This window comes from Vigna unguiculata, chromosome 7, assembly GCF_004118075.2.
Source record: "Vigna unguiculata cultivar IT97K-499-35 chromosome 7, ASM411807v1, whole genome shotgun sequence".
Classification (NCBI taxonomy): domain Eukaryota; kingdom Viridiplantae; phylum Streptophyta; class Magnoliopsida; order Fabales; family Fabaceae; genus Vigna; species Vigna unguiculata.
The window spans coordinates 981,197-1,041,820 of NC_040285.1; the positions used below are offsets into that span (position 1 = coordinate 981,197).

Below are 60,624 nucleotides of genomic sequence, written 5' to 3' on the forward strand. Positions count from 1 at the left end.
TAACAAAGGAGAAAAATTTATGATTTGGAGAAATCATTGAGAGTTTTTGAAAAAAGAATCCAATTGTTAGTAGGAATGGTTTGCATTGTTGGTGTAATGAACATTGAAATGGTGTGTTTGTGTCTACATTGATTTGTTAAGGTTGTGTGATGTAAGGTGACTGAAGTGTAGTTCGTAATGTGTTTGTAATGTATACCAATGAATGACTAAATGAAATTATGAATTTTTGTGTTTTGTTCAATTTAGTCCTTGTTTTAGTTAAATAATATTCATTTAGTCTCTCTTTTAGTTAAATAATGTTCAATTTAGTCCTTCTTCATCATTAACCCTCAACTTCATCACCACCTGACCTTAACTTCATCAACCTCCTGACCCTCCTCCACTTTATTGCCCCTTGAACCTCCACTTCGTCACCCTCATCGTCCTCTTTGTCAACTTCTGAAACACAATTAACATGACTATTATCTACACTCTCTAAAAGTCCATGAGAGTAAGTAACCAACAACTTCATTTAAATCATGTCATGACAAGACCCATACCAGATTATCTCCCAAACCCTAATTTCCCTTTTATCCCCAATTTCATTTCAAAATATAATAATCATTGCAACAATTACATTCATTATAGGGTCACATAATAAAAAAACGGTTCACGTAACACAAACAATGTTGTCCTGTACAGTGACTTGTCATCAACTAACGACAATATCAAGAAAAAAGATCAAATTTAACATAATTTAACAAAATAAAGATAAAATTAAACGTAAAAAAATAAGAGACTAAATTAAATAAACTATACCAAAACAGAAACCAAAATATTATTTAAACCTACACTTAATTTTGTTATAATAATCATTAAACAAATCAGGAAAAGTATATTCCAATTAAATTCATAGCTCCCACTGACGTAGACAATCATTTAATGTTAGTACTTTAACTCTCTTTTTTCCTAGACAACACAGAGAAATAGAATAGGGATTACGAGAAGGGTAAAAGGTTTAAAGAGTTGCATGTGAATGAAACTTCTCTATCTATAACTTCAAGTAACTTTAGCTCTATTTGATAATTATTAGGCCAATGGGGACAAATGAAGAACATGAAGTGGAATTATGAAAGCTCAGACAGTGAAAGGTCTAAGAATTGATCCGTGCAAGTAAATTATTCAAAACATATTATCTTTTCCAATATATATACATACATATATATATATATATATATATATATATATATATATTATTTTTTAATTTTAATTTTAATATATTTTATATATTTTATATATTTGGCATCTATTTTTTTATATATTTATATAAAAATGTTGATATTTGTAAAATATTTCTGGAAGATCCGTCGCTATCTATATCACTTATATTAATAAAAGTTTGGTATGAAAAATATTGTTAAACAAAATTATGTTTCAAATAATTAAAATAAATAAATAAATAATAATTATCGAATTAAGTTAGACACTCACTTAACAACTTAATGTAAAATTTAATTATTATATTTAAATACTTTTTTTTCCATACCGTAACATTTAATAAAATAAATGTCATTAAATTTTGTATATAAGATGAGGATTCTTGATATGGTTGAGAAGCTACAAAGTTTTACGCAACCATTGAGTAAAAGTTTTGGATTTGACATAAATTGACCATTCAAAACTATTTCAACTCACCACACTATTGATGTGAATTCCACTTATTGGAGTATATATATATATATATATATATATATATATATATATATATATATATATATATATCATATTTAATGTTTTTTTCCTTTTTATTCTATGAAAACCCAGCTTATGAACATGATTTTCAATTTATTTTAAGAATGAAAATATACTATTTGTAATTAAAAATTAGACTATGAAGTTGTGTTGTAAAACAGAACTTTACTATTCAAGGTCTTGTGCAACATGAAATATCAATTTTAATAATCTTTTCCTAAATTTTTCTGACAAAATTTCAAAAAATTAGCCCTCCTAAAAAAAATACTGTGACCATATATCCATCTATTATCTATATCCAAATTATTTAAGAAAAGTAATATATATAATATTAATTTATTAAAAAAAGTGAATGACTTGATTTCAAACTAAACTTTTCGAACTCAATGGAATCTTAATTTCTCCATTTTAAAACGGGTATAAATAAAAAGTAAATATTTATTTAATAGTTAGTAATGTCACTAATCTCAATCTCATGATTGATTCATCTTTAAACAAATAATTTAATATTAAGAGAATAAATATCTTTTTAAAAGAAGAAAATAGGTTCCTTCTTTATTCCATCTATATGCCGATCCTTTCATTTACTCAGACCTCTCTTTTCTAACATGTACCTTAAAAATTTTAATTTTTCAGCTAGTTTTAATTAGTAAAATATTGTATCAACTATTAAAAAAAATCATAAGATAAAATCCTTCATTGTATTATCTTCCCGATGGAAGTAAAAATCATTTATCATTTATGCTTGACAATTAAAATATTTACAAGAGGAAACAAGAACAAGATAACTATACTTTTTAAAGTGTTCTAAAAGTTTGGATGAGAATTTTGACAAATATTCTTAAAGTTTCTGAAATAGAAGTACATTTGTTTCCTTTCCATTCATTGTGGATCTCTTCTTGAGAGTTGGTAAATGATAAAAAGAAAAGTTTTATTGTTGACATGTTAGCTAATAAGTTGCAAATTAGACCTAGTTTAGTCCACGGGTTTTCACGATAAAACTAACATATTAAAAAGGTTTAATTTAATTAGTCTGGATGATATCTACTTTCATTTATGTGTCAGTTTGGTTTCTGTTTGTAGAAAGATGTCAATTGAATCTTAATTTTTGAAAAAGTATCTTAATTAGGTCATTTTCAGTCAAAAATTATTAATATCGTTAACAGTATTGATATTTAAAATGACTTATAAAATTAAGTATTGATATTTATATTAAAATTTAGTTATAAAAGTCATGAATTAAGTTAACGGTTTTAGTAATTTTTGTTTAAAAGGGGTCTGATTAAAACATTTTTTTAAAAGTTGGGACTAGATTGACACATTTTTAAAAGCAGGTAACAAACTGACACATCTGAACGAAAGACGAAAGTGGATATCATCCGACTAATTAAACTTATTAATAACTAATAAATAATAGTCATTAATAAAAACAATTCAAAGAATGATTATATATATTTAATCTGTTTTTATGGAGAAAAAAATCATTTTATATATATATATATATATATATATATATATATATATATATATATATATATATATATATATATATATAAAAGCTGTATGTTTGAGACATTAATTGAAAGTTAATATTTTTTTACTTAAACATAATAATGTGTATTTTTTTGTTGCTTTTTGGTAATTTGTGTTCTTATCTTCTGCTCCTTCAATATTTTTTTTATTTCCAATCATTATATTGTTTTTGTTAACTTGATATATCAATGTGTAGTGGAAAACATGTGCTAAAATTTGCCTGAAAATGATTACTTATTAAAATATATTTAAAAAAAAACAATTAAAATACCCAATTTATTAATTAAGTAAAATAAAAATCAACAAAAGAATTTGATAGAGACTACAAGAAAAATCCAAACATATTTAAGAAGAAAAAAACATATTTATCCCGAAAAAAACATTCCCTAAAAATGTAAACATATTTAACCACTCTTTTTTTTTTAAGCATCATATAGATTGTTTCTCTCATGCAATAACTGACTCACTTTTTTTTCATCCGATCAAACAATATTTCAAAACTACTTTCCTGTAATCTTATCCAAAAAATGATTGTTTATTAGATGGATTATTAAAAAATATATAATTTTCGCAAATTTTCCAAATTTAAAATTAGCTTTATCTTTCAATTTAGTCTGTAACATTCAACAATATTGCTTCATTGATTATATATCAATTGATTATACATCAATTTAACTGCTGATTATAAAAATAAAAATCATTAGAGTGTGTAAAAAAATACTTAAGACCAGGTTCCTAAGTTAAAATATCATAAAAGAAGCTACATCAATGTGTTACATTACATGATTACATGAGTGTTGTTGGGGAGGGGAAACTGGATTTTCTTGGTTAATTAATACAACTTGATGAAAAACACAATATCTGCAAAACTGTGTACTGTTTCTAATCTCTGTATGTTCCTAATTAACTCACTTCATTTATTGGTATATTTATTTTGGACCCCAATTATTCAGTTTCCTCAAACCATCAAATGATGGAAAAGAGTCCTGCCAAAATTAATCTACACAAGCTAAACATATATAAGCTTTCACTATTCAAACTATATTAGTTAATTCAAATCAAGGACTGAATGGAATAGTTGCATTTGAAAGAGTTCACTCCACTGATATGTGCAAAGATATCTGAGGAATCAACCAAATCATCATCTTCTTTCACAATTATCTGCAAGTACAGAATGGAAGGAATATGGCATCAAGGAATTATGCCATCAAATAATTGAAAATGCAAAGTCATAGGGAATTTCTTCTATTCTTCATACTGTTTGTAAAAAGTCCTCTATGAACACTTGCACAAAGAAGATTGAAAACAAATTTCTGCATAAACTAAACTTCAGTTATCAATAAGTTAATTGGTAAAAGTTACTTTTTGTTACCTCTTCATCATCTTCTTCATGGTTGCTACTTCCTTGTCTATGGCTATCTCCAAAGTCATCATTCTTTGCAAACCTTCCTCTCACCCGTGGCCTGCTATCTGCCAAAGTTTTGCGGCAAGCATACTGCATTTTTTAAAAGAAACTGCATCATTAGTTGAATTCTGAAGTTTATAACTTGATGCAATAATTGGAATTCATGTGACATAATATAAGATTTCAAATTTGTAATTTCTCGGTGTTGTTATTGAGATACAGTACCTTGATTTTCTTGCTGAAGTTTCTTTCATTTCTCTTCTTCATGTATCTGTGAATCTTTTCCTTCCTCTGCTCAACAGAAAGTTTTCCAACCTTCAGGGTAGAGTCCTCCAAGTGTGAAATTTCTGGTGCCAAAGTGCCAGAGCCCCCAGCAGATACCAGTTTCTGACTCTCATTACCAAGTGCCTGAGAGAAATTATAATCAAAGATCAATTTTTTTTTTTGTCTTGTTCAACACAGAAAACAAAAGATGTTGGCCCACTCACTATTAGAAGCTGCACATTAACTTTAAAGAAACTGTAGAAAGAGATGTAACACAGCACCCTTGAAGTGGGTCTTTCTATCCAATGATGCTGCTACTTATTATCCTTTTCCTGTTTTTCTTTTGGCAGAAAGTGCTTAGGTTATTCCTTCTTGCTAGGCCAAATTTATAATGTTTTTTTAATGCATGACTTTATAAGAGGACTCAAAGCTTATGGTACCTACTATTTGATGGTCATGGAGCACCTATGAGTTTATAGTTCAGAGATTTGTGGACCATGAACTTCCCTAAAAGTCCATCTCTGACAAGGCCTTTTCTATTTTGAAAAAAAAAAAAAAAAAACTTCACTGCTGCAAGGTATAGTAACCTTTGCAGCATTAACAAATTTCTTTGACCACTGTGCTTCCTCTTTTCTTTTTTCTGAACACATTGAAGAATTAACAATATATGCACCGAGTATAAAGAATTTTTCTATTATCATCGGATCAGAAATTATTCCAATTTGTTGATTTTTAAAATAATTATCTAAAAAGCATATCAGTAATGATTTCTGATTGATTGATAATGTAAAAAAACTTGTAATCATGTTAAACTATAATTAGGTATCAAGTTTCAAATACCTGAAGTTCTGGGGGGTTAAACACCCTCTGAATTGAATCTGTACAATATATTCCACCATTTTCTCCCTGGTAGTCCAATTCTTGTGCCTGCAGTTCAGACCCCAGTAGAATGTTCCCACCAAACAATCCAGAACTGTCAGCAGATAAAGCAGTGGCAAGGGAACCAGGAGGAGTCATGTAGGCTCCTATGCCAGGACTGAGATAAGAGCAAGAGGGAGATGAAGGGTTGAGAGGCACATAAGAAGGGATGGAAGAGATGCAATCATCATCAAAAACTGATGCTAATGGAGCCCCAATAAGGGGTGCAACCACAGGATCAGTAGGGTACTGAGAGAGGCCCTTCAAAACTGATCCTGATGCTGATAGATGCAGCTGTTGCTGAGCTGAAGAGAAATCAAAGTGATCCTGCTGAGTTGTGATTGGGAGAAGTGGTGGAACAGCAAAAGAAGGAGAAGATGAGAAGTCTATGGAGGCTGATATGTCATTGTCAAATTCATCTTGAGAGTCAAAGAAGAGAGACAGGTTATTGCTGTTTGTTGTGTTGTTGTTATTGTTGTTGTTGTTGCTGTTGTTGAGGTTGTTGTTGTTGTTGTTGTTGTTGTTGGTAGTGGTGCTGGCTGTGGTAGTACTAGATGAGGTGGTGACTATGTTGCTATTGCTATTGATATTGATCTTGTTGTCTACTGCATCTAAAGGTGGAGATATGGTTGTGGCATATGAGGACTTGTCTTCATGGCAACAATTTGAGCTGGAGGTAACCTCAGAAATTTGCAGTGTGTCTGGGAAAAGATCAGGGTCACAAAGTTCGAAATATCGACCACCGAATGGGCTTGAAATCTCTTCCTGCAGTGAGTGATGACATATAAGCATTGTGAACAACATGTTTACCAAAAAACACTACCAAACACAGTCTGAGAATAGTCCTAACAGAGCCTCTTCTGCTGTTTATAAAACAAACTAGAAACGTGATTCTCTATAGTATTTTATTTTTTTCATTATGATGGGTTTGAAATCTGAATCCTATTCCTCTTTTTGTTGATAGACATGAGTCTGATCTGATCACTTAGAACAGAAAAGAAATTCAAAGGCTAATATTCTCTGATCAAGTGAAAATCATTCAAAAGTGAAAGACATGCCAAATGATATAATAGTATCTCTGCCAGAGCATGAGCACCCCCTTGTTATTTATCAAGAAGAGAAGGAAATAGTTGAATGTGGTTTGTTGCATAGTCTAGTCAGTTTTGTCCATATTTGGTAATAGACTGAAGAGAAATTTTCCAAAAGGGTTTGCATTGTTGGGCTATTTATTGGTGAAAGTGATGTGCATCTATGCCTTCATGTGACAGGTAGGAGCCAATGTTAGCATGAAATACAAGTTATGTGAAAACAAAGAAGGAACCTCCTGCTATGTTATTTTTGTTCATTTAGTGGAATTTTGTTCTTCAATGGGAATTGAAAGCCACTTGAAGGGAACCCCATAATGCTATATATGCTATCCATGTGATTTTTTCTCACTAACACCCTTCTCTCTATCTAACTCAATAAAGAATATCAAAATTAGCAAAGCTTACACAACAAGCCCCCAAAGAGATATATATATTCCACACCAACCGAAAGCTATTTGTCTAAGTGACTATCACGGAAATGTAACATCTTTTTACAACTTCGCCCCTTGGAAAGTGACATTTATTTAACATTTTGGTGGTAGGGTCCTTGGATGATAATAATATCAAAAAGACCACACACTCACAAATTCTTCAGTCAATAAAATTACGTTATGTTATTATGCTCTCCAACCATATAAATAGAGGAAAGAAAACCTTCCATCTCACAAATTCTGAGCATGGCTTCTGGTTTTCCCATCATAGCTAATACCATTATGCAGCTTCCACTCAGCCCCAGGAATATCACCAAATAAGGGAAGCATTCTGCATATTTCTCAGAGCCTAATTATCATCAAATTAATTAACACGCCAAACTCACACTAACAAACCGTAATCTTCCATCATTCATTCATCATTCATGCATCCAAACTGTTAATTAATCAATTAATTACTTTCACATGGCCACAACATGTAAGAAAAAAGCACCCCAGATGAATTTTTAAACACCTTACAACGTTTTTGATTTCAGATCTCCTACAAGGTAATAGTTATAGGCTTCAAACATTAATCTTTGCATCAAACTTAGACCTTGTTTTATTTTACTTTTCTGGGGTTCTGTCTGTCTGTCTGTGTCTCTTCCCTCCCAAGGTGTAATTTTTGACAGAAATAACAAGCCATTTTCCAAAGAAACTTGTGTTGTTATTCACACACAACCACAGAAAACCAGAAGAAAACAATTTATGTAGGTTAGTTCCAACACATGCATTAAAACCAAATATAAGAAGCTTGAGGTGATTACAATGGGGAGTTGTTGTTGCTCATCTGGTGTAGGGGGTTGGATAACATCCTGCAACATGGTGGTGAAGAATCCTCTTTTGCACAGAAACAAAGAAATCTATGTACACAGTCTTAGAAAGAAGTGAAATTTGGTGTGGTCAGAAAGAGGGTTTGAAACAAGTCTTGTTGGTGACTAAAACCAATGCATATATGCTTAGAAAATGAAGCCTCAAGGGATATTTTTTCGATAAAAAAATGGAAATTAATTAAGGAGAAGACAACAAGAAGAAGAGACAAAAAGGAAAAAAAAGAAAGTAGTAGAGAGAGAAGTTGTTGTGTTTGTTTGCTGAGATGATGAGGTGTATGAGGGTTGTCAAAAACAGAGAATGTTTGTTATGTGCATATATAGAGGAACGAGGTTGTTCGTAGAGCCGTCAAAGCCTGGCACTCGCGGGCGTCAACGCGAGACTAACGTTTGGCCATTAATTCACTACTTTGGTGGGTGTAGTTGAACTCAATTTTTGGAACATATATTATATATGGATTGTATGACCCGAATCACATGCTTAACTATATGAACATAAATTTTGGGTTTTTTCTATAATTAAATCTTTATCCTATGTCTCACTGTGTTAATGTTAGCATGTCGTAAAAACAATTGCAAACCTTTGCTTCGGTTTTCTTGGGTGGTTTCATCACAAATAGGATTTTCAAGTGTAAGAATTTTCATGGTGTAAAAATAGGTTTTGTTCATAGTTTAACTTATTAGGATTTTTACTGAGTTTAATTTTTAAAATGGGATTAATTTAGAGCTACTTAAAAACCAGACAAGTTTGAAAATATATTTTTATTTTAACAAAATGTTTGAAAAATAAATCTAACTTACTACCAATGTATTATGAGTCAATTACGTTTTTATCTTAGATTCAAAACATTAAACCAATGTATTTTTTGATGATATGGTTTATTAGTCACTTGATTGAACCTATTTAATATAATTTTAATGGATGACTAGAGAGTTTAAAGTTACATAGAATTCTATATTAATTTCTTTAAAATGCATTACTTTTTACATTTTGACTTTGAATTTCTACTAATGGAGGATGTTTCATGGATTGACTTTTTATTTAGTAATTCTTTGATAATGTTTATAATAGGAGATCTATTGTTGAAAAGGTCATAGTTAGATTTGTGATAACTCATTATATTGTAATGGTTAAGTATATATGTTTAACTCTTTATTTTTTTATTTTTTATATTTTAAGTTCTTCATAGTTTAAAGAAGGTTCAATTTAATTTTATGTTAGTTTAGAATTATCATGACTAATAATTTTAACATAATAGCATTTAAAAACAGTCCAAAATACTACCGACAAGTTTGGATATGTTTTTACGCTTTTAATCAGCTCAACAATGATTTTTAACTATTATTAAGTTTAAAAAAGTGTTAAATATGTATTTTTTTTCTCAAATTATTATAAAAAATATGTTTTGTCTTAAACTAAATTATAAAGTACCTCACTCATATTCTTTCTACATTCTCGATAAATAATATGTGGAGGTTACAATATAGTATACCGTGGAATTTCGTTTGTCTTAGGAGAAACATTCACATCTTGTTTGTTGGAAAGTAATTTAACATAACTTTCACATAAGAATTTTACAAATATTGATTTATTGATGGATTTATCAAATAATTTTATCATGGTCAAAGCTAAAACATAAGTTTTGACGTTATTTTATCAATAAATATATTCGTTCGTAATAAAAGTTATGAATTACTGATAGATTTTACAGACAAGTTTTATCAATGAATATTTTTATCGATTATTAAAATCCTAAAATTTGTTTGTATAATCTATTCGTAAAATTTGTTTTTTTGAGAAAATCGTCGGTGAAATTCATCAATAAATATTATTTTACTTACTGATATTCTTATAGTGTTTTATTAAAAATATATTGTTTAATAAGAGACAATCCTCACTCATATTAATGATGATGATGGTGACACTTCCTTAGTCATAGGTATCAAAAAATATAACAATCTCATTATCTAACATAAAACCATAAAAATAATTTGTCATTTTACTTAATCACATTATTGTTTTATATTAATAAAGAATCTCACATTTTTTTAATATGTAGAGACAATAAGCAAGACTATAAACAATTGCACCAATCATTAATAAAAGAATTGAACAAAAATGACTGAATTAAAAATCATAACAAATTTAAGTAATCAATATATTAAAAAAATAATTGAAAATATTCAAATTATAAAGGGTTAATTAAGGTTACTATTAGTAAGAGATAATCATGTCTTTAGATTTTTGTTAAAATCTTTAACTCTCTATGCTTTAAAAAGATTAAGCAATTATGTCTCAGTCGAAGAGCTCTAGATGTACACTCTTTATTTTCCCTAAAACATTACTCAATTAGAAAAAAAAATTAATGCATATTATTCACATTATTAAATAAAAAAAAAAAACAGAGATGCCTTTCACTTTCGTAATGCTAGAAATCCTAAAAAAACAATTGTGTGACTAAAACTAAAATTCACTTGCATGGCAAAAAAAGGAAATTTCAAAATATATAGTTTTCTTTATGTAGATATAAAGCATTGCACGATATTCGTTGGATTTATTCCCATGAACATGTTATAAAGTATTTTTCATTTATGAATTCTTTTTTTTTTTCATAAAACATTGACAATAGTGGATACACATAAACTCCAAAGTATAGAATTTTTCTTCTTGGGAACATTTATAGCCTCGTACACATTGCATAGATCTTAGCTTCTACTGCACATGACAGTGATTTTAGTTACAGACAAAAAGCATCACAAAAAAAATATTATTTATATCTATCTAAATGTTTTTGCTGAAAAAAAAAGTAAAAAAATTGCTAAAATTATATGGGTTAAATATGTTTTTGGTCCTCAAGTTTAAGTGAATTTTGGAATTAGTCCCTCTTTGAAATTTTATACCAATTTAGTCCTTCATATTTAAAAATGCGTGAATTTAGTCCTTCTTGTCAAATTTTGTTAAGTTTATTTGACATTTTAAACGCATTTTATGATAACATTTAAGTTAATATTAAAGTGAAAATGTATCAAACGGTGTAAATAATTCAAATAATATCATGAAATGCGCTTGAAATGTCAGATAAATTTAACAAAATTTGGTTAAAAGAACTAAATTCACGCATTTTTAAAGAAGAATGACTAAATTGGTCAAAAATTTTGAAGATAGACTAATTCCAAATTTCACTTAAACTTGAGAGACCAAAAAATATTTAACCCAAATTATTTTATTTTTGTGCATGACTTTACTTTTGAAGCTAATGAAAGTTTTAAGGAAAAATGTCATGGACGAACTAAAGCTATAAGACAATGATCATATTGTTTTGATTAATTTGCTTATAATGATATTTTTTGCACTAAAGATGAAAGTTTTGTTGTTTTCACCATGTTGAAATGTTATAGGTTAATTAATAAAGTATGTGCATATAGAACAAAAATGCTGACAAATATGCATGTAAACTTAGTATAAGTGTCCAACTACACGGGAAAAAGAAGAGAAAAGGAGAATAAAGTGTCCAAACCTACCCTTTTAAGTTAAGGACCCGATTTATTGAAAGATCGAGTAACTTGTAAAGAGTATTCTTTCCATTGGTCATCAACGTTACTTATTGTTTACTTAGGAGACAAATTTTGAAATAAATAAATTCATATTTGTAAGTATTGGTGGAACTCATTCTTATGTTAATAAAACAAAAACAACCATACTACTTATATATATTCGTTTGATTATCGCATTCATTTTAATCTAAAAACATATATAAATTATTTTTTTAATCCAAAAAAAAATCTTCATTTTCTTTTTTTATTTTCTCTACTCAAACAAGCACATATGATAATAGAATAACAAAAATATGACTATCATTCGGAGTGACGGATTTTGACCTATACCTTTGGGGGAGCCAAAATAATACATTCAAAATTTGTATTATTAATACAATAAAACATGAGTATAATTGTAACTATAAAAGAAAATTCACACGCATACATAAAATATATAAGTATATACATGATTGATTGTTTTTAGTTCCTTAAGATCTTTTACTAATAATTAAGTTTCTTAAAATCTTTCACCAATAACTAAAAGTAATTGAATCAGAGTTAAAATTATCTACAAGAAATTTATCTTTAATTTTATTTTGCAATATATATATATATATATATATATATATATATATATATATATATATTTAAGACTTAAAAATAATTTATCATAATCTAATAAAATATTGAAAGACGTAATTATAAAAAACAAAATATATGATAATCAAGTCACAAATAAAAATTTGTTATGAAAAAACACATAACACATTACTTTTTTTTTCTATATTATAAACAAAGAATATACCAAAGACTTATATTTCTTCAAGTGAGACAAGATGCTTACCTTTTTTTTTCCTTAAAGAATGGAAGAGAACAAAGGAAAGAGATGAGAGTAAAAATAATGAGTTTGTGTATAATTTTTTTTTCATAAACAAAAGAAAGAAACACGAGTAAAGAGAGATATGAGAGCAAAAATAATGAGTTTGTATCTAATTTCATTTTGTTTTCATAAACAAAAGAAAAAAAACACACAAGTGAGCGTGAGAAATCACTACAATATATACAAAATTAAAAAATAATTGGACAAAAAAATTTAATATTTGTTATTCTTTATTATATTTAATTTATGTTTTATTATTTATTAATATTAATATACTTTATAAAATAAATAAAATTATATTTAATTAAAATTTCATGAATTTTCAAATTTTTTAATATATATAATACATAGTTTAAAAAATTTTAAATAAAATACATAATTAATTTTTTTAAATAAAATACATAACTAAAAAATAAATAAAAAAAATTAGGGGGGACCATGGCCCCCGCCTGCTCCTAATAAAATCCGCCGCTGATCATTCGCTATCATATCATAATATCAAAATTAATTTTCTTATTACATTTGATATGGACCCATTTTAGACAAGCCCTTCTACCTCTTCAATTTGATTTGGTGGGTAATTATCAAATTTAAGGACGCTTTCTCAGATCACGTTCAAGTAAATTTTCAAATTCATTATATGTAACCTTAGGAACTTTAAAGAGTTATTTTTCATTTTCTTCAATTCTTGGATTCTCGTGAAATTTATCAAGTTTAATTAACATAAATAAATTTTTTTCATCTTCATTACAAACCTTCTTCTTGAAAAAATAATATTTTTTACTCTTTATCATAATTTTTCTAATATAAATTTATGACCTCTCACCTATTTAGAAAAAAAAGATAAAATTTATCATAATTTTTATAATATAAATTTTATGACTTAAAGGTGCTCTTAACAAATCTTTGTTACTTTATGATCTTGAAGATATGCTTAGATATCTAATTGGATTTTTTTATTGTCAAGTTATTTTTGTTTGTATTATAGAGCTCTAATAAGCATTTTTTAGGGAAAATGGTTGTTTAACCAATGTAAGAGAAGTTAATCTTAATTCTTGCACTTTCGATTTAGAATGACTAGTTGGTATAATGTGCTTTTGATTTTAAATTGGTATGTGACACTTGGTTGATTTGGTTGATATGGTGACACGTTGAATAAGAAAATTGTGTTGTAAGTTGGGTATGATTTCTGAGTCAAGAAGTTGGAAATGAATATGTGAAATTAATGTTCTATTATTTAATAAGTCATTTTGATTGAACTGGTGTATTGCATTTGTTAAATTGGTTCAATCTAAGCATGCTTTGATTCCAATTACATGTATTTTAAGGGTTGAATAAGGTAAAGATTGCTTAGATAGACCATTGAACCAATCTAATATGTAAGAAAATGAATTTTGATATTTGGTGCAACATTAGGCGCCCTTGCATTATCGTTGGGCGCCAATCAAACAGTGAGTTCATTTACTTGTTGGGTTGGGCTCCACTTGTGGACCACCTCTCAAATAAGTGATTCCTATTGGTTTTAGGCATCAGCCACTTACTCAACCTCATATGCCACCCTATTTTTATATTTTGAGTCATATCAGGAAAATTGAGTTTCTTATTTCATTAATCATTAGATTAAGTTGAAATTTTGACAGTTGGTCCTAAACATATGATTATTGAGATATTTGATTTTAAGTTTGTAGTTAAAAAAGTCAATAGCTCACAATTGTTCTATTTTTAGGTTCCTCTTTTGTGAAGAGCATTACTACTTTGATGTGTTGATTAGTTGTTAGGTATTTATTGTAGTCTTGATTTGATATTAGAATAAAAGAGTGTATAATTGTGAATGATAAATATGTGTAAATGAAATGTAAAACATGCTAATGTGGTGAAATATATATATATATATATATATATATATATATATATATATATATATATATATATATATATATATATTATGGATAATGTACGAGGTTTATTTGAATAGAATATAATTTAAATGTTAAAATACCAAAAATACGTGTAAGTATGAAAATATTGTGGATATATGACATGAATATGATAATTGTCGGAAAAATTGTGTTCTATGGATATCTAATGTTGTCGTGAGTAATTAATTTATTTAACATTCTCATAAAACTCCATTAATAGTAAAATAACAACAAGGGCTAAGAAAAAAAAAGTGTACTCACTAACATATAAAATAATTACACCATCTATTAAAAAATGAATTATGATACATTTATTGTTTATTTCATCTTAAAAATCTAATTTCAAACTAACGTTGATGATAATTATCGACTTTTTTTTTACAATAATTATCTTACAAATTATATCTATCATCATTCATAATAATCCATCACTTATGTTTTATATAAATCCCATCCATAATTCAGAAGAGATTCTCTCTATCCTATTATGCTAAAACACATCCTTTATCTTGTTGAGATAAAAATTCTTTGAAAGCAGTTAATAAGAATTAAAATGTATAGGAGAAATCAAGAAAATCTAGAATTTGTTGAACTTATATTCTGCTTGCTTCATATCTTGGGTAAAAATCACAGCTTGATTTAAAAGCTGTATCTGATGCACACCATAAAATATCACATAAAGAGATGCTATACCAAAACCTGAGTTATTTATTTATTCAATTTATTTCTTTATTTTGTAGAAAGTGTATCAATTAATCTACGTACTGATTAGACTGTATCAAACGTGGAATAACTTGCCATAACTTCAACTTGGCTTCTCAGAGGCTCATCAACTTAACTTTTTTCCATCTTTGAAAAGATTTTAATTGGAAGAAAAAGAATTAATGGAACTCATGAAGACCGAATTTATCTAATCCAAAAATATCCCAATCTTGAATTTTTTTTTAGATAAACCAAAAGATACTTTTTAAAGACAAAGCCCGAGAAATTTATATATATTCACGTAGTAGATAAACTTCAAAGGCTTTAAATATTAGTTAATTTGTTTGATAAAAATTGATTAACTATTTAAATTTGAAAAAAAAAGTATTTTTTTTAAATGGGTGACGGATTTACAAAATTTAATTTTTAAAATAAGAGGAACCAGTTTCTTGAAATTATTTAGAATATTATGGGGGCTTCACCAATAAAAATCTCCCGCAGTGCAAAAGAATGATTAAGATTCCATTTTCAAAGGTTGTCCTTCTGAAATTGTTTCATGGGTGTTGCAACCCTGGAAGGAATAAACGACATCTTGTTTGACTCAAATATGGTAAAAGTTACCCAACACTGCAGGTAATAAGATTCATCACAAAAAAATTTCTTTGATATACCTAAACTGATTACTTTTTGTAATTTTGGTTTAATTCTTAATAATATATGTAACTTTTTAATGAAGTAAATAGTTTTTATTGTATTTTAAATAAAGATATTAGTATAGAATTGAATCAAAATAAAAAATAAATAAATTAAGAATTTTTATAAAATACGAAAACTAGATAATAAAAACATGAGTTAGAGTTATAATTGTTGGGAAAAATGCATAATCAACGAAAAACATTATTGAAGATAAACCTCATAAAGTATCAATACTACTCTTAACTCAAAATCTTATATAGTGCTCTACTTTCTCATTTTTAGCCTATGTAGGACTTAGACTCACACTTGAATTCTTAACAATAGTCACTAATTCTCACCCCTAGGTTATCATGGACTATATGAAACTTTTCAAGATGTTATTTTTTGGGTTAAATATGTTTTTCGTCCCTCAACTTTCAGTGAAAATTGGAATTAGTCCCTCTTTTAAACTTTGGCTTAATTTAGTTCCTCAATTTCAAAATTGCGTGGATTTAGTCCTCTTAACCCAATTTTGTTAAGTTTATTTGACGTCTCAAATGCGTTTCATAATAGTTTCATAGCTAATATTGAAGCAAAAATGTGTCAAACGATGTAAACATCTCAAATGCTATCATGAAATGCATTTGAAACGTTAAATAAACTTAACAAAATTTGCTTGAAAGGACTAAATTCACGCAATTCTAAAGTTTGGGGACTAAATTTGGCTAAAGTTTCAAGAAAAGACTAATTCCAATTTTCACTGAAAGTTTAGGAACCAAAAATATATTTAACCCTTATATTTTTCATCGGTCCAATAGTAATAATTTTGTGATTAAAAATATATAGAAGTAAGTGAGTTGGTGATGGTTTATGGTGAAGAAATGAAAGATGGGTTTGCACATATGCTACTGTTTGAGGATTGGTTGGTGGAGCAGAAGGAGAAGTACACACTAATACCTTTGGTCCTTCGAAACACATGGAATCTTTGATAAATCATTCAGAATCAAAGGCAAAAAACTAAATGAACAGTGAGAGAAAAACATGAACACAATTCCCAGAATCGAAATCAAAATTTGGAATTTCCACTGAGCAAGGGAAGCCCTTCACCTTTTTGCCAAAAGGGGCAATTTGGAAGCTCTCTAGAAGGGAATTTACGTGTCTAAAGAACATTGATTTACGATGTTGATGCAAAGTGACCTATGTTTATGCCTATGAGATAGCCTTAATCTGGTTTTCACGTGCATGCTTCTTCATTGGTTCTCTTCTTTTCTTTTACCAACCCTAAAATATAAGGTTCGAAACAAAACCTTTTTCTTTAATTCATGAGCTTTGCTTTCTAACCAAAATCTTAAGTCATGATTCTCTTTTTCTTTCTTTCAGATAATGCACACTCTCATTCTCACACATCCATGTTACCTTGTTTCCTTCACTTTTACAATAATACGATTACGTACATGCTTTTGCTTTGCCTATATTTTGAAAAAAATATCAAATATTAAAATTGCTATAAAATTCTTCCTATAAACTTTGTAAAATATTTCCACATGTAATTTTGATTGATGCAAGAAATTTCTGAACAGTGCCTAAATAATTAACCGATATAATTATTAATTATTTTTTATTTTTGTATTTAGTTACTATTTAATGATTTTCTTAAAGTGAATTCGAGAAAGACAATTAATTCTTTTTACAACTCTTACGTATCCAAAGAAGAAGTGGAATTTGATGGAGTTGTTATATCCTTTAGCACATTTGAATATTATCTTTATTATTTTAGTTGATATTTTTATAAATGTTGAAGATACTATTCTATGTTGAATAATATAAACATAATGATACTACACATTATATAAAACAAAGATGGATGCTATAATGTTTCTATTTTCCTAGAAGAAATCAATGAAATTATATTTTTAGGAGCATTGACTACAAAATCAGAAAAAATAAAAAATAAAATCCTTGAATTTAGAAGGTGAATTTAATATTTTAATTTATGTATTTAATTATAAATTATACTCACGCGACAAGTGTCTTAATAATTAAAAAATAAAAAGTTATTATATTTTGTGTTTCAGCAATTTAGTCCCATCTGTATATCAAACATATTCTACATGTTGGCATCTTTAAGATTGAACAAGGAGGATTTTTCTTTTGGTACCTCCATGGCATGATATTATATAGATCGAATTTTGGAATAAAATTAAGATATGGATAGATTAATTGGGTTTGAAATGTGTTAACTATATAAAATAACTTTTTATGCTTCAAATCCAACATTTTAATTATTTTGAAGAAGATAATAATTTTGTATATGGTATCCAAGTTTCTATATATTTATCATAAATGTTGAATTTGAAAGGCAAATTATGTATGTTTTAATTTCAATAAAATTGCTCCATGATAAACGAGGTGTTAGATATACAAAAAATCAATCTTAAACTTTCACTTAATACCTTAAATTTATAGCTTTCAAAAGAACTCATGTAGCATAGAATATGACAGGCATAATATTATTTAGGAATATTTTCTGACACATGCATAATATATATAGGTGATATACCTTGAGCACAAGCACATGGGAAACAAGAAATCATATCAAACAATTTTTTTCTAAAACATGCAAGTAATAATCTACACACTTTGGACAAGAATAAAGCATGAAGATGCAGTCAATAATGATAAAGATAAAACAAACATCTAGAGTTTCATGAAATGATTTTGAAGAATGTTTTTTTTTTCTATTTTATGAAAATAATAGATTATTTATCAACAATAATAGCAAAATTGATCTCTTTAAACATTTTTAAGTTGAAACATCGTGGACAGAAAACTGTATTAGAAAATTACTAATTCATCAGTTTTTTCGACAGAAATTAATATTCTTCCACATGGAGCCAATATAGACTAATTGATTATTTAGGTATTATTCAAACTTAAACAAAACGGTAAAAAGAAAGGTATATATATATATATATATATATATATATATATATATATATATATATATATATATATATATATATATATATATCAACTTTACATGAAATTGTGCTTTTTTTATCCGTATAATTTCAGTTCTACCTTGATCTAACATCATGGTACCATCTATATATCTCACCTATACTATTATTTATCTGAAGGCAACATGTTTTTTTAATATGCAAAAAGTATATGATGATAACACAATCAATTTCATTAATATTTTTACATTGTTTGAATGGATAATGGAAAATTTTAAAATAATGAGTTTGTGGGTTATGTTTTTTTTTTTTTCTCAACTTCCTTAATTCTACTAAATATAAAACTCTAATTCATTTAAATTCTTAAATGTTTCTCTTGTAGTTGGGTTGACTACATTGTTTCGTATCTGATGATCAATAAGATAATTGCCCTAAATGCAACAACATGAATTTGTTTCCTTTTTTAATAGCTAATATAATGTTTTCTATATATAATTTTTTAGTTACTAATTTGATTGAATTTTCCTAATTACAAGTATTATAATTTTCTTACTAATATAATAATTCAATTTACAAAGTATAATATTTGTGTGTGTACTTAAAATTTTTATATACTTATGTGTGTACTTAACACTTTTTACACTTTTTACATTTATATACGTGTATACTTATCATTGTGTGTGTTTTGCAAAAAGTGTCATAATTGTTCCAACATCAAATATGTTTAAATAAGTTTAAATAACATTATTAAAACCTGATAACTGTTTATTAACAATTGTTTAGCAAGTATACCGATACGTAGTAATATCAACAAGTATTGTATCCACAAGGATTTAACAAATATATCGGTAATTAATTTATGAATTTTTGATAAAGAGTACATGTAAATATAGATAATAGTAATTACATAGATTGAGTGGGGTAGAGACTTATTCATCTCATTTTGTTCTAATGCACCACTATTATCTTGTCTACTTAATATTCAAATCATTTAATGTCTTGTGAGTACTCGTTGATGTAGATCTAGGCTAATTTCTCCAGCCTAGAATCTAAAGAGTGTGATGGTTTGATTGGACCTCAGTTTGAGACATGTCTTCCAACTCAATTCAAACCAGTAAAATGAGATGAGTTGTCAATTCATCATTTAGCATAAATCAAACCACAAACTATTGAATAAAAGCATGGTACATACCTAAGAAATAGAAGTACGTAGAATCACAATTGATTATATCAAACCTAGATACGAGAGAATTCAACTACTCATAGAATATTTCTATACAACTTTAGCAACATTTAGACATAAATTTTACAATAAGTTTAACATTTTTCTCGTGCCTTACAGACCCTTTACTATTCTATTGCTACATTTCTAACTTTCCACTCAATGTCTATAATGAGGACACATGGTCTTTATTTATAAGCATTTTTTGGATATGCTCAACCTAAATTTTGACGCTCAGCCATAGGGGTTTCTTCACATGTGAATTTCTTTCTCAGCTCAACCCCTTGTCTTGGTGCTTGACACTTGACCTTTCCTTCTTGGGAGGATTTTTCTAGCCGTTTAGCCTCATGGATTGGTGCTCCAAATTTCCTTGCAAAGAAGGTTTTCTCATGTGGCTCAGTTCCAATTTTTGGTGCTCAATCAGAAAGTCAAAATATGTTGTCCCGTCTTTTCTACTTCCATTGCTTCACACCAATAACTGTAGCTCAACTACATACTTGATATTTTCTCTCGTATTTACTGCAAAACAACAAAATATCGTTACAATTCATAAAATTTCATTTCTCAATATCTCATTTTGTATCTTAAGCTAAGGAGGTTTGTTTATACAAAAATAACACCATTTGATTCATGATAAGTGTCAACTTCAATTAAAAATTTTACTTATTCCTGACACTTATCAAGACCAATTATTGTATCTAAGATGATTGTTTAGATCAAGCGCTTACCACTAGACCAAAAGCTATAGCTATTAGTTAGGGTGCAACTCTTTTCACTTAAGAGAGTAACAATCCAAGCGTCACGATTCGATTGTGACTCGACCCACTTGGCCTCCGCCACGAGACAATTGATGCCACTTTGGACCGCATTGCAAGCTCTTTTCTTTCCCAAGGAGAGCTGATTATAGGTCAAGCGTAAGACATAGGATGTGAAAGCAGATTGCTTGATTCTTTCTTCACGCGAGATGAAGCTCCATCATAATTTTGTCCTTGAAATTTGTCTTACAGGGTTGAATGAGGAAAATGTCTTTAAATTTTCCTTTCCTTAACTCGATGTGGGAGTGAGACTAATGGGTGTATTAGAACAAACCCCCTAATTGAGGTTTAAGGGGAAAGAAGGTTTATCTTTGGAATAATTTTTCCATTTCCCTAACTGAGGGCTAAGTAAACAAGGATTTGTGTCTAAAACGTTAATTTTGTTGCTACAAAGTTAATGTTCCTACCTCAAGTTTGTTAAGGCTAAGGTCAATAATTATTGTATCTGAGGTGTTATCTGCTCTGGAGTCTGAAACTCTTTTATGGTTTTGTCATTGATAGACACCTCTGAGGGTTGGAAAAGGAAGGTGTATTTAAATTGCCCTTGGCCTAAAATCATAAACGATGCGAGGGAACAAAGGTTTCAATATTGTGGGATTATAAGTATGGTAGTAAGGTACTATTTTGTAACATAAAAAGGATTCCAAAAGATGTTATTGTCTCTTTACCTCCATAAAAACATTGAAGCCTTAATATTAGAAAGAGTTTGAGAAATAATTTATAAACTTTTATATGATGTTGAGTTAAGATTTGCTAATTTAAAATATTTATGTTCTATAAGAGAAAACAATTATATTCACAAATTTCACCGCTAAGGCGAGCTAAGAGTTACATTTGTTTATATGTGTGAAAGAAAGATCTTTGCTATTTCATGTATGTGTTAGCTTTATTTCTATCACCATGTAAAGAAAGAGTCATCTCAATGTAAAAGAATAACAAATAGTTTTAGTCTCAATATTTTTCTGAAAAATAAAATAATTTGAAGAGTGAGACAACCTATTACATTTAACAACATTGAGATTAAAATAAAATTGAAAAAGGAGAAAGGAATGCACATTTAATTTTAGGCATATTTTTTGTGATTGAGAAGAAAAATGTGTTATCATACTAAATATGATTGGTAACCCATGTGTCTAATCCAAGAGTTATATTTTTTAACTTCAATTCACATTACTAGTGAAAGTATCATGTGAAGAAACATGTTTGAAAGTACGTCGAGAGGAATCAATTTGTGATTTTGAATAAAAGACACAAGTTGTTGATATTGTCTATGAGTTAGTCCTTACCTAATAATTGTTGTATCTTCTTTACCATAAACATTGCAAGGCTTTTGTTAGGATGAATGTAATATATGATTTTCGATTTTTCAAATTCTCCATTTGAGTGACTAGTAATTTCATGTGTGTACATACATACATATACATAATATACAAGGAGTGATTTTGATATTTATATTTTGAATTTTCACTAATACAAAAATATAATTTTACGAAGTTGTAATCTATCTTACATAATATAATAATATATTTGATAATGACATAATTGTTGTTGTCTTACATGGTGTGAAATGAATTATCATTTTTGTATTTCATAGGATTGTTGTTGTCTATGTTAAAAAAGATAACATAATGATATTTTAACTTACTTTTTTGAATTATTTTTGATCTATTTCTCTAATTACCATTTAATTGTTTATTTTGATTTTTTTAATAATCTGATGCGATGATCTAATAGTGATTGGAATGATGGGTTAAAAGTGAATAAAAAAATGATTAAAATATCATTATCTTTTAAAAAATTGAACTGTATAAGGTAATTTTAATTAATAAAACATTCAATATATTTAATGTGAAGAATCAACTCAATAAAATATTGTATAAAAGGATGATAGATCATGTGAGATACTTACTATTATGTGTTTACATGCAATAGAACATATAAGTAGATTTAAGATATGCTTCTTATATAATTTGATTTATGTATGTTGTAAAATTAAATTAACATAAAAAAAATTGTTTTAACTATCATAAATTATGTATGTGCATTAGTGTTCTTGAAAGATTGAACATGTGTGGAGGAGATTTGTTAAGCGTGTGAGAAGTAAATTTTAGAAGTTATAAAATATTTATGTCACAATGTATAAATATAACAAACATTTTTATTCTTTATTTTTCATTTGCTATAAAACTATGCACTCTTGTTCTTTTATATTTTATTTTATATATAAATAAATTCTTTAATATTGTACATAACGTTGAAGAAAATATTTTTTAATCATAGTAGAGTACATAATAAAACCATTCATCTAATTTGTTAATATACCAATTTACTGTACACAAGTTTACATAAGTAAAGAACAATTTTGATGTAACCAAATAATGACTATTTCTTTTAGCACCCCATGCTTTCCTTCTGCACCGACACTATTGCAAGGAATGTTTAAATTGTTTATAGATCAGGAACATTTTGAATTAATAAGTAAAGTGCATTTTTTTTATGTAAGAAAATGACGACTCTTTCTTTTAGCATCTCACAATTTTTATTTTTATTTTCAGCACCCCATAATTGCAGTGAATATTTAAATTGTTCATGGGTTCACAACATTTTGAGTAACATAATATGAAAAAGGCTCATAATTCACAAATTTATTTTTTAAATTACATAATTTGAAAATCTATTATAGACTACACAATAACAACGTATTTCCAAATTTAAAAATAGATTCTAAAGTGGATGACCTAAAATTCTAGAATACATTTTTAAATCCAAAAATTAATTTTGCACCGTCTAAAACCTTAAAATGTTATTCACGTGGAGTTGAAACGTTTCTATTTATAGTTTTCATGGATGCATTTTAAATAACGACAATAGTTTACAGTCCAATTGTTTTGTACCATATTATCTAAATCCAATCCAATGTAATAACATTACTAAAATGACACATATGTCCCCAAAACTAAGAAATTTGATGAAAAATAAAAGTAGTTTATTATATAAACTTAAATCACTTCTTATTAAAAAAATTATTCAAACCTTCCATCAAATTTTTAAAACTACTGGATCCGAACCCGAAAAACATAAATGGTCCGGGTATCTGGGCCGGGCCGGGCAGATGCATATCCACTTGTAATAAAAGATACACGAATCAATGAGTCTCTCTCTCTGAATCATTTGCGGTGGTTTGCTTAGTTTGGGTCACTTCCGTTTCCCTCTCTCATACACAAACACACACTCCCACAGCTCCAAAAAACCCAAAACCCTAACTCTCTCGCGCGTTCTTTCTCCCTCGTCCCCAACCATGAATTGTTCCAGTAACTTCCTCTTCTCTTCTGATTCTGATTCTACACTCACACGCTCTCTCTCATTCTACTTTTCTTTTTGTTGTTTCCGTGGTGAAATTGGTTCCGTTTTGCTGATCTGACTCTACGTTGTTGTTTTCCCTGTGTTTGCAGTCTCCGGCGAAGTTCCGGAAGAGCCCGTTGTATCCAGGAACTCTGGTCTTCTTTTCGAGAAGCGTTTGATTGAGCGACACATTTTGGTAGCCCTTCTTTAGCTCCCATGTATTTTGTTGTATTCTTTATAAGCTTCTTTCTCTCTCTATATATATGTGTGTTCATTTTTGTTCTTTAATTTACTGAAGAATGATATAAAGAAAGCTGATTGAAGGGTAAAGGAAAAGTGTTTTAATTGAGCATTGAGAAAGGGATGAGAAATGACACTTTTTTAAGTTAGTGAAAGCAAATTTGAATTAATTTCTAGCTCCTTGTCTGGATTTTAGATTCCGTTTGATTTGAGTTTTTAACTTCTAATCCTTTAAGCTTTCTTTTGATAAAACGGTTTTTTGAATAAAAATAGTCCCTTCTCGTGTCTGCTCGTGTCAGAAAGTTAGGTTGTGTTGGTCATTCGGCTAGGGGACTGGATAGGATTGTGAGAGAAAGAATGTAATTTGAAATATTGTTTGTGTTTGTGTAATTGATTAAGAAGGGAAGTGAAGCTATTTTTAAATAAGAAGATACTTGATTAAAGTGGTTGTGATGTCTGCTTTTGCTATGTGCTGGGTGTTGCGGTGGTACTTCATTTGATAATATGCTGTATTTATGTTCTCTAAGCTTGTATATAGGTTATATTATTGATTTTAGTTCGTGTTTTAAATTTTATTAAAAAAATACTGTGTAGGATTATGGCAAGTGTCCAATTACTGGCGAACCACTGACTATGGATGACATTGTACCAATCAAGACAGGGAAGGTATGGTGGTAATGGTTTCAGATGTATTCTTCTAATATTGAGTGTAGATTTTATACTAAGACTAAGCCCTCTATGTTACTGTTGCTTTACTGTTCAAGAGTTCACTTGCAGTGTACTGATCAAACCAGGATCATTTGTGCAGATAGTGAAGCCCAGACCTGTCCAGGCAGCTAGCATCCCTGGGATGCTTGGAATGTTCCAAAATGTATGGAATTTAGGCTATGAAGTATTTTTTATGATTTTTGGTACATTTTACTTGAAACAGTCTGCTGCATTCTTTCTCAGACAAATTATGTATTTGCTCTGCATTATTGGATTGTGAGTTAAGTGATGGTTTCTGTTAGAAAGTTTTCTGTATAAATGTTTAGGCATGCTTAGACATGTATAGTATTGTTTCTGTTGGAAGAAAACAATTATATAGGCATCCACAAAGGATGATTTGGTTTGCCTAATTTGTAGGAATGGGATGGCTTGATGCTATCTAATTTTGCATTGGAGCAACAATTGCACACGGCAAGGCAAGAGCTAAGTCATGCTCTCTATCAGGTATGAGCAACAAAGTTATTAATATGACAATTGTCCTTTATAGTTCTGCTTTACATTTCTCAGCTCCTGCTTTATGCTATCACCAAAACTTTCATGTTTCTTGGTTTTTTAGATTCTCAATTTTCTTTTACAGGATTCTATTATTAGCTTTACTATTTTTCCAGTACCTAGTTGCCATTATTTATATTTGTTTTAATCTATAGCATGATGCTGCATGCCGAGTTATTGCTAGACTTAAAAAGGAACGAGATGAAGCTAGGTCTTTACTTGCACAAGCAGAAAGGCAGTACCCTGTTTCTGCACTAAATGCTCCAACTGCAAATGCCCCTGTTCTGAGCAATGGGAAAAGAGGTTTTGACATTATGATATCTTTTTCTTTCTTCTATATATTGCAATTCTGCAGACTACATTTTAGGCTGAGCTTGATTTAACTCTCATAAAGCAACTGCTTCTTACTTCATTGAGGGACATTTGGCACTTTATTAGATTATAGATGAAAGTGTTCAAACGCCTACATTCCCTAGTGGCTATTATTTCTCTTCTTTTTGTTGTTTGATTGTTTATCTGGATTATCTTTTTCACATGTAGCTGCTGAGGATGAGGATCTGGCTCCTGGTGCAAAGAAAATTCATCCTGGAATATCTTCTAGCATAATTTCTGAGCTAACTGATTGCAACGCTGCTCTCTCCCAGCAGAGAAAGAAGAGACAGGTATTTGGTGATAATACAAGTACATTGACGTTTTCACATGTTTCCGTCGCTGTTACTACTTTCCTTTTCCTCCATTCTTGGTTCATTTCTTCTGTTTAACCTTTTTTACTTGTTGGATTTTATTTAACTTGTAGTATTCCATTTTGATTGCTTTGATTTGCATCCTAAAATTGTAATATACGTGTGTGCATATAAATTTTTGTGGCATATTTCAATTATTTATTTAGTGTTTTTAATATGTGGATTTTAATGTTTGGACTTGTTTCTGCCTATGGTTCATTGGGTTTGGTTTGTTTCAGATTCCTGGCACTTTGGCTCCTATTGAAGCTCTAGAGTCATATACCCAGATATCTAGTCACCCCTTTCACAAAACAAACAAACAGGGCATTATATCTCTTGATATCCTTTATTCTAAGGTATGGTTTTTAAACTTACAAAAAGGCTATTTGATTTTTTTCCCTTGAAAAATAATGGGAGGTAATCCAGGATCACCCTATTATCTGTTGACAGGACTTAATTGCAACTGGAGGTATTGATACAAATGCTGTTATTTTTGATCGACCTTCAGGACAGATATTATCTACACTAAGTGGTCACTCCAAAAAGGTTTTATTTCAGTTGGAATTGCTGGAGTTATCTTTTCTTTAATTTTTTTGCTGATTGTGGGTGCTTTTGGTAGGTGACCAGTGTAAAGTTTGTAGCTCAGGGTGAATCAATCTTAACTGGTTCAGCAGATAAGGTAAAGGGCAATGCTCTACTATTAATTGCTTGGAAGTATTTTATTTGGGGTCTTTTTGGATGAATACGTTCAAATAATAGTGTAAGCACTTGCATATAAGTTTTTTTTTTCATCGAGAGGGAAATAGGGTTACACTGTTTTTGTATAAGCTTGTTGGCTGGCTCGTTGAAATAATAAGGTGAAAAAATTCAGAAGGACATATCATGTGCTGTCAAGAACACTTAGTCTAGTCAACCTGTCATAAGATAAGTCTAAATAAGCTGTAAATAAGCTCTTCCAAATGGGGCCTTGTTAACCCTCTCTGCCCAAGTGAAGACATCGTATAGCATCACAAGAATGTTCCATCCATGCATTGCTACATTAATTGTTCTCATCCAGACCCGAGCTAGATTTTGTTTGAGAACTGTTATTCACATTCCACTCTGCATTTTTCAGTCTCATGCAATTTACTTGCATTTTGTTCTCATAATGAGTTCTTTTTTCTTGGCCAACAGATAATGGTTTATTTGTAAATGTGAAATCCAAAGCACTTAAAAGTTTAAAGTGTGTAGTATGTTGCTAAGACTGATTCTTGCAAGGGTAACTTACCAGTTTGATCGGAATTTTCACATTAGGTTTTTGGTAATAAAGCGTTTAGTCAGTAATGTGATTATTTCAACTTAGCGTTATCAAATTACAAATGGAACTTAGTTAAGTGAAGTTTTCTCTAATCTGTTAGCTGTTTCTACTTTGCATTTTCCAGTGCCCAATGTTTTTATTTTGTATTGCAGACAGTTCGTTTGTGGCAAGGGTCAGATGATGGTAACTATAACTGCAGGCACATCTTAAAGGATCATACAGCAGAGGTAAATAAAATTAATGTCACCATAGTTTATCAGAATCGGTTATAAGTCGTGTACAAAATCATTCCTATTTTGCTTTTGTAGTATTTATGCAGAAATAATTCCTTCCTATCTTTTGAATATCTAAATTTCGGTTTTTTTATTAATGAAATTGAAGCAGGCCTACGATTTTCTTACTCATGATGAGTTTTAGGTTAGCAATATGATCAAGTGTTTGGGGCATGGTGTTTTACTTGATTTTATGAGTGGCTCAATTTTTATTGTAAAAGCTTCTGGATTGGCATTATTAGATGTTTGTAAATAATTTAGTCCCAATTCCTCTTCAATGTTGTACTTATTTCACATTACTTGGTGATTAGTTTGCTGTCATGTTATTAAATATTACCCATGGGCTGATGCCATAGTCTTTGTTGTGTGATAGTTGTTTCGATAGATTTGGTGGAGTGTAAGGTTATTTATAGGGTTGGACGATTATTTTACTTGAATCAATAACATTCCATGTTTGATGATATGGCTTAATATGGATTTTTTGCTGAATGGGAAATAAGTTAGTGTAAAATGTTTGCAAGATTGTAGACATTCTTCAAAACACAACTCCACAATCGGAGCCAAGTTAAAATGTCCTCAAATAATTACCTTGTCCAAATGTTTTATTTCTTGATCTCCAAACTTTCTACAAAACTCTTTCTGCTTAGAAGCATAGTAGATAGCACCTTATTTAGTTTCTTACCCTGTAATTCACAGTTGCTGAAACTCTGTGCAATGCATTCTGTATATACTTCCTACTTTGGTTGGATTTGGATTTTGGAAATTTCACCATAGATATCTCTCGTTGTCCAGTTTGATTTGGCCACATAAACAGTCATAGGATAGTCATTGGATGAGTGGTGAGTGATCCATTAATTTCAGCGGAAGCCATTTCCCATAATTTGTGCTTTCATCTATATCACAAATAATCACAGCAGAATATTCATTTTAATATAATTTATTCTTTTATTATCGATACTAAAAAAACAAACACAGGATACCAACATTCCTGCAGATCTAATTTAAAAATTACTATTCCCCTGCTGATCTTTTTGTTTAAGAATCAGTTTTACCCTAGTAACAGCATCCTTACTGACCCTGGTATGTTTGTTTTTAGATTTTCCATCCTCTCAAATAATGGAGTTGGAATCTGAATTATATTCAGATTCAGTTGTCAAATCCATCCACTTTAGTATTTTATACAAGTAAAATTGAATTCTTCGTCAGCTTTAAAATCAGTTTCAATTGCTCATGTGAGCAGCTATACCATTGTGTATTTGAATATGTAGGAAATATCTTGGAATGCTATCTAATTCTCACCCTTATTCTTTGCCTAAACTACGATTTGAACGTGGTATAAAAGCCTCTGTGACTGACCTAGTAGTCTTGAGTATCCTTGCAGCCCCCACTTCTCTAATAAAACATTTGTGTATCCACCTTGAAAATAGTTTATCCATTTTTTGCGAAGTTCATGGAACTCAATTTCCACCAAATTTATGCATTTTCTCTGCTTCAGCCTGTTTTTTTTTTTTTTTCACTAATGAGCCTTTCTTTTTCTTTTTCCAAATATTCGCCAAGTTGTCCTGTTTTTTCACTGATTGGCTCTGTTCTACCCTATCTTTTTGTTGATAGGCTCCTTTTGTCTCTGATCCACCCAGATGTAGTCTTGCTTGTTGCCGTCCAAAATTCAGTTTGGTCATTGGATTTGTTTTCATGTCTGGAAAATCTAGGGAATTTAGTACTACTACTACATATAAGGGCTAATGTTTATCGCTTGTATGATGCCCTTCACAATCTCTATTCATTCTGTACCTATCTCCCCTACATATTTCCCATAATTGCAATATTGTAAATATCCTAACAACCATTCAGCTATTTGAAACTCTTGACTGCTAGGTTTTGATTTTCTTTATCATTAGATTTCAGTGTTCCTACTGCTTTAATGTAATGCTTATAATGGCCGGCCAAATAGTTGTCTGTGTAGCTGCAGTTCTACTTTTCAGTTGATTTACCATTTTGTAATCTCGTGTTGTCCAGTTTGAAACATAATATCCACTCAACATTATAAATTTTACTTGTATGGAACCATGAAATCGCATGCCTTTTAAGATTGCTGTTTTTAAATAAGGCTTCTCCCAATTCCTGTCAACTATGCCTGTCCTGTTTATGCTGTGCATGTGATGCATGAATGATTTACTTTTTCAATTTTTTCAGGTGCAAGCTGTCACTGTCCATGCTACCAATAATTATTTTGTGACTGCTTCACTTGATGGCTCTTGGTGCTTTTATGAACTTTCTTCAGGGACATGTTTGACTCAGGTTTGGTCTCCTTTTTTATGTAATACGGTCCATAACGGGAAGAACTGTGCATGCACATGAATCTTCTTAGTTGGGCACGTTTTTCCTGTCAGAATATGAAAGTTAATTTAGTGCTTTTAAGAGGGTTCTGAAGATTGTAAATATTTTTTGTAGTTTCTTTAAAACTTATCCGTTTTAAGTATTAGATTTTAACCTTTTATTCAGTCTTAATGTATATAAGTTCTGATTCTGATTATTGTAATATGGTGATGTGTAGGTTTTTGACACTTCAGGTTCTTCTGAAGGCTACACATCAGCTGCTTTTCATCCTGATGGTCTCATCCTTGGAACTGGCACCACAGAATCTCTTGTTAAGATTTGGGATGTAAAAAGCCAGGTAAACAATTTTTCTTTTACTTCGTTTGAAGTTAAATTCTAGTGTTTATTGTTATCTGTGTTGATACCTTCATCCGTTGGTTGCAGGCAAATGTTGCTAGGTTCGATGGACATGCTGGTCCAGTAACTGCCATTTCTTTTTCTGAGAACGGATACTTCCTTGCGGTATGTGAGAAATTGTGAACTGTAAAAGTATGATATGATTGTCTGTACAGTATTCTTATTGTACTCTTAAATTGGGCAGACTGCTGCTCATGATGGTGTTAAGCTTTGGGATCTACGGAAATTGAAGAACTTCAGGAATTTTGCTCCATATGATTCCGAGACACCAACAAACTCTGGTATTCATCTTCAGTTGTGGATGGCCTTATGTAACCTATATATGTATCGGTAAAGTTATACCTATTTCAAAATGCTTATTGTAATTCTGTTATCTTGCAGTGGAGTTCGACCACAGTGGATCCTACCTTGCAATTGCTGGCTCTGATATAAGGTGAAGAAAAATGTCTAGTACTCAGTTTGGTGACTTTCAGAACGTTACAGAAAAAATATCCTCAACTGAAGCCTGTTATTTTGTCAATATCTTTCATTAGATTTAACCTGAAATTGATTTCCAGTTCCTGTTAATTTATGTAGGATTTACCAAGTTGCAAATGTGAAATCTGAATGGAACTGTATTAAAACCTTCCCCGATTTATCCGGAACAGGTTTTGTATCTTTTCCCCCATTGTTTATTATTCCTTGAGGGTTTGAGGGTTTCGTATTTCTTGAGTTACTAAGATGGCATTCGAACTTTTTCTTCCCAGGTAAGGCCACGTGTGTAAAATTTGGTGCAGACTCTAAATACATAGCTGTTGGATCAATGGACCGGAATCTTCGAATATTTGGCTTGCCTGGCGAAGATGCTCCCACCGAGTCATAAAATGCGTCAGTTGTACAGGCCAAAATGTTGTTTTGGAGTGACTGTTGCTGCCATTTGGTGCTTGGTCAAAATCATGGATTTGGAGAAGTTAATGAAGGTAGTGGTTTCTTTGATTATTTGGTCTTGGTTCTCACATACCATGGTGTATGAGGGATGGAGCAAATGTACTTTCAGGCTTTCTGCAGCAACATTACTATGCCTTGGCCTTTGATCATGGCTGCTAACCTAAGTCACAGAAGCTGCAATATTTGCCTTGTCTTCAAAACCTCGAAGCTTATGTTGTCCGTAGATAATTTTGTAACGTAAACTGTTAAATTAGTGAGATAACTGATTTCTCGGCCATTTCATTGGAAATTTATATGGTTGTAACTATTCTTATTCGGGGTGCTTTTCTTGATTTATTAGACATTATTAAAAAAAAAAAAAAAAGAGCAATAGACATCAACTTGTAGTAGACTAGTTATGAAAAATCATGTTGAGCAAAACTTTTTTTTCTCATTTAAGTAATGTAAAAGATTAAAAGACCATTCGATTGGACTAATGGGATGCCTGAAACATATTTTGTTTGTTGCTTGAAATTCATTGTAGCCTATTTAATTATCGACAGATCATTATTTTAACCATGAACCATTTCTGTTTGCCAACTTATTCATCGATGATTTGTAGTAATACCAATTTGGTACTATGCTTTTTTAAATTTTATGCACTATAGCTGTTGGAGATGATTTCTTTTTCAGCATTTTCTTCATTACCATCGTTTTCGTCATTTTTTTCATCACCGTAAGAAAAATTATAATTTGTATACGACTTCATATTTGTTTTCTATATTTACTCCTATTAAAATTTTATTGTTAGGTGTAATTATATTAGAAATCCTCTGCGTTAACAATTAACACGCACATTACTTTTTCGGTTGTTTAATTTCAATCAACAAAGAGAGGATCTATATTGACATTCAGCATAAGTCTCATACATTAAGCAACGAAAAACGATAACATGTGATTACAATATGTTGTTTAACATCTCACTGTCCAAGGAGAGATAGTTGAATTTGTTTATTGTGCTCATCTTAACGTCGATTAAGGTAAGGAGAAGTATATGTGAAACCCCATAACTGCACATAAAAGAAATTGTGTGTAAATAGTTAATCATAATTATGGTAATACAAATAAGAAGTGAAGAAAACAAGACATGAACATGTTATATTTTGAGATATCATCTTAATTGAGATGTCTTATTATAAGTTTTTTTTCTTAAAAATAAAATAAAATAAAACAAGGCATGAACATGTAAGGATAATAACATAAACTGATCACATATCATTAGATAATCAAAAAGCCAAATTTCAAAGAAACCAATGAGAATAAGATGTTCTATTATTTTGAATAACAATTCAGACATTTTTTAAACAACTTAGGATTGTCCTGCGGTACCTATCTAATCGAAGAGTTATTTCAAACAATCCAAAATAATTTATAAGCTTCTTTAAGGGAAAATCTCTTAGGATTTTACAATTTAAAATAATCAAATGATTTTTATAAATTTCTCGTCTATATAACATATTTTACCATAACATATTCTCTTTATTCAACTAAATCCTAAATTTTGAACCCTGAACAACACCTTTAACTCCTTTTTATCCAATATTTCTCATTGTAGCCTCTGTTATTCACCATTTTAGCACGAACTAATTTTATAATATCTTTGTTAATATGATGTTGAGCAATTATCACCACCCTATTACCATTAAATGAATGACATATTTACATATTAAATTCAAAGGTAATCAAATTTTCCGTTAAAGCACAAAAGTAAATTAAATTTAAGATATATATATATATATATATATATATATATATATATATATATATATATATATATATATATATATATATATATTTAAGCTACAAATTAACTTCTGTAGTAAGCATCACCTCAACATTCTTCAATTCAAATTCTGAGGTGTGAGCCAAACACATGTTTCCAAATGTATCACACGGTGCACTGGTTCCAGTTAACCTTTCCAACCACAAGGATTCAATAAAGAACAGAAATTCAATTAGTTTAGTGCTACTTAAAAAATCAATAATTTGGTTTAACAACAGTTAAGTAACAGCAGTGAGTGAAGTGAGTGAAGTACTTACAAATCTTCATCTAAGCATAAAGCAGAACTTCCACCACCACCAAGTGCAACCAAATCATTCAAACATAAGTAATAGTACCTGTTCACACCTACAAGGAACATACAAAATCAGAATCTCAATAATTCAAAGGAACTTGGACAGAATGAAACAACTTTTTTCATGCTTAAAATAAAAGACTGAGATACCTATACCCTGCAAAACTGATAATTTACATGTTTCAATTCAGGAATAATAGTCTAAACTGAAAATGATTAATCAGGTGAGTGAAATAAATCAATTGTCTTTTAAATTGCGTCAAAATCTAGAATATGCCACATGTCAAATTAGATAAATTTTGAAGTAAAATTTGATATAAATTTTGACACGCAATATCTTAAAACATAGTTAACGCTAATTTAAACATTAATCAATAAGTACCCATACCTTATTTGGAATAGTCTAAGTGTAAGTCAAAAGTCTCATATTAGATAAAATAGACAAAATTAAACATTATATAAGAATAAAGACTCATAACATCATTGTCTTAAGATTTTGAGATTAAAGTGGTGTCAAATATTTTATATGTGTAACACTAATGTCATATATATCTAGAACTACAACCAACAGTGATATCAGAGCATATGCATATGCAAAAATATAACCCAACATACCGGTAGGTCGAAAAAGCCTTGGTTGACCATATACAGTTGTAAATACAAAAGTTTGGCTTGTCCCCTATTACGACAGAAAACAGAACAAAATCAAATTTCAAAAGATGTGAAAGGATAATAGCATTAACTAAAGAAAAAGAAAAGGTTTTCATACTTGATATCTCCTCTTGAAAGTAGGTTTCAAGGGGCAAAATACGAGTCCACCAAACACAGCCCCTTGTGTATCTCCAACAATCTAAATGTTTTGGCAAAACAGAACAAATACATTAATCTGCAGTTAGTGAATCTCCACTGAACATCATGACAGAAGACATGTATTTAACTCATAAAAGGTTCACATACCAGCAAACCAGGACCAGACAGTTTGGCACTGTTGCGAAGAAGTGTACGAAGTGATATGCCATGTTTCATGGAACTGTCCATTGTTCAAACAAGTCATGTTGAATCCATATTTCAAAAGTTAAATATTTTTTTAGTTCCTAAACTCGATACAAAATTGAAATTTGTCTCTTTTTGTAAAGTTGATATGTTTTCGTTTTCGACTTTAAAAATGAATAAATATAATCATTTTAACTTGATAATGTTAACTTTTTTTAGGTGTTGATCGATCTTTCAGACTAACATTTGAATTAAAATATGTTAAATAGTGTAAATAACTTAAAGACCAACCTAAAAAGTCGCTTAACACGTTTTAACACAATTGAGTAAAAATAATTATATTCACTTATTTTAAAAATTTAAGAACCAAATTGTACCAAAGTTTCAGACAATAACAAATTATAAGTTCACGTTAAGATTTAAGACTAAAAATATATTTAACTTTGTATTTCAACACAGATGCAGAAAGTAAAAGGCAGAAAGCACAAAATTACCTGTAAAGTAGGACCCTTTGACATCCTTTTGTTATATTAGGGAGGCAGGACTCAAAAAAATCATTCAACTCAGGAGAAATGAAAGTAGAATGATCAGTGAAATTGGGAAGAGGCTTATTGGGAGTTGTTGGAGAATGCTGTTCATCTTTGTCATCACTTTTATCATTCAGTAAATCCTTGCTCTTACTCATGGGACTAGAATCACCATACTTGTCCAAGATATCACCATTCTTGTCCAAATTTTCACAGTTACTTCCAATTGAAATTGGATTTTGATTTCTTTTCTTGGATCCATTCAAGCCAACCGAAGCAAATTTTTTTGACCAATATGAACACAAAGATGTACCCTTTTTAGAATAGGACCCGGCCTACACAGACAAAAACCTTTTGTCAAATGTTAAATAATGTTGTAATTTATCGATACAGTTTGAAGACAGTGGAACAATACAGAAAAAGTATGAAAAGAAATCTAAATTTCAAAAAAGAGATGGAATCATATATTCTTTTTATGTTATTTTTCTATTTGTCACGGTTTGAAGTCTTACGTTAACTAAAGATAAATAATTTTATAATATATAAGTGAAATACAAATCTCATTTTAGAAGTCAATTATGTGAAGTTGAATTAAATTTAAAATTCACTTCTAGCCGTATTTTTTTTTCATTTTTCTTTCTAAAGATTAGATTAACAATGTGTATTTTTGATAACCTGTTATAGAATAGTTCGTTTTAGTATATAATTTTAAATGTTGGGTAACAAAATATATTGTTTTGGATAAAAAAAATTAAGATTTTAGAATTTGTAAAAAGAATTAAAATTATATAAATTTCAAATTTAAGCGAGAATTTGAAATATATATATATATATATATATATATATATATATATATATATATATATATATAATCGCATATTTATATTTGTTTTTCCTAAGTTTGATCGAGGTTAGGATGATATTGGGTCGACCTCAATTTAAATATTATTGATTTTTTCTTGATTGAAGTTAAAATATCATGAAGTTGTCATGGTTTGTTTCAGTCGTTGGGAAAGATTTTTTCAAGTTAAATTTGATCAATGATTATTTTTTTTATCGATATCATGAAGGTTATTTTTTAGACCAAGATCAACCATTACTTTTCTCTTATCTTTTGAAAAAGATTTGAGTCAATTTGAATATTATGAATGTGAGATGGAATGAGCTTTCAACCGATGTCAATAAACAAAGTCACCTAAAAAATAACTCCAATCAATTTGACCAATATTAAAGATAAGATTTTTTGTTGACTTCAAATAAGACCTTCTAAGAAACTTTCACTTAAAATTAATTTTGATTAAATAATATCATTTCATGATATTTTTAAATTATTAAATAGTATTTGATATTAAAAAACATATTTAATGATAATTGAAATATTCATATAGAGAAATTTAAATTAACTGAATTTAAATTAACTTATTCAAATAAAATATTTAAAAAAAATGAAATAATCTTAATTAAAAAAAACAAATTTAATATATTTAATTTGTGTTAACCATAAAATTTTCAATCCAAATTATAAGAGTTACAATTTATATGGCAAGTAAGAGATTTTGAATACATTTAAAGTTGTTAAGGTAAAAAAGGTTAGGGTTGTGAAAATGAGTTAACTAAGTTTACACATATTGGCTTGTGACAAGTTCAACTAAAAATAAGTTAAAAATTTTGTAACCTAATTTGACTGATCACAAGTTGATAAGTTAGGTAGATTGACTCACTTAATAATGTTTTGTTATTTTAATTTATATTTTATATTTAACACAATATAAATAGAGTGAATTGACTCAATAAAAATACAATCAAAGTGTTCATCTATTTCATATAACATTATTATAAAGATACTAGTGAAACATTAAAGTGCCAACCTACATAATTTGGCAAATAAATATATTAAATTTCTAAACTATTCAAATATTATTGAACAACATTCTTTTTTTTAAAACAAAAAATCAAATTATTAATCTACCTAATTAAAAGTAATAAATAATTACAATAAAAAAAACTTATGAAAAAAAATTAATAATAAAGGATTATTGGTGGTGAGTTACGGGTTATATCACCTTCAATTTAGCTTAAACTCGTTTAATATGTAGGTTAAGTGAGTTACGTTCATTTTGATCAATATTGTTGAATGTTAATTATGCGGATCAACCCATTCCACACAATCGTTGATCCAGAAATTGTGAATTATGTGGGACACGCCTAAACAACCAATTAATCAAAATATTTAACCTTTCTCAATTTTATTTTTTAGATCCGCATAACTCGTCTTACATCGCTTTCTCTAAACTCCTCTTTTGACACCTCTATTTACTAATCTACGAACACAAAACCAATATACAGGCATCCACATAACACACACTCGTTTTTTTTCAATTATGGAGACACCAACTAAAGACTCGAACTTTGGAGATATAAATCACCAAAAAAAAAACACAGAGAAGAAATGCAGATTAGTAAAACCATAGCAGGAGGACCTTCATTTATGCTTGTATTTAGAAGAAAAAGAGAATGAAAAGAAGAAACAGAACCTGAGTATGGTTGGTGGAGGACTTGGGAGATTCACCAAATACAGAAGAAAAATAATGTTTCAATTTCTCTTTCAAAGTAAACACTTTTGGTAGAGACGGAAACGAAAGGAAATCAAAGCAACTGGTGTGAGTTTCATCAACGTTTTGCTTTTGCCCCATTCAATGAAAATTAAAAAATATGACATATCAAAATATAAGGGGCAAAGCAAAGTTGATAAACACCAAATCATAACACTCATGTTTTATAGACACTCATTTTTGGTGTTTGATATGTGAATAAATGGTAATTTCGGATTAGATTATCATCATAATCTATAATCATTATCATTTCAAAGACTTAATTAATACTTATCATTTCTTTACCACTTTTCAATACTTATCTACTTTCATTGTGAACTTATCAAATTTATAACAAAATAAAGTTAACTTTGCTAGTATTAATGAAAATATTAATTGCTAAGCATTACCACTTTAAAATTATTTTTAATAAACAAAAAATGTGGATTTTATTTTTTTTAAAAATGATTTGAATTTTGTAACTCTTATGACCATTTCCATGAGATGAATATATTTATGACTTTCATAATACTTATCTATTTTCATTGTCACCTTAAAAAATGTGTTATACAGATGAAAAATGATATATTTTCAGAAGAGATGGAAACGTAAATTGTCTTATAATAATTGGGTCTAATCAAATTTAATTATATTTAATTATATTTAAAAAAAATAATGATTTTTCTTTTTAGTACTACAATTAAAATAATGGATTGGATTGGTTTTAATATAATAGGTTTATTTCCGTTTAAGTTTAACAATTTCGGTTTTCACATGTTTTCCTTTTTTATATAACAAGTTCTTACAAATTTTGCTTTCTGTACAATTTTTGTTTGTTTGTTTTCCTTTAGTATTTTAGCTAAAGTTTGAAAAGTACATCACATTTTGATTTGTCTATAGTTTTAATACATTACTTCGAATTAATTATAGTTTAAATGATAATAATATGTTAAATTTAATAATACTTATTTGTGTTTAGTGACAGCTAATTTTGTAATGGTTTTTATGTTCTAGATATTTCTTATTATAAGTCTTTACTAAAATGAAAAGAACTAGGGACCAAAAATCACTAACAATATTAATGGTAAAGAAAAATCTATTAAATATAATTCTTTATTAGTATTTCTTACTTGTATTTTGAAATTAATAAGAATCTTATACGAAGGTTGGCATTTCGTGAGCCATATTTATATTTTTTTCGTAAAGAAGTTACTAGAAAAGAATATCATTAAATTCCATAGACGAACGTGATGTGTTAGAATTAGAACGTTCGAATTTTAGTAAATGTATTAAAAATAAAAACCATAAAAAGTTTTTTTTTACCAAAAACAACAATAATAAGCGATATATTGTATAAGAATCTAAAACATGTTAAATAAATAAATAAATAATTGCCAACACCCGTTAATTTTCAAAATCAAATAATGCAAGCAACCAAATTTGTTAAGACACAAATAGAAATGATTTATTACATGAAGACAATTGTTAAACCTTTTAGTATGAAAAAAAAATTACTACTAAAAATTCTCATATTATATTAGAATTTTCTTGCAAATTTATTAAAAAAATTTACAAAAAAAGACATTTTCCTTCTATTTTTTCTAAGAATTTTAATTGGCAATAAATTCTTTTGTGGTTAATTATTTCCTACAAAATTATAAAATTCGTAAGTATTTTATACAAAATTTGTTGTGAAAAGTGTTTTATACAAAATATTTTACAAAAAAATTTATAAATATTTCCTATAAAAAAGAATTCAAAACAAAATTGACATAAAATATGAATTTTTACAGTAGTAGCGAACATTTTAGCATATATTCATTAACTAGATTATTGTATTATTGATTTCAATAATTATTAAATAAATCTTTAATATTATTCATCATAATATTTATTAAATGAGTATTTGCTATTGTTAATTTCAATGTTCATTAAATGAATATTTTAGTATTATTTATTCCAATATTTATTAAATATAATATATTTATTATATTTAATATATATCACCATTATAATTTTTTATTTTCATAAGATTTTTCTTACAAATTTATTATAAAAGTTTGCAAGAAACGATTATTTTATCATTTTTTATGAGTTTTAATTCACAAATAATTCTTTTAAGAATAATTATTTTCTATAACATCATAAATTTCGCAAGTATTTCTTATAAATTTTTGTATGTAAAATATTTAGTACAGAATATTTTGAAAATATATTAGTAGCAATTTCTTGAAAATTATTTTTTATAACAAAATTTCAAAAAGTAGAAAATATATTTTTTTTTAATAGTGTTTATATAATGTATAAAATGCACATCATAAAAAAATTGTAGTTTTAAAGTTTAATAAAATCATACAATTACATGTACATGTGTATATTTATATTATATAATCAAATAAATATAAATGATACAAAAATAACATAAAATTTCATTACAAGAAAATATTGTTAAATAGCAATCAATTTCAAAAAGAAAAATAATTAATCATTGATAAAGTTAGATATTATTCTATAAACTAAAAATTATTGATATTTAATATAATTTTTATTATGAAAAAAATTATAATTATTAGTTTATGAATTAGAAACAAAATTAGTCTTTAATCTTATTTATGAATGTTTTAACCGGATACTTATGCTAAATTAGTCTCTATTATTAAATTATAGACTAATTATGATTAGCATTTAAGTGATATTCCACTTATGGGAAGAAAATTAACAATAATTTTTTTCACTTAAAAGTTTTAATGTCTAAATTAATGTTTAAGCAATGAAAACCTTGTAGAAAAAATTGTTATTTCAACATCTCCTTCATTTAAGCTTCAATTTGAGTAGAAGACTCTATCATTATTAAAGGGTTGTCAAAACTGGCCAGGTCCGACGGGCTGACCTGTTGATCCGCAAAAAAAAAGCAGGTCAGGTTAGAAAATAGAACCCGTCAACTCGTACCAATTTGGCCCGTTTAGTTCGTCAATCTGCGGGCCAACCCGCGGGCCTTCTAAGTTAAAAAAAAGGTTCACATGCAACATGTGATTCAAAATGAGAAAAAACACTCTCTGTTAAAGTGCAAAAAATATCATCGATATTCATTTACGCTAATTAAATTTAGGAACACATTTCATTTGGAGCTATATATGTACACAACTACAACATTCAATTCAAGTATAAATTTTTTAGTATTTTATCTACACTAACCAACAATCATAATAAAAGTTTTGTTTTGTTTTACTTTTTGTTTTTGTAAGTATGAATCTTCTTAAGTTTTACATATTTATTAAATGATTGTAATATTTTTCCTACATTAAATATTGGGTAGAACTATTTTCAAGTTTTTTTTTTTTGTTTTTGCGGTAAAACATCTCAGATTTCGTCATTACATTAATTAAAATCAACATTGTTAACACAAATAATTGATGAAAAAAATGATTTGATAAAAAAATAAGACAAAGATTTTTGGACATTCAATTTAAAAAAAAAAGTCAAAACTGGTCCACGGGCCGAGTTGCTAACGAACCCATTTTCCATTTACAAACCAGTCCAATCCGACCCATTTATAATGGGTCAAAAAGGATCGGGTCAAAACTGGCTGGACTGGCTCATTTTGACACCTCTAAATTATTAGATACATAAATTATATATGCTCAAAGGACATTTACATAAGTAAAAAAACATCAAAAATTTCAAATAAAATCACAAATTGTAGTTAAATCAATTTGTATCATTATAACATGGATTAAACACCAATTGAAACTTCTTCTTTTTTTCATTCCAAACCAATAGATTCATTAATTAATCAAATTATATATATATATATATATATATATATATATATATATATATATATATATATATATATTATCCACACTTAAACAAAACAAAAGAACATAACGTTTTAAGTCTCATCATTCAGTCTTAACAATTTAGTACTTCACATTATTGTTAGAGAAAACAAATCAAAATAGACTTAACAATTGAGTTCAATTCGTCCTACTTATTAGATATTTGTTTCTTAAACAATAACAACAACTTTGAGATAATTAAGTAAAAGATGAGATGTCACAAAAACTTTCAAAATTCTAATAAAAACACTAATAAAAAGTTGAATCAGTTGAAAAATTAAATTTCTCAGCTAATTGAACTTTTTAATTTTTTTTAAATACTAATAAATAGAATTAAAACGAGATAATATATAAAAAAATTAAAATAAAAAAATTAACTTATTACAATTAGAAATATAATGACTTTCTAACTAAGAAAATCCAATTAGAAAAACAAAAACATATAATTTCATAAACTCAAAAAAATAAATAAACGATAAAATAATTAAAATTAAAATTTATATTCCTTAAATATATCTAAGAATTTTAACATTTATAATTTTAAAACTATCTTTTCTATTAATGGAAAAACATGTAGTCACAAAATGCAATTTATTTAGAGTAATTTCATTAAAGTTTATATATAACATATAAATGTGTTTTTCTTTATATTAATAATATATTTATAAATTAAAAGAAAAAGAGAAAAGTTAAAATTAAGTACGTTGTAAGAAAAGTTTAAAAGTTAAGTATTATATTAATTACTATTATCGTAATATTTTATATTAATCGACACCACGTTTTCAGTTTAGTTTGACTTTTTAGTCCAATCAAAAACAAAAATTACGTGTATTCAATTCAATTTCAATTTAAAATAAATGAAATCAATGGTCTATAGTTTGGTGCGGTTCATTTTTCTTATTTTTGTTTCAATAAAATTGTTAAATATTTTATAATAAAAATATGTCAAAAAATATTATTATTATATATTAATATTTTCAACTTGTTGTCAATTTTATTTTTCAAATAAGATCTTAGACATCACAGTAAATTTTCATATCTAAATTATGCTAACACTCCAAAGACTATGAATATTTTTGTCATCACATAAAATTTTATCAAAAATAAAAAATAAAATAATACAAAACATGAGGACCACACCAAAGTCATGATAAAAATTATATTTCAACAAACATAAGTAAACTATATTTATTATGAAAAAAGAATTAAACAAATACATGCATATAAAATATTAAATCATTTATATTGTTCTCATTGACGAAAATCAAATTAATTAACTTATCAGTACCATTCTTTAAAAATAAAAGGCATTCAAAAACTTTGAAATGTATATACATAAAAAAGGTAAGCAATTAAAAACCATAATACGAAATTGTTGTAATGTATAAATGTAATTTCAATATTAGAGTCTCTCAAAAAATATCCATGAATGCTAATTAATTATATCTATATGGTAAAAACGATTGGAAGATATTCAAACCATTCCTGAAAATTTTAACTTTTCAAAGTTGAATTTAAAAAGGAATTGAAAAAATGTAGTTTGAACGAGAGAACACACCCAAGTTATTAAACGAAAACAAACTAGAGTTTATATGAACAATAATAGGTAAATATATATTATATTTAAAAATGTAAAATAATTATTTAAATTTTAATATAATGACAAATAGTTAATAAACTTATAGGATGTAAAAGTTCATAACAAGACTTTATTTGAAACAATGTAATAATTATTATTACTTTAAAAAAAGACATTTCTATTTGAAAATAGGTTTTATAAAATATTTTTAAACAAAAAAAAACGTGATAAATATTTAATTTACTTATGTTTAATCACAAAACATGAATGTGAATTTATTAATATAATATTATATATATATATATATATATATATATATATATATATATATATATATTTAAAAAACAAATATAAAAATTAATTATATTTAAAAAATTTCGTTAAAAATTTCATTGTTTTGTTCAATCACACAAGGAATGAAAGTGAAATATCTTTTCACGGTATTGTTGTTGTAGAAGCAAATTAGTTACTGAGATGTTTTAATTATTTCTTTCTTTAATAATATTACCAAGATCCATTACATCTACATGTATTTCAATATTTAATATTGAATTATAATATCAAAGGTCAAAAATTCAAATTTTGCATGATTTGACATGTTTAAAACTAGGACATAAAATAGTAATAATAATCATCATCAAATCAAACATAATAATAATAATAATAATAATAATAATAATAATAAGATAGAGATAAAAATTGATAAAGTCAAAAAAATTTATCACAACAAATAAAAATATAAGATAAAATTGTAAATGTAGAAAGAATTAGGAAGAGATTGGATTGAGACAAGCAGAACACTGTCCTTAGAGAAAAAAACGGTCCAACTAACCCAGTTGATTGGAGCATCATACTGATAACAAGTTAATAATAGATAATAGAGAGAAAAAAACAAATAAAAAAAAAGATAATGAAGAACAATTTTACTATGTGTATTATTACTCATATAAAAAGTCTTATATCTAGATACAAAATGTAAGTCATGCATCTAAATCAGATAGTTAATACAAATATTTAAATTTTACAAAAAATAATTAATCATATGAGTAATATAATTAATTCTATATCAAATCAATTGATAATCATTAATTACTAAAATTCCATTGTTTTATTATTAAAATATATAATTTTTTATCTTCGACTACTATTTATAAATTATATGTTACGTTTAGTATTCATAAACTAAATGCTACATTTAATATTTTTGTTGACCTAACTTACTCAAATTTTTTATGTTATATATATATATATATATATATATATATATATATATATATATATATATATATATATATATACATATAAAATTGAATATTATATTTAATTATGTTTACTTTTTAATTAATATTATATTTCTAATCTATCTGTGTATATTATATGATGTCAACAAATATTTATTATAATTAATAAATATTCTATATTCAATAACTGTTTTATATTATATAGTTACTTATGTTTAATTACTTCACCACCGACTAAGTTGTGCAAACGGATAATTTGTATGACTTATATCTGTTATAAGATGCTAAAAACAAAAATTCATTTAATTTTGAAATTACCACATTAATATAATCACAAAATTCAATAAATGCAAATACCCATTTGTAGTTATTTTTTCTTTAATGGATTAATTTTATTCTTAATTTAATCTGATTTTACCTCAAAATTAACGGATGCATCAATCAATCTCAAGAAAATACCTTAAGTTAAGCATAAAAGAAATAATTAATCCAAGTTAACGGTAACATCTTCTCCATGTAATCAACTCAATTTTTAAATTCAATTCATGTGTAGTCTTTTTACGAAGGTACACTACAAAATCATTAAGAAAAAAGAAAATTAAAAAGATATAAAATACATAATATTATATTGTTTAAGGGTCGATGTGATTGATAAATTAAATACACTTTTTTTTTAAGTTTCCGAAAATTCTTTTAAAGACAAGAAAAGTTATTATTTATCAAGTCAAGGTAACATTGTTAAAATGATCACCGTATTTCATTTTGAAACTCAAAATTTTATTACATTTTACTTCTAAATAATATAAAACTATGGAATGTATAAAAAAAAATCATACTAAAATGAAAACCTAAAAAAATGGGCGATTAATCCCATAAGATCCTAAAGAGGTGTTTAAATAAAGTCAACTTAAAATAAAAATAAACTAAAACTTGAACTTGGAAAAGGATACAAATCAACATTAATTTATTTGTTTCTTTAGATAAGACCTACATTTTGTAAGTACAGAACAATGTGTAAATTCAAGTTAAAATCTATCCATGATCCAAGTCCAATTATCACAACTTCTTTAAGCTAAATGTAATTTTTTTAATTGAAATTTCCATAGATTTAAATACTACCACAAACGCGATTTTGCAAACCGAATAAATGAATTTTTACTAGTCTAAGTTTGTAATGATATATATTACATTTGTGAATCAAATTTATCAAGAACAAATTATCGTTTTCCTAATTCCGATAAAAATTTTGAACAATTTTTTAAAAATATAAAAATTATGATAAGGGAACGTAATTTAGTAATTTAAATTTATATTGAGAAATATGATATGTTGAAGATTAAAAACATGAGATTGATAAGTAAACATTTAAGTAAAAGACATGTCATAACAATTATTTAAGTAAACTATGGGAAGTGATGATTTATTATGGACGAGAATGAGGTTATATTAATTATGTGAATTTCATTGGATATTAAGATTATTCAAATTATTATGTTTTGGATGTTAAAAATTATGTACATGAATTGGTTTTGTAATGATTTAATTATTCTGAATGATGTTTTGATTGGTTGAAATAAGTGAAATATATGGGATGATATGTTGAATATATTTGTGATTTTTAGTATTACATACATAGATTCATTATTGAAAGAAAATATTGTTGTTTCACATAGTCTTAATATTAAGACATTAGATAATTAGAAACCGATTATTGCTTCTTGTACTTTAAATGTGACTTACATTTATCAAAGGATTTGGTCTTGGTCATGATCAAATATTACCTTTACTTATTTTGTCTATAATACTTGTTATTAGGAAAGTGATATTAAACAAACCAAAACTATTTTTGTTTGCCATAATCAAAACTTAGGTGTTAAATAACAAAACTTAAGATATTAAGACTTTTGTCTTATAAAAGTTACCCATTTGTCTTCACAAATAAAATATATGTTGATATATTCAATTCTCAACTAATAATATTCATGCCGGCTAGATCATATCATTTTGAATGTAGAGAATCAATATATGAATGAACTTGCGTGCAAGTGAAGTTCTTTTAATGGCTATATTAGATAACGACTAAAAGACATTCATAATGTTGTAATAGGTGATAAGAAAAACTTTAAATATGTTTTTTTCCCTTAACTTTAAGTGAATTTTGAAATTAGTTAATTTCGAAACTTTAGATCAATTTAATCCTTTATCTTTCGAAATACATGGATTTAGTAATTTTAATCAAATTTTATTAAGTTTATTTGACTTAATAAAATAAAAAATGTGTCAAACAATATAAACAACTCAAATACAATCCTAAAATGCGTAAGAAATATCAAATAAACCTAATCAAATTTGATTAAAAGGACTAAATTCACGTATTTCGAAAGATGAATAAATTGGTTCAAAGTTTCGAAATGGACTAATTCCAAAATTTATTGAAAGTTAAGGAACCAAAAACGTATTTAACCCTAACAAAAATAGGGTTAAATATGTTTTTGGTCCTTCAATTTTTAGTGAAAATTGGAATTAGTCCCTTTTGGAAACCTTGAACCAATTTAGTCCCTCATTTTTAGAAATGTGTGAATTTAATCTTTTAAATCGAATTTCTTTTAAGTTTATTTGACGTTTCAAACATGTTTCTCAGTTAACATTGAAGCGAATATGTGTCAAACGGTGTAAACAAACTAAAATACTAAAATAAAATGTGTTTGAACCGTCAAATAAACTTAATAAAATTTGGTTTAAATGACTAAATTCACGCATTTATTAAGTTGAGAAACTAAATTGGTTCAAGGTTTCCAATAGCACTACAAAAAATCATGTATATTGTGACAATTTTAATATGACAGTTATTTAAAACTGTCGTTTTTTACAATATAGTACGATAATTGTAAGACTGTCACATTTTATTTATAAAATACAACGTTTTAAACTGTCATTTTTTGAACTGTCATATTTTATCGATAAAACATGACGTTTTTATTCGTCATTTTTTAATAAATGTCGATAGTTTTCTTTTTACTTTCCCTCTCACTTGTCATGATTGAAAATTTTCAACTTTTAACATTGCCTCCACATTTTTCACCCTCTCGTTTTCAAACACTCCTTCTGCCTCACCCAACCCTCCAGGACGCTTCTCTCCAAAACCTTGCATTTCCTAATTCACATTTTGGAGACTTAGTCACTAACTTTCACATTCAGTTCACTCTCACTTTCCCAGGACCACTCTGAAACGGTTTTTATTATTTGTTATATCAGTTTAATAAATCCCTGGTCTGTAGGGATATTTCCTATTTTGTAGGCACAACGTGTGCAGTCTATTATGCATTATTTGTTTTTGTTTTTGGCTATATAATAGCCTGAGTTTAATGAAATACGTATCGAGTTCCTGCACCAATATATTCTATATTCTATTTGCTTACAAACTGGTATCAGAGCTCTACGGGGCCTGATACACAAGCTGCAGCTTTTGTGAGACGTGTGAGAACGATAAGATCTAACCATGCAAAGTGAAAAATTCTCCACCAAAATTCCCCACTTTGATGGTCAGCACTATGACCATTGGAGTGAATTAATGGAGAATCTCCTACGTGCCAAGGGGCTTTGGGATATTGTCAAATTTGGTGTTGAAAAACCAGATGAGAGTGCTGATCTAACTGACGAACAGTTGGAACAATTGGAGAACGCTAGGCTCGATGATCATAAGGTAAAGCATTACCTTTTTCGAGCTATTGATCGGACTGTCTTTGAGCAAATTTTAGACAGAAGCACGTCGAAGATTGTGTGGGATTCTTTAAAACGCAAGTTTGGAGGTAATGCACGAGTTAAGAAATCCTTGCTCAACGCATTAAGATGGGAGTTTGAGGTGCTTGAAATGATTGACACCGAAACCATCACAGAATACTTTGCTCGGGTAATGACAGTGGCAAATAAGATGCGCAGCAACGGTGAAACTATGCCTGACTCCAAGGTGGTTGAAAAAATACTCCGCACTTTGACAGATCGTTTCACTTATGTAGTGGTTTCTATTGAAGAATCACACGACACAGAGACCATGTCTGTTGATGAACTACAAAGCACTTTGGTGGTTCATGAGCAAAAATTCAGAAGAATTAACCGAAATGACGAGCAGGTACTAACATCAGAAAACAGTCGCAATGGAGGACGAGGCAGAGGGAGAGTGCCCAACCGAGGTCGTGGACGTGGTAGAGGAAGACAAGCTTTCTCTAAGGCCACCGTGGAGTGTTTCAAGTGCCACAAATTGGGTCATTTCCAATATGAATGCCCCCAATGGAACAAGGAAGCAAATTATGCCGAACTAGGTGACACTGAAGAGTTGGTCCTGATGGCCACCATTGATGAGCAAATCAACAAGGAGGTTGCATGGTTCTTGGATTCCGGGTGTTTGAATCACATGTGTGGTGATAAGAATGCTTTCATGGAATTGGTTAATGAAGCCAAGCACTTTGTCAAATGTGGCAATGACTCTCGAATGACAGTTGTTGGCACAGGAAGTGTCAGATTAACTTTTAATGGTACTGCTTTTCTGATACGAAATGTCTACTATGTCCCTGAACTTCACAAAAATTTGTTAAGTATTGGGCAGCTGCAGGAACGAGGACTTTCCATTCTCATAAAAAATGGAAAATGTAGTATTTATCACCAATCCAAAGGTCTGATTGTTCAAACAACCATGACCTCAAATCGCATGTTCATTCTATTTGATGAAGGTTGCACCACACCATCTTCCATTGATGATTGCCTGCATACTACTGCTGATACCACTAACCTCTGGCATCAAAGGTTTGGACATCTACACTACAAAGGCTTGAAGACCCTACAAACACATAATATGGTGCTTGGTCTACCCACACTTGACTCCACGGGTATTGTATGTTCTGATTGTTTCACTGGCAAACAACATCGCACTTCGATTCCTAAAACAAGCAAATGGCATGCAAGCACCATCTTAGAGCTCATACATGCAGACATCTGTGGACCCATAGAACCCATCTCTAACAGTGGAAAGAGGTATTTCTTCAGCCTTATTGATGACTATAGTCGTAAGGGTTGGGTGTATTTACTGTCTGAGAAATCTGAAGCTTTGGACTATTTCAAGTTATATAAAAACATGGTTGAAAAGGAGACCGGGGCGCTCATCAAGTGTCTCCGAACAGATAGAGGGGGGGAGTTTAATTCTCTTGCTTTCAGATCATTTTGTGATGAAAATGGTATCAAACGGCAGCTTACCACAGTGTACACGCCACAACAAAACGGAGTAGCGGAACGCAAAAATAGAACCGTTATGAATATGGTACGATGTATGTTGTCCGCAAGGAGGGTTCCTAAAACCTTTTGGCCTGAAGCAGTTAATTGGGCATTCTATTTGCTGAATCGTTGTGCCACACATGCAGTAAAATATGTCACACCACAAGAAGCTTGGAGTGGGATCAAACCTTCTATCAAACACCTTCGGATTTGGGGATGCCTAGCTCACGTTCACATACCAGATGCAAAACGAGGTAAACTTGATGATAAAAGTTTCCCTTGTATCATGCTAGGTGTTAGTGATGAATCCAAAGGTTACCGCTTATTTGATCCCAAAGTCAAAAGAATTGTAGTTAGCAAAGATGTCCTATTTGAAGAAGAAAAAGGATGGGATTGGGGTACAAATTATAAAGAGCAACTTGAAACTGAATTGGTGTGGAGTGATGATGAACTCCATAGTGACGACGGTGAACAACAACAACACAATGATGGAATTCAACTTGAAGACAATACACTTGAAGACAACACAGAACTTGAAGAAGTTGGTGAAACCAGTGCAGTTCCAAGAAGAGAGCGACTACAACCAACTTGGATGCAAGATTATGTCAGTGGCGCAGGTTTAAGTGAAGAAGAAGAAGGAGAAGAGGCAACTGCCTACATGGTCCAAAATGTCATCAATGATGATCCGGTTCAGTTTGAAGAAGCAATCAAACATGAAAAATGGAGGAAAGCCATGGACAGTGAAATGCAATCAATTGAAAAGAATCACACTTGGGAGCTAACGGATCTACCGGTTGGAGCAAGAACAATTGGAGTGAAGTGGATTTACAAAACAAAGCTAAATGAAATGGGTGAAGTTGATAAATACAAAGCAAGGTTAGTAGTCAAAGGCTATTCACAACAACATGGAATTGATTTCTCTGAAGTATTTGCACCGGTTGCACGGATGGACACGGTAAGATTGATTGTGGCTCTTGCTGCATGCAAAGGGTGGGACATCTTTCAACTAGATGTTAAATCTGCCTTCTTGTATGGAGAGTTGAATGAAGAGGTTTATGTAGATCAACCAAAGGGATATGTGAAAAGGGGAAGGGAGCACATGGTTTACAAACTACACAAAGCTTTGTACGGTCTAAAACAAGCACCAAGAGCTTGGTTTAGCCGTATAGAAGCACACTTTTTGCAGAATGGATTTCAAAAATGCCCGAGTGAGCAAACCTTATTTATCAAAAAGGGCGTTGAGAAGAATTTTTTAATTGTCAGCATCTACGTTGATGACTTGATTTATACCGGTAATGATGTGAGTATGATGACTAATTTTAAGAAGTGTATGACACATGCTTTTGATATGACAGATTTAGGGAAGATGAGGTTTTTCCTTGGAATTGAAGTCTTACAAAAACCAGAAGGAATCTTTTTGTGTCAGCAAAAATATGCCAATGACGTCCTGAAAAGGTTTGCAATGTTTGAAAGCAAACCTGTGAAGAGTCCAATTGTCTCAGGCAGCAAGGTTAACAAAGATGTTAACGGTATGCTTGTGAATGATATCAACTTTAAACAAATTGTGGGTAGCTTAATGTACCTAACGGCTACAAGACCAGATATTATGTTCAGTGTAAGCTTAATTAGTAGGTACATGTCCAGACCAACTGAATTACATCTGCTAGCAGCAAAAAGAATTCTGCGCTACCTAAAAGGGACTACCAGCTATGGAATATTCTACAAGAAAGGAGAGGAGGCAAATCTACTCGCTTTCACAGATTCTGATTATGTAGGTGATGAGGATGATTCAAAGAGTACATCTGGATATGTATTCTTATTTAGTTCAGGAGTTGTATCATGGATGTCAAAGAAGCAACCAATTGTTACTCTTTCAAGCACAGAGGCAGAATTTGTGGCTGCTGCAGGTTGTGCCTGCCAAGCTATATGGATGAAAAGGGTATTGAGATTTTTAACTAATTCTCAAAACAGCACCAGAATTATGTGTGATAATAGTTCAACCATTAAACTTTCAAAAAATCCTGTTATGCATGGAAGAAGCAAGCATATTAGAGTGCGGTTCCATTTCTTGCGGGATCTTGTGAAAGACAAAGAAGTTGAGATGGTGTACTGTGAAAGTCAGGAACAAGTTGCAGACCTAATGACTAAAGCCTTGAAATTTGAAGCTTTTGAGAAGCATAGGAAGAATATGGGAATGATTGATCTTGCTGAAATAAACTAACTGCATATTGCAGTCAGTTTAAGGGAGGGAATGAAACGATTTTTATTATTTGTTATATCAGTTTAATAAATCCCTGGTCTGTAGGGATATTTCCTATTTTGTAGGCACAACGTGTGCAGTCTATTATGCATTATTTGTTTTTGTTTTTGGCTATATAATAGCCTGAGTTTAATGAAATACGTATCGAGTTCCTGCACCAATATATTCTATATTCTATTTGCTTACACACTCCTCCACCGCCACCACCGATATTGCCCCTTCCTCCACCTCCACCACCGATACTGCCCCTTCCTCCACCTCACCAGCGTCGAAACCCTAAACATCTACTTATCTATATTAGTTTCTAACGAATATTATTTGGTTCTTATGAGCAGATGAATTGACAAACCCTAACCCCGTTGTCATCAGTGAGGAGATGAAGAGATCAGAAAAGGTGGAGGTTGTGAGTGGAAAGAGGACAAGAAGGGTGGCGTTGGCAGGGGATTTGTGGATGGAGCCGAAGAGGGAGCGGTCATCATCATCATCATCAGATTGTTCTCCCTGTAGTCCCGAACGCCTCGCGACGGTGATAGCAGCGATAGCGAGGTTAAAAAGCTAAACGAGATGGCAGAAAGGAAGGAGGGCTTGGATTCACAATTTTTCATGAAGGGGATCGTGGTGGGTTGTTAGTACACATCGACACTGCTTTTTCTGGTGAGCTTCCCTCTCTATCGCATATGATATGAATTAGAAAGCACTTGTGAAGCAATGATGATACCAATTTATAATCAAGCCTTCTGAATAATCGTTTCAGTTTTGTTTTTCTTCATTTTCATTGGCTTTGGTTGTGCTCTCATGACAATAGAGGTAATAACAGATGGTTGAATAATGGTGTTAGCTTTGTTCGTTAATTAGCTCTGGTTGTGCTCTCATGACAGAAATGTTGACTCATTAATTGTGTTTTGGGTTGAGACTAGTTTTGGGTTTTACATTGCTGTGATTTTAGCTTGGCAAAGGAATTTTTAGTTTAAGACAAAATGTTTCTTTCTTAAATTTTAAAATGGCTAATATTATTGACCCTCGATTCTGCAGAATGTGTTATATCAACAATAGAAATGAAGAATGAAAGAGAAATTCTTTGCACCGATCTCCTTTATAAAATTTCATGGGTTGAAGTCACAAGGGATCGTTCTTTAAGAGAATGGGTATTTAATGAGATTGCTGAAAACACGTAGAGGGACTTTGGCTCTAAATATCCTGGAGGTGAGAATTTTGTAATTCAATCAAATGTTGCGGTATTTATCATTCTTATTAACATTGTATTTACAATAAATCTGGTTATGTTTCCATTTGTATAGAACCCCAAACCAAGGTTTGATTAGAAGTGAAACATTTTAGACCTTTATTTGTTGGATTTCTTCTAAATTATTATTAACAATAACATCAGTATGATTGCTTACTAATATTATGAAATGTCTTTGACAAAGACTTGATTTGTCTATTTAGAATAATTATAATCTATAACATGTGAAATGTCTTTTATGGGTTAACTTTTATTATTTTCTTAAAGCATGTCAAATGACACTTGATCCATTAATGTAACAGAGCCAAACCTAAAATTCATAACCCCTTTAGAATATTTAGAATATGGATCTGATCATAGTTTGGTATTGTTATTACTTGGTTCATTGAATTGGACCAATCACATTAGATGGTTTACTTTCAAGTGTCAATTATCATTAATCTAATATGTTTTGAATCGAAAATCTGGTTGATTCATTTGTCTTCTCAAAACAGGTAAGGGACAAGGAGGAAAAAAAATCTAGAAGCGTGTTCATCTATTTCCAAGGTTAGTTATTATCCTCATTCTTCCAATGTTTATCTCCTCCATTTATATCAGTTTCATAGTATATCATTTCAAGGTCTTATCCAAACTGTTATAAACAGTTAAATTATATAAAAAGAAGTTAAGCAAATTGATTTAGGAAAGATAAAAAATAGGAATGTTTAAAAATGCAGTTTTTGAGTTGGGTTTAGTTTTAATATTTGGAAGACCTGATACTCTTAGCTAAATAATGATAACTTTGATGGTGGAAAAGTGAATATATTCTTTCTATGCACACACCATTCTTATAATTTGTTTTATACTTTTTTTTCATTGCAGGTAGAAGTGGTGTGCCATCTCCACACAATATATGAAGATCAAGTGGGAGCAAAACAACTTAGAATTAGCACCACAAGTTTTATAATTATCTTATGAAATTTTAATGTTTTTTGGATGATTGAATATTTTGGTACTTTGGTGTAATTAAGTTATGTTGATAATAAAATAATTTAGTCTATTAATTTCTTTTTTTATAGTATTATAAATTTTTATATATTTTCAATTATCATCAAAAATAAATTTTATTAAATTAAGAAAGTATCAATGCAGGTGAAAAATAATAAATAATTAAATAATTAAATATTAAAATCATGACACTTGATAACGATAATGACATAATTTATCTAAAAAATAATTATAATAGTGACAATTAAAAATATCATGATATAATGATAATAATATTAGTTTTAAATGTCATTTTTTCATTGAATTTTGTTTTCTATTAAAAATATTATGTTAGTTTTAATTGACATTATTTACCTCATTAAATCGTCATTGTATACATAGCATAAAATGACGGTTGTTACGGCGGTTTATCTTAAACTGTCACATTATACTTTGTGACGACAAGAATTACGACGTTTCTGGAAAACGTCGCTCAAGTAAATAACGACGGTTAAAAATGACGTAAAATACAAAAATAACTGTCACTACTTACACATTTTTTTGTAGTGTAGGGACTATTTCAATTTTCACTAAAATTTCAAGGACCAAAAATATATTTAACCCAAAAAATTAATAAAATCATCTCTTTAGTCGAAAATTATGTTTAGTGAATAGATGCCTTCATCCAATCAACAATCTTACATATTCGACAAAATGTTAGTATCTTTAATCAATACAAGTCATAAATAAATAAAGTACAAGTAATAAGGTGACTTAGTATTATTAGATAACGACTAAAGGGACAATTATAGTGTTGCAATAGGTGATAAAAAAAATTAATGAAGTCCTCTCTTTACCCGAAAATTATGTTTAATAAATGGATGCCTCCATCGGTCAACAACCTTAAATATTCGATAAGATGTCGGTATCTTCAATCAATACAAGTCATAAATAAATAGAGTACGAGTGATAAGGTGACATAATAGTTAGATGAAAAAAAAGGAAAATAAATGTCGTGGGTTCGATCCCTCTATTAACAATTTGAACAAATAAAATTGGTTATATCAGAACTCCCCAATAACAAAAATTAAGAACTAACATTTGTTATAAAAAATAAATAAATAGAGTGAACCTAACATAATTATTAAAAAAAAAAGAGTAAGTTGCATATGTTGCAATTATCTTTTATTTCAAATTTCAAATTGTTATCTCTAATTCATTCCCTAATTGAATACTAATAACTTAATGAATTATTTATTACCAATTAATCATCAACCGATAAAATTAAAGTGACATGAGAATAGAAGAAGAAATAAATTTCTCTCTTTGCCAAAGTAATTGCTTTAACTCAACCACTCCATTTTCATTCTATAAAAAGGCATAAGGTCAATCCCTTAACACATATCACATCTTTCTCTTTTTCATTCTTTTCCCTTCATAACTTTAATCACCTTTACCCAAACCTTGCTCTTTTTCTGGACTTTTAAGGTATATAAATACTCAGAGAACCATGAGTGACAGAAATGAAAGTGTTGCAGAACTTGGCTTGAATTTGAACCTATCTCCACCAAGGGTTGTTGAAAATAGACCACAATCTCCAACTCCATTACCATCAGTGTTACCAGCATCACCATCAAACTCATGTGTGTCCACTGAGCTCAACCAAGATGATGACAAAAACAACAACAATCTTGGAAACCCTAATAATAACCCTGAAGCTGTTTCCCTTATAGTAGTGGGATGCCCTAATTGTCTCATGTATCTGATGATCAGTGAGGATAAACACCAATGCCCTATATGCAAGAACACCACTTTGATTCATTTTCCTGATGGCAAGAACCCTGTCATCAGGAATTGATAAAGTGTTAGAGATCTCTGCCATCGTTCTTGCATGATATAGTTCTTTCTTTTTTTAAGTTATCTTTTTACTTTAAACCCTTTCTATAAGAACTGTTACTTACTCAACTTTTGACCTTTATGTTCAAAAAATCAAAAAAAAGTTTAGAGTAAATAGGGGTGCTTGTCAGAGAGGTTGTGTTTAATAAATGATTATCATACTAGGTTGACCATCTTAAATATTTAGTGAGTCAGTTTTTTTTTTTTTTTTGCCATTAATAAATAATGTAAGTTTGATTATACAAAATAAAATGCAAGATGTTTTAATTATCTATCTTTGAATTTATTATTTGATTCATGTATCAGTAAGACCATTTTATGTTTGTTCCATTATTAATTGAAATATTTTCAAGTTATAAACATTTATTATTTAACTATTTCTTATCATTTCCTTTGTCTTTAATTAATAATAAGTCATAAACAACATTTACGATTAAATATAAATAGACAGAAAAAAAAGTCCAACAAAAAAAAATTGAATCTTTTCAAAATATAGGTCAATATTTTACTTATTTATTTTTTAAGAAAATATAGGACAAAAAGGATCAATATTTGAATTAACTTAATCTAGTACCTTATAGGATACAACAAATATTATAGTCATGGTAAATATTACACCATCTTAAGTGTTGGGGTTTATTCTATTATTAAGAAACAATTGTGTTTTGTTGGAAGTCTCACGGTTAATTTAGAGTATATAAGTGGGTGTAAATCATCATCTTATAAACTAATTTTGTAAAGTTGAGTTAAAATTAAAATTTACTTTTTAACATAGTATCAGATCCATAAGTTAAAACACTCGATATGTATATGTCTAGGTGTGACAGAGGTGTGTTGTTAACTTAGAGTATATAAGTGGGTACAAATGCTTTGGTGTGTTTGTTAACTTAGAATATATATATATATATATATATATATATATATATATATATAAATAAGTGGGTGCAAATCTCACTTTACAAATTGATTTTGTAGGATTGAGTTAGAATTAACACTCTCTATATTAAACATATTAAATATTATTTCAATTGACAAACCTAATTAGTAATAAGTGAAAATAAAAAAAAAATAGACCATTGTTATTTTAAATAGTATATCACAAAAAAAATGGTTATTTGACAAATAAGTTTTATTTTAAGATTTAACTTTAACCAATAATGAAGGGGAAATTATTTTACATTGTCAAGTAAATTTGAATGCGTTTATGCAAAAGTGATAGTTACACCTCCTATTTTATCTATATTTTTGTACAACTATTCATAAATTAAAACATGAAATTTTCCTTTACCTCAGAGTGGTTTTAAAAGTTTTGTGAGCTTTTATTATAATAGAAAAACTTCAATGGTAATCTATATAAATAAAGATCATCTTCCTTGTATGAATCATATATTATACCATAAGATCAAGACTTAAATTTTATAAGATCTCTCTTTAAAAATATATGCCATAATATAAAGAATAAATTTAGTTTCTTAAGAATAAAAAAAATATCTTCAAAATATATATTTTTTGCTAACAACTAAATAAAACACTAATAAAAATAGAGATATAAAACTTTTATATTAGAAAAAAAATTTACAATGAAAGTTTAAAAACAATCATATCCAGAAAAATATCAATGCATGTTCAAAGAGAAGGATAATAAAGAACTGAGTGAAGCATTTAATACTCATAAATGCAGAGAGTAATTGAGTCGATGGTTAATAATAAGAGCAAATTTTGTATAAATGCTGACACATTTGCTATTAATTTTCTCTTGTTTTATTCATAATCCTTTCATTGGATTTTAGTGATTGGTCAACAAAAATCCCACAAATCCTTCGATCCTAATTTATTCTACAACTATCTTCTTTCTTTCAGTTGGTGTATTTGGTCAATCGATAGGCAATCTTTTGGATAAATTTTTTATAAAAGATTGGAAATATTTTATAATAAAATATATTTTTTAAAAGAAATTAAAACTTTATTAAAATATTTAATTATTTAAAATGAAGTAACTTTAAAAGTTATCCAAAAGTTAAATGTTTATTCATTCTCGTACTTTTAAATTTATATATATATTTTTATATGTTTTCATTAGTTTTATTTTGACTGGAAAGTCTAAATTAACTAGAATTTTTTGTCAAGATGAAAAAATCTTTTAATTCACATCTATTGAAAAAACAGCAAAAACATTTCGATCAATAATGTTATATAAATAATTATAATCATTATCAATCTTAATAATTATAGTCATTATTGATGACAAAACAATCCCAATTAATATCAATCTTTTTTTTTTGTAAATATTAAAAAATCTCAATAAACTTTATATAAAATAATACAATAAATTTAAGTCTATTTGTCTGAATAAAATTATATAAAGAATTATGAAATTTTCTATTTCAACACGCCACGTCCATAAAGTGACTGTAGCAATCTCATAAAGCTGAAAGGAGGAACATGAATATAAAGTACTCCAATCTTGATATCTTCTTATTATTCACCTCTCTTGTTCTTCCTAAATATCAATACCCATTGGGTCAAAACAGGAACATGAATGCAATGCATTAATCAGATCATCAATTCCATAAAATCTCACTGAATGTTTCCTTAATTTCATGAATTCATGCATGTCTCCTTACATCAAATTTTGTCTCATCTGTGGTTCTACTGGGTAACGAATATAATTTTATACTTATACTCTTACTCGTTTTCTTACTATTTTAATATTAATTTTAATTCATTTTTATAAAATAATAAAAAATTACAATAAAAAAACATAATATTATGAAATATTCATGTTTCTTCGATATCAAATATTTTAAAATAAATAATACTAAATAAAATTTTATGAGAACCAAAATATTTATTAAATTTGCAAACATTAATGAAACCTAGTTGATAAAATTTTAAAATATTTTAAAAAAATATAAAAGGAAAACAAATATTGAAATTAAAATATATTTTAAATGTTTGTTTACTTCAATTTTTTTTAAATTCTTATGAATCTTTTTTTATATACACTAATAAAAGTTATAATACATCACTTGATCAAAATAACGCAAAGAACAAATAATAAACATAATAATAAAATTTTAGCATAGATCTTGTATCTTTTGAACTCCAATATATCTTGGACAGTGATAAAACAATATTCATGGCAATTACATTAAATTTTTATATTGTAGTAAATAAAAATTATTTATACAATTGTAGTGAAAAAAATTACGGTAAGATTGATAATGAGTTATAAAATAACAAATGATTAGATAAAATATATCGAAATAGTATTCTACATGATGAAAATAAATAATAAATAACAAATAAAAAATTAACAAATGTTTAGAAACAATTTGAGAGACTATTGAAAGAAATTGCACAAAGGAAAACAAATGTATAATTAAGGGCATGATAAGATGAAAAATACATCTAAGAAAACTTTTTAAATATCAACATATATACTCAATGGTTGAGAAATAAAAAAAATTGTTTTAGCGAAACAAAAATGTTCTTCAAATGAAATAAAAATTAATAATAATAAGTAATTTCTTTTTTATATTACCTAGTAAATGAAAAGTTTATGCTATTAAACACTTAAATTGAGAGTATTAAACATTCTCATATGAAAAAAAATATACAATAAATAAAAATATTAAAAAATAATAAAAGTATTCAAATGTGAGACATAAAAAAAATTTAATTGACATACTTCATTTTAAAATAATTACATAAAGTTTATGATAAGATGAAAAATATAGTGGAGATGTGAATGAGTTTCATGACAAACCAAATAATTAGAAAAAATAAAAAATAGAATATATATATATATATATATGGTTATTTAATTAATTGTGAATATTTTAATAATTTAAACGGGAACGGGTATTATGACAGGGATATGTACATCCCATATCCATATTCAGTCAATGCGAGAATTCTCAGTCAAAACGAGGACGAGTTTGGACAATACCCACAGAAATAGATTTATTTATCATCTCTAATGTCCTTGTTTTTCTAAGATACAAACAATATATCATTTCAACTGTCACAATATGTCACATAGCATATTTATTAGGGATGTAAAATTAATCATCAAGGGAAACAGAATATTATTGTTATAAAATAAAACTAATAATATATAGAAAAATAGAGAACATAAGGAAGAAAAGAAAAAAATTGAAAATGAGATAATAGAAAACATCTTTTTTTTTTGTCTTATTATTATTAACAAAGCCTTATTAATAGATACAATATGATAACACATACACGATACAAATCAAATATAGTTAATACGTATTAATCATATGTATAATGAATTATATAAGTATCAATTATCATATTACATGTCTGCTGAAAATTTTCTATCAATTCTTCTTATTTTATCAT

At 28.5% G+C, this 60,624-nt stretch overlaps 3 protein-coding genes and 1 long non-coding RNA gene across 4 annotated transcripts; 2 read left to right on the forward strand and 2 right to left on the reverse strand.

The window, feature by feature from the left end:
• Positions 1-4,015: 4,015 nt before the first annotated feature.
• Positions 4,016-8,516, reverse strand: LOC114190622 (kinesin-related protein 12-like). Its single transcript, XM_028079583.1, has 5 exons — positions 8,177-8,516; positions 5,774-6,616; positions 4,895-5,077; positions 4,637-4,759; positions 4,016-4,425 (listed from the first exon to the last, which is right to left on the reverse strand). The coding sequence occupies exons 1-5, from the start codon at positions 8,231-8,233 to the stop codon at positions 4,318-4,320; spliced, it is 1,314 nt and encodes a 437-aa protein (XP_027935384.1). The 5' UTR covers positions 8,234-8,516; the 3' UTR covers positions 4,016-4,317.
• A 15,588-nt stretch (positions 8,517-24,104) lies between these two features.
• Positions 24,105-32,255, forward strand: LOC114191988 (pre-mRNA-processing factor 19). Its single transcript, XM_028081483.1, has 18 exons — positions 24,105-24,260; positions 24,402-24,487; positions 25,126-25,197; positions 25,340-25,402; positions 25,657-25,743; positions 25,947-26,094; positions 26,332-26,453; positions 26,753-26,869; positions 26,964-27,059; positions 27,133-27,192; positions 27,963-28,037; positions 30,276-30,380; positions 30,637-30,756; positions 30,843-30,920; positions 31,000-31,096; positions 31,197-31,248; positions 31,392-31,462; positions 31,562-32,255. Exons 1-18 carry the CDS (start codon positions 24,248-24,250, stop codon positions 31,675-31,677), a joined length of 1,578 nt encoding a protein of 525 aa, XP_027937284.1. The 5' UTR covers positions 24,105-24,247; the 3' UTR covers positions 31,678-32,255.
• A 371-nt stretch (positions 32,256-32,626) lies between these two features.
• Positions 32,627-38,096, reverse strand: LOC114189625 (oxidation resistance protein 1-like). The gene is made up of 8 exons (XM_028078247.1): positions 37,911-38,096; positions 35,344-35,711; positions 34,814-34,886; positions 34,626-34,706; positions 34,472-34,535; positions 33,822-33,909; positions 33,612-33,696; positions 32,627-32,791 (listed from the first exon to the last, which is right to left on the reverse strand). The coding sequence occupies exons 1-8, from the start codon at positions 38,067-38,069 to the stop codon at positions 32,747-32,749; spliced, it is 963 nt and encodes a 320-aa protein (XP_027934048.1). The 5' UTR covers positions 38,070-38,096; the 3' UTR covers positions 32,627-32,746.
• A 14,214-nt stretch (positions 38,097-52,310) lies between these two features.
• Positions 52,311-54,437, forward strand: LOC114190700. Its single transcript, XR_003605840.1, has 4 exons — positions 52,311-52,805; positions 53,184-53,354; positions 53,889-53,940; positions 54,256-54,437. It is a non-coding gene; the product is annotated as an uncharacterized LOC114190700 (long non-coding RNA).
• Positions 54,438-60,624: the final 6,187 nt, after the last annotated feature.

Coding starts and splice junctions, on each gene's coding strand:
- LOC114190622 (XM_028079583.1), bottom strand. CDS start 8,233: ATGTTGCAGGATGTTATCCAACCCCCTACACCAGATGAGCAACAACAA. Junction 5,078..5,773: donor TTAACCCCCCAGAACTTCAG/GTATTTGAAACT, acceptor AATTTCTCTCAG/GCACTTGGTAATGAGAGTCA. Junction 4,426..4,636: donor ATGAAGAAGATGATGAAGAG/GTAACAAAAAGT, acceptor CTGTACTTGCAG/ATAATTGTGAAAGAAGATGA.
- LOC114191988 (XM_028081483.1), top strand. Junction 28,038..30,275: donor TAAAGGATCATACAGCAGAG/GTAAATAAAATT, acceptor CAATTTTTTCAG/GTGCAAGCTGTCACTGTCCA. Junction 31,097..31,196: donor CGAGACACCAACAAACTCTG/GTATTCATCTTC, acceptor GTTATCTTGCAG/TGGAGTTCGACCACAGTGGA.
- LOC114189625 (XM_028078247.1), bottom strand. CDS start 38,069: ATGGGGCAAAAGCAAAACGTTGATGAAACTCACACCAGTTGCTTTGAT. Junction 35,712..37,910: donor CCTCCACCAACCATACTCAG/GTTCTGTTTCTT, acceptor TTGTCTGTGTAG/GCCGGGTCCTATTCTAAAAA. Junction 32,792..33,611: donor TTGAATTGAAGAATGTTGAG/GTGATGCTTACT, acceptor TTTTATGTGCAG/TTATGGGGTTTCACATATAC.